Genomic DNA, 72089 nt, shown 5'->3' with positions numbered 1-72089 from the left:
GCAACCTTTATCCTCATGTGATTACTATTGTTATAGGAGAATTCAACCAACGGTAGATGGGTTTCCCAAGCATCTCCAAAGTCTGTCACACATGCTCTAAGCATATCCTCCAACATTTGTATGGTCCCTTTACTTTGACCATAGGTCTGCCAGTAATAGTTTTACTCATAGGGATTTGGGTTCCTAACGCTTGTTGCATTGTTTTCCAAAATTGAGCTATAAATCGGCTATTTCTATGTAAGGTAATATATATATTGGTATGCTATGTAGCCGGACTATCTCCTTGACATATGTCCTGGCTAACTTTTCCATTTTTTCAGTCGCTTTGATGGGTAGGAAATAGGCAGCCTTAGTCAGACAATCGATTACTAGAAAAATCATTTTGTAACTACTAGGCGTCTTGGGTAGTTTTTTGATGGAGCCCATGGAGACTTTCTCCCATTTCTACTCGGGTATTTCAGGTTCTTGTAGTAAATCTGATGGTTTTTGGTATTCTTCCTTGACCTTAGTGTAGGTCAAGCATTTTCTCACGTAGGTGGCCATTTCCACCTTTAAGTTCAACCACCATTACCTTTTCTTTAATTCAAGATACATCTTATCAGATCCTGGGTGAGCTGAGTATCTTTTCCTGTGAGCTTCGTCTAGAACTAGGCTCTTGATGTCTCAAAATTTTGGTACCCAGATTCAGTCCATGAAACGTAAGGTTCCATCTTCCTTGGACTCGAATTGTTTTTCCATACCTTGTAAGCATTCCTCTACGTTACTTTCTTCTTTAAGTGCGTCTGATTATGCCTCTCGGATTTGGGTAGGGAGATTTGATTGAATGGTTAGAGTGAGATCTTTTACTTTCTGAGGTTTGGCTCATTCCTTTCTACTTAGGGCATCGGATACAATGCTAGCCTTTGCTCGGGTGGTATCAAATCTCGTACTTGTATTCGTTTAGTTGTTCAATCCATCTTCATTGTCTCATGTTGAGTTCTTTTTGGTTGAAGATGTGCCGAAGGTTTTTATGGTCATTGTATATGACACACTTCGTGCCGTACAAGTAGTGTCACCAGATCTTTAAGGTGAAAATTACAGCTCACAATTCCTAGTCATGGGTGGTGTAATTATTCTCATGACTCTTGAGTTGGCGCAACTCATAAGAGATCACTTTATCTACTTGCATAAGTACACGTCCCATTCCCTGGTGTGAGGCATCAAAATAGACGACAAAGTCTTTGGTTCCTTCTGAAAGTAAAAGAATTGATGCACTACACATCATGTGTTTCAATTTCTGAAATGCAGATTCTTGTTGTTCTTTCCATTCAAACTTCGTATCCTATAATTGATTGCTAATACTAGAAATTGACGCACCTTTATTTGCATTATGGGTGCTTCCCAATTCATTATGGCTTTGATCTTGGAAGGGTCCACGTGAATAACTTTTTCACCGACCATGTCTCCTAGAAAGTGTACTTCCCTGATCCAAAATTCACACTTCGAGAATTTTGCATACAATTTCTCCTTTATTAACAACTCCAAAATGATTCGAAAGTGTTAACCATGTTCTTCCTCTATTCGTGAGTATATCAATATATCATTGATGAATATGATCACGAGTTTTTCCAGGTAGGGTTTATAGACACGATTCATTAGATGCATGAAGACTATTGGGGCATTAGTTAGGCCGAAAGGCATAACTAGTAACTCGTAGCATCCATAGCGAGTTCTAAATGTTGTCTTCAGGATTTCTTTTTCTTGTACTCGAAGTTGATGGTACCCTGACGTTAAATCAATCTTTGAGTAGAAGTTGGATCCATGGATTTGATCGAAAAAAATCATCAATCCTTAGGAGTGGATATTTATTCTTCATCGTCGTCTTATTCATTTCTCGATAATCGATGCACATTCTGAAGGCTTGATCCTTCTTGACGAATAACATCAGGGCTCCCCAGGGTGAGAAGCTTGGTCTTATAAAGCCTCTATCCAAAATCTCTTGAAGTTGACTAGACAACTCTTGCATTTCTGAAGGGGATAATCGGGAAGGAGATTTTTCCACTAGCACTGCCCTTGGAACTAGGTTAGTTTGAAATTCGATTTCACGAATTGGTAGTAGTCCGGGAAAGTTCTTTAGAAATACATCAGGGAAATGAAATACTTGGGGTATGCCTTTTATTTCCTTCTTCTCGCCCCTCTTATCTACGATGTGGGCCAAAAAAGTGTGATATTTCTTATGAAGGTATTTATGCACCTTCATGCAAGAGATGATTCTCAGGATTTTGCTGGTCTTATCTCTACATATTATTAAGGATTCCCATTGGGTAAAGGTAATTGTACTGCCTTGTTGTAGCATAAAAACTCAGCTCGGTGTAGTGATAACTGATCCATGCAAATTATTACATTGAAACTACCGATGATCATACATATGAGGTTGACATGAAAGGTGTGGTTATTAAGAGTTAGAAGACAATTTTCTAGTATTTCCTGAGTACTACCATATTCTCCATTGGCCATTTCTACTATATAAGGCTCATCTAAGTTCCTAGACCTATCGCTTAAAAGTTTTCTAAACTTAGGTGTAATAAAACTACTTTCAGCACCGGAATCAAAAGATTATAGATAAGTATAAATCATTAATAGGAAATGTACATGTTACAATGGTGGGGTCCTAGATAGTATAAGGGTTGAATTTTAAACCTTTTAAAATTTCAAAGTTCAATTTGGAATTAAAGTTTACATGAGGAGTAACTTTTCAAATTCCAAAACTTGAGGGCAAGTTTTGAAACTATTTCAAGACTCTTTAAATCATAACTTATGAGTTTAATGGTACATTAAAATGAAGACTCTACATTTTAATGTAACCTCTTATTCTTTAAAAACACCTTAAAGAAATGTCTCTTCAACATCCATAACTTGAGGACAAGTTATGGAGTCATTAAACTATTTAATGGAAAAAAAACTCTTACATTTTATGTAACCTACAAAACTTTTATGAGTTTTTAAGATTCATAAATATGACTTTTCACATAACTTGAAGACAAGTTACCAAAACATATTTTGTGAACTTCTTTTAGACTAATATGGATTGAAAACAACTAAAACATAATTTTTTTCATTATCAATCTAAACTAACTCATAAATCAAGGAAACATAAAATTCTTGAAAATTCATAACTTGAGGACAAGTTATGAACTCCATACAATTTTCAACAAGATCATGAATTATATCACCAAACAATTTGCACACAATTCCTATGATCTAGCAAAACTCATAAGCATGATCATTCATAATCAACAATTTTCAAGAATAACATGAACACATATAAACTTGAAACTTTTATTATAGCATTGAAATTGGTTTAACATGATCATTACCACATTCAAAACAAGTTTTATAAGCCCAAAACAGTCAGAGGTAATGATTCTAGACCAATTCCAGCACCAAAACTCGAAAATATGTTGTTTGGGGGTCCAACTCGTCGAGTGCATGAACAAACTCGGCGAGTTGGATGCATTTTGCCTTGGACTCGTCGAGTCCCTTCATAGACTCGGCGAGTCTGCTGGATAGACAGCACCAAAAGTCAATTTTTAAGCAGTTTAAGCAAGTACAACAAGAAAACAAGCCTAGGCTCTGATACCACTGTTGGGTTTTGAGCAATCTAACACTCCTAAGTGTACATGCAACCCTAACTACCTTGGATCTATGTTTTCTCTACTATACATGCAAATATCAACTTTCCAAGGTATTGTTCTATTCTAGCATACAAAACTTTGAATAACACAAGTTAGAATAACATACCTTTTGTTGGTACTTGTCTTCATGAAGCTTGAGTGCCTAGTGCCCCAACTGTGACACCTCAAATGGTTCACACAACACCATAAGCACTTGGAATAACTTAGAGAGAAATTAGAACACTTCAAGAATCGGCTTGCCCTCCATGCATATCATAGCCCCCAATTTTCCAAAGAAAGAGATCATTATATAGTGTGTTACAATTAGGGTAAACCCTAATTGTCATGGCTATCCATTTCCATGGATCCATGGGTTCAAATACACCATGGGGCATCCAATGGGTTTGAGCCCAACTTGATAATCCATGGAGCATTAGCCCACTATATAAGTATGGATGATTTACGCAATCAACCCATATATTTAATTAGTCTTCTTTTGATCACATAATTAATTCTAAATTAATTATTGATCAATACTAATTAAATAATCTTATTAATATATTAGAACTTATAATATATTAATAAACCTTAAGTGTTATTTCTCTCATTTTAGTCTATCCAAGTGCATGATGCCATGCAACCCAAATGGACCATGCCGGGTCGGGTCAAGTCTTACCAATTATAGTTATGGACTTAGACATTAATCCAACAGTCTCCCACTTGGATAAGTCTAAAACTATTATTGCAAGTATGACTTCAGAACCCGACTAGCAATCATAGCTCTCAAAAGCTTCTGTCGATCTCTGACCTTGTCGATGAACTCTGACCTCTGTCAATGACTTGTCCATTAGATAAGTGATCATATAATCCTCCATTGTAGATATCATATGGACTGAGACATGGATTATAATCATTGTCTCTGTCCATTTGTTGTTTCCCGATTTCTGATTGATGACGACTGACTAATTGAACAAATCAAATCAGTCCAGGCCCGGCCAAGCACTTACTTTTGTCATCACTAAATCATCGAGGGGCCCACATATATCGTTTTTATCCCTTTGAGGGTAAAAGGAATGGATAAACTTCGACTCATATGCTTGTACTGACTACTTGTTGAATCATACACAAAGGCATGTTTTATAGCATCGAGTTACCAATGCGTTTTCGTACAATCAATGTATAACCAACTCATAGGCAACAACTCATATCTCTAGGTTTGAAGAATATAAGATATTATCGTCTCATGATTCACTCGTGATAAAATCCATGAAGTGAATCCAAATGAGCGTGGGTTGAATCCAATACTCGGCCCTTATGAGTACTCATGAATGTTGTAGCAACTATTGCATTGTCTAAAGCACTTTAGACAAATCATACAAGCCAAATTCACGACAGTCTTGATTCATATCTACATCCAACATATCACCGACTGTGGATGGTTTGAATAACTTGGTCATTCAGGAGAATGACCTAGTTATTCTGGAAGTCAAAACATGCAAAGTGAAACACAAAATAATACTAGTCCTATATGGCCTCAACACTTTGAGCGTAAATAAAACACCTTTTATCTAAGCATCATATTGATCACTCATTATTCATGTTTCGATTAATCAACTTAATACTTGAATTGAATCAGTAGTGATGCCATCCTCCAAGCATGCATACTATGTTTCTCTAAACAATAGCTATGCCATACTCCAAGTATCCACACTATGTTTACAGATGGTCATCTCTTTGTGAAATGTATATCAATTGAACATGACTTCAATGATTCTCATTTCACAATCCCAATCCTTATTGTAAATGTAAGAATACCAAGTTCTTGTCATTTACCGTAATCTATGCAATGATCCTCTTCTAATGATATTCACACAAGTCACAAAGACTTGGCAACAAACATTACAAAGTATTCCAATGGAAAGCAATTCCATGGAGATGAAGTCTCAAATTCAAAGTACATTCCTTTGAATATCCTTCTGTGCATTAAGTTCTTTAATCTTACACAGATTCAAAGAATAATTTCCACCTATGGAAACAATTCCATATTCCCATCTTGACCATCACTTTTGAACAAGAGTTGCCTCTTTCCAAAATATGTCAATACGATCCTTACTCTATACTTCCAATTGTCCATGAGTAACCAAACTTTGGAAAACCCCAAATTGTTCTCGACAATTGCTTAATCATCTTAGTCATATCTAGTTCTAATCCCTTTTCCCTTCTTAACGCCCTAAGCATTAGGAAAATTTAGAATGGATGAATATTATAACACATGCAATCGATCCTATATCCGAAGCATATGGGATACGATTCATGCTATAAAATTTTTATTTGCCATGTTCTCATAATTCGAACTATGAAGAGGGATGTCGTAATCATAATCGAATTTTGAGAAAGCAACATATATAGAAATTCCTTATGTTGAACCATTCCAACATAACATTCATATATATTCTTGACTAAAGTTGATTAAAATCTCAATCTAAGCTTGTAGAATTGGAATGAAGTATAAATTTCTCTCCCTTAATTATAGTAAAACAACTTTTTCAAAGCGAGTTGAAACTTTTGTTTTCTGTAATTAATATTGCTAACTTGCAACATAATCATCATGCTCCCACTAGCTGAATGATTATTATCTAACTAGCATAACACTTTATGCTCCCACTAGCTTTGACATGTACCTAGAAATTAGTCAGATTTCTGATACTAGATTGCCTTGATAAGACTTTATCAAATCATACACCTATAGTCTAAACCTTTCCTTAGATAGCTCACATGTGATTCTAAACCTTTGCCATTCTCATTAGTTAGTGTGTCGGTTAACCATGCATGCTCCACTAACGACATAAGAATGCAAACTTCACACTTGCTATCCACTTAAATCTACTTAGTGAAAGAGTTTCATCACTATCATTTTCATGAATCGGAGAGAAACCTTACGACACTTAGATTTTGATGGTGTATGTGTTCCTATCCATGTGAATTTGACATAACCATAATCACACGACAAGGTTAATGACAAATCCAAATTCATATGGACTGAACTTGTGCAGTCTTAATTTCTTGCCACCTGGTAGCACAAGGGCCTGCCATTGCTTCCAAGTTGTTATGCAACCAGTTGAGGACTCTCAGAACTCCAATGCAAAACCAACTTTAACTGGAATGGGCACAGAATATGTCAACACGATAGGTTATAAACCTCAAGTCGTGGTCTAGTGATTAACAAAACTCTTGATTAGTTCTTGAATCTATCTTAAGATCCTTTTAAGACTCCCACTGACCTCTTGACATATAAGATTCTCTTTGTCAAGAACCATTCCTTGACAAAAAAGAATATTCAAGAGTTAGTGCAGATTCTTATCAAGTTAAACACTTCTCACAATTGGTCTTAGTTGGTCTTTGTTTTATCCAAAACATCACAACTTACCAATTTCAAATGTACAAGAGTAAGAACACATTTTTCTCTATATTTAACTAGTGTTTTAAACCTTTCTTAAGATTATGTCACTCAAGGCTTAATCTTGGAGTATGACTCTAAGATTTAATTTTGGAACGAAGTATAATTTATCTTTTGATCCAACCATTTCAACAATTCACGTTTCCTCTCCTTAGCCAAACAAAATGAACTAAGGTGTCCTTAGAGGATCAATTGTGACACGGTTTCATAATCACTAAGATAATCATAAAACAAGATACTTAAGTACTCTCCCATCTCTTCAGATTAGAGAAACTTTTATCTTTCTGCCTTATTTGATTCTTCTTACTCATTATGTCTATCATTGAAACTTCTCCAATGATCCAGAACTAAACTTAAACTTGTAAGTATAACCACATTTACTAAACTTTAGTAAATCATAATGAATAATCTTATCAACTTTGTGGTGGACCTGATCAGCGCATACCCAAGTGTATCCGATCCCTTTGTCCTTCACTTGATTCACATATACATGTGAACAAGTAATTATACTTAACAATATTACCTAATCGATGTGCCGGTTAACCACACACGCTCCACCGATCTATAATAAATTCAAGTTACCCTTTGCCACTCTTACTAGTCCATGTTAGTGTGCCAGTTAACCACACACACTCCACTAACGACTTTGTAAGGTACAAAGTGTAATTTTATGGGCTAGCACCTTTTCACATTTTCCTAAGTAACTAAGATTGGGAATTCATAAGTGTTTAGTTACTTAGTATTTTTCATTATACTTTTAATGAAGGGAGAATTATAGTCCATTCCTACCCGTTCAGCTAACGACCCTCCACCAGTCAAGGAAGCGGTGGGTGAGAGTGGACACCCATTAAACTGTCATTTATTAGGCAGTAACCTTATACCCCCCTTATAGACCGGCTTCGTGAATGAGGCCTACTAACGGTAAGATTGACTTCCTCTTATACATATCTATATAATTAAAATTAAAATAATAGTATAAGGGTTGAATTTTAAACCTTTTAAAATTTCAATGTTCAATTTGGAATTAAAGTATACATGAGGAGTAACTATTTCAAGACTCTTTAAATCATAACTTATGAGTTTAATGGTTCATTAAAATGAAGTCTCTTCATTTTAATGTAACCCCTTATTCTTTAAAAACACCTTAAAGTAGTGTCTCTTCAACATCCATAACTTGAGGACAAGTTATGGAGTCATTAAACTATTTAATGGAAAAAACTCTTACATTTTATGTAACCTACAAAACTTTTATGAGTTTTTAAGATTCATAAATATGACTTTTCACATAACTTGAAGACAAGTTACAAAAACATATTTTATGAACTTCTTTTAGACTAATATGGATTGAAAACAACTAAAACATAATTTTTTTCATTATCAATCTAAACTAACTCATAAATCAAGGAAACATAAAATTCTTGAAAATTCATAACTTGAGGACAAGTTATGAACTCCATACAATTTTCAACAAGATCATGAATTATATCACCAAACAATTTGCACACAATTCCTATGATCTAGCAAAACTCATAAGCAGGATCATTCATAATCAACAATTTTCAAGAATAACATGAACACATATAAACTTGAAACTTTTATTATAGCATTGAAATTGGTTTAACATAATCATTACCACATTCAAAACAAGTTTTATAAGCCCAAAACAGTCAAAGGTAATGATTCTAGACCAATTCCAGCACCAAAACTCAAAAATATGATGTCCGGGGGTCCAACTCGTCGAGTGCATGAACAAACGCGACGAGTTGGATGCATTTTGCCTTCGACTCATTGAGTCCCTTCATGGACTCAGCGAGTCTTCTGGGCAGACAGCACCAAAAGTCAATTTTTAAGCAGTTTAAGCAAGTACAACAAGAAAACAAGCCACAAGGTCTCTTCATTGGCAGTCGTGATGTTGGTGGGCATGTCGCTCTCTTTTGAGAGGGAACAACAATAGTCTTCCTTGTGGTTTGTTTCAACTGAGTACCAATGTGTGATCTGTAGGATCGATGTGAAGGAGTGGGGCAGGATGGTGAGATCTCCAGTGAGGTGGCAGTGTCCTCCTCGTCCTCTTCCGGCTTATAATCGGAACTGAGAAGCTCAAGCCCAGCTGTCATGTAGTCTGGTGAAAGGGCTAGCTCAGACAAGTGCTTTGTTGGAGTATAGTCGGGCTCGATATCATCGCTGCCCTCCGTAGGCTCCTCCACCGAATCCTTGATCCTTATCATGGTGTCAATAGGATTAGAAACACCAAGTACTGCATGCTCCTCCTCCGAAAAGGAAGCTGCGCTCCAGATCCTGTGCATGCCATACTCTCGGTAAAACCTGCATTAGATATCAAATAGGAAAGATGTTTATAAGAGATGTGAATATCAATTAAATACTGTATAATATCTAATTATAAGCATGTAATAGATAGTACCTATAACTCCTGAGTCTCCTTACTATGTCCAAAATCACGAATAGTGGTTACTAAGCCAGAATCCTCAGATGTAGATGTCGTTAAGCTAGAAATCCTCAAACATATATGTTATTAGGCCAGAAATCCTTGGACACAGATTTCGTTAAGCCATAAATCCTAAGATGTAAAATTCTCTAACAAAAGCCTCTGAGTATAGAATCCTTGTCTATGCATCCAATCCAAAAGTCATCAAGCGTTTAGATTTCCAACCACCGTATCCAAGTTCGGACGTGTGTTGGTCAGACCATAATAAAAGTTAGTTGAGAATTCTAGGTCTAGTTGTGGTATGGCCTCTGTACTATACCAACTCTAAACATGGTTTTTGACTTAAAATCCTGAGTTGTGACTTTGTGGGTTCGTGTTGGTGGGTAGTAGATATACTTATATGAGTGTATCTATATTACTCTATATCTTTTAATATTTATTGGGTTGGATATAGTTTATTAATTTTTGGTGTTTCGTACTCCAAGACTATCAAGTAAATATCGGCCATATGACAAGTACCAGGGGATAGGAATTTTAGCATATAGTTGTTCTGAAATCCAGTAACCTAAACAATAGGTCAAACTAGTCACCTCTCCCATAAGTAGTCAAGAAGTAGGGTAATTAATATTAATATTTTTTATCAGACTTAAAGGGTTAAACCTAATTAGAGTTTAGCCCTAGATTATAGTTGTATTTCTGAAAGAATTACTAGTACGCTATAATTTTAGGCTCTGATACCAATCTGCTACACGCCTGGCCGACGACAGAAATGTCACAATGTACGATGTTAGGATGTTGGATTTCAGGCCAAAGACATAAATTTAGTAACACACTGATAAGCGTGAGATATTAGAGTGTGTTAGTATCTTTTGGTAACAACTTAGAATAGTAACCATGAATTACATCAAAGCATAATCAAGTTAAATGACAACATTGAGAACTGGAGCTTGAACCGTTTAATTCATTATTTACATTTCTAGTTTAATTTATGCATGCTTTCAAAGTAGATTGTTATTTACATTACTTAAGATTTTTCATATACCCCCTTGTGACCAAAGTACCTTACGCAAAAGAGGTGTAGACTTTTATCTTGTGTCTATAACGATCAACCTATGTCTTCAAGTTTTCTTTCATGACACGTCTGGTCCATCTTCTCTCCATCATCCAAGCTCCATTATACATGGTCCATGTTCCATATTTCGCATACCCGCAATACCTATAAAATAATTCAAAAAAAAATGTTGAAGTAACAAACATTTCGAACAAAACATGCAAGTGCCCACATTGTTAATTAAATGTAAGAATTAGGAAGTAAAATACAATGAAAGGATGAAAATAAACATGCAAAATAGGTGCATAAAATGAACCTACCAAATGGTTTTCGAAACTGATTGCAGTCACCCTTTATGTTAATTTAGCTTTTCAGGTTGTTTGATATAATTTATTATGATAATGTAAATGTATGAAATCAAATTTTGGTCCTTCAATTTTATATTTTGCATTATTTACAATTTGGTCCTTGTACGTTTTTAATTACATAAACTATAGTTTTGATCCCTGTACTTTCTAATTACATTAGGTACAATTTTGGTCCCTAAAGTTTATATTTTGCACTAATTACAACAACACCAAATCCAAATGGTGTATAAGTCAACTGTCAACTTAAATTTAGGTCTATGTACTTCCTACTAATCTCAAAAAAGAATGAAGTTTAAATATTGGACACTTGATCCTTATTTTAGATTGAAAAAAATAGTTCTAACAAATCAAACATATAAAAAGGACAACATATCGTGAGCACTTGTTCCTTCTTTTAGATGTGGATGTTCGTCTAGGATCCAAACATTGACATTCAGGATTCTTGCTTGTCTTTTCACAGTGTGTATACTCACCACATCGTGGACACTTGTGCCTTCTTTTAGACTAATCCAAGGGTTTAATTCTATTTTTCCGATCGTCCAGTCGAACCTTTCATGAGAGGCAGGTAAATTTTCTCATTATCTTTTTTTCATCCATTGATCCTTTCTAGGCATTGGAGCAATTTCAAAAGCATATACTTCTTTAAACTTCTCTATACTATAATATGATCAAAATACTTATCCTAATTGTTATCCCTTATAAACTCAATCAAAAGTCAGAATTGGCTATCACCGTCCATGTTCCACATTGCATTACCTGATCCACCATCAATTCTCATCTTCCCTAAAATAGATTCGTTGTTATAAAGAAGCTGAAGGCGGCGATGACTAAACGAAGTTACTAAATGAATGTTTGTGTCGTGTGTGTATTTAGATGTCTGATCAGATTGCACCATTTGTGAATTCAGAATGTGTACCAGATTATAGTCATTCCTACATCTACGTGAGTAATCAAAAGAAGGTTTTAGATGGTAGGGGCGGCATGGTCAACTCAATTTATGTTAAAAGGGTTTTTGACATTTTAGGCAATTTAGTCAATTTGCTTTTGTTTTATAAATTAAATTGATTATAAAAATATAAAAACAAAAAAGAAAATTTTTTAAAATGTTTAAAAAGGATAAATTGGGTAAATAAAATATTTTTAAAGTTAATAAGGGTAAAAAAGATATTTAGATTTACGGTTATACGATACTTTAAAGTTTAATAAAGATATATATGAAATTCACTCCATATCTAAAATTTATTTCTAATTTTCAGCATCCCACAAAGTGATAGACGAGTCATCCTTAAAAGAAATCGAGTCTTTCTTTTATCTCTAAATATGATTAAAAGAGAAACCTTATGACATCACCTTCTATAATCAGGGTTATTGATTGTGTTTCAGTCATATCTTTTCCACCTTTAGATCGTTATGCTGACATCATCGTTTGGTCAACCACTTTTTTTTGGTCTACAAATTTAATGAAATCTATTAAAGATAATTACTTTTAATATTAGGAAATCTATTAATGACAATTAAATCTCACCAACAATAAAATTGTTTTTAAATTTAGGAAATCTATTAATGACAATTAAATCTCACAAAAATAAAATAAAATAATACACCGCTCCACCCCTTATTACCCGTTTCTTTTGTTCTGGTTTGAAAATCACAAACAAATGCATTATTTTCTTTTCAATTTATTGCAGGGAAGAAGATATGAAGATCAATGGTGCTGGAAGATATATAAGAAAGATTCTCCCACTAATTTCAATGATGCGTGTGTCTTCTTTCACAACGATTCAATCAACTCTGCCTTCTACGACCTCGAATCCAGATATAATTTCTCTTCTCATGTTTGTATGTGTAAACAATCCATAATCTTATCTCTTTGATTCCTCCTTGTGTAACCTCAAATCCCTTTCATCTTATGATCACAACCGCAAACACTCACCTATTTCGCCGTCTTCTCATTCTTCATATTTCTTGCGTTTCACCTTAGGGCTCTCTTTATTCCAGTCAATTATTTGTTTCTTCGCACAACGGCTTATAATTGATTTGTTATGTTTCGATTTCTGGTGTTTATTTCTCAAGTTTGATGAAAAAAACCTAATTTCTACACTGGCTTTCAGGAATTAAGGGAATCGTCACTCCTTCTCTGCCTCCCTCTTTCTATCTGTTGCAGAAACTGGAAAGATGACAGACACACAGTTAATGTGTTCGTCTTTTTAATTTGTTCATAGGTTTTTTTTCTACACCACTCCACCCACTTTTAATATATTTTTCCTATTTTATGTACATACCAACTGATTTCTTTCATGTTGATCCTCATCCTATAAACATTGCGATTGGCTCGGATGAATTATGAATCCTGAATCATTTATATACTATGATTTTAGTATAATGAGGGAGATTAAATCATTGGCTAGAAAAAGATTGATAGATCTTTTCATGCAATTTATGAAAAAGTTGCAAAAAATGTATGACTTTTTTTATTTATTTTTCTAATACTATAAAACAAGGGACACCATAATGTAGTTTTTTAAGTATTCAAATAGAATTTATATTTGGATTAAGATTAAAAAGTATTCTGTTATCATTGCAGATTATGAACAATTCCATAAGCCTTGAAGCGCTTCAACCCATTGGAGACATGTCGTCAATATGTACAAGTTGAGAGAAGAAGTGTGAGGAGAATATTTGATGCTCTGGAGCATATGAGGTTATTAGACATGTATTGTATGTAGTTTTTTAGTTTATATTCATATTCTTAAGCCGTTATTAGATGCTTAAGCTATTGAGACAAAAAAAAATTGTAATGACCGTGTACTATCATAGTTTATCATTAGGAAGATTCGAGATTTTTATGTATAGAAGGTTGATTATCAACACAGAATATATCCACTTCCAAGAATTTATAAAATTTATATATTTTTTAGTATAACCAACGAAAGAATGGTGTTTTACCAGCAAGTTCCATTGAGCCGTATTTCTTGCTTTATTATATAATATACCATCGAGGTAATAGGATACAATCCCCTTCACTGAAAAAAAAACCAACAGTGGGACACTATACTTGGGAATCTTTGTAGTTAGGTCATTCTTAAGATTCTTACATTTGAAGACCAAACATGTTTTGACCTTATTCCATAATATGTATGCTTTCTAAAAGTACAATTCGTGTATAACTTTGTATTATTTTTAATAAAAGCAAGAATCGCACATGATGATAACATAAGTATGTGTAAAAGGGATATGAAAGTGGATGTTACCCAAAAATGGATGTTGGAAAATCCATTCTATATCCTTCACTTGCATTAACCAATACATTTTCTTATCAAGGTCCAATATAGTTGAGTCAGATGCATTTGTTGCCAAAAAGGATCTCAGGTTTGGCTTATTTATTTATAATTCCTTAATAGGCAAATTAACATTTGCATTATTAAAATGATGTATGTGTGAAGTAACTATGAATAAAGAGCGTTTCTTTTTTTTGTAGCCATCTAAAGTTTGGTAAATGACCCTTTTACACTTCTTTTTTAGGGTGTTTTGTTTTCATTTTTTTTTTGTAAAAACATGTTAACTTTTCCAATATATTGATTACCGACTGTACATCTATACGATTTATTCTAACTTCTTGACAGCTCAATCTGAAGTCACCTCATAGGAATTCGACATTCAAAAACCTTTTTAACTTGCCACCAAAGGAATTTCTCATCAGTGATTTTTTCATGCTTTCTCATAAGAAAATTAGCCCTTCACGTATACTTGGACGGTTTGATTTGATTACGGACTGCACATCTACGCGCACTGGTTTTATAGTTTCCCATTTCAATTTTGAAGAGTAGACTCTTCCTATATTCAAGAACTGTTGAGTTTTATACCGACTTATTGCGACACAAAATAAGGTTTTCATTGCAGCTACTTTTTTATTCTCTTATTTGTTCTTTTAGTGTATGATATAAAATTAAATGGGTTAGGCTAATGTTATGAACTATCATTGTTGGGTTTTATACCAATTGTAGCCTTATACTCTGAATTTTTTCATACAACAAAATTATGATGTTTTTCCTTTTGTTTAATCCCATAAAGAACTTAAATGAGAATGAAAAATGACAGATAATTCAACTAAAAAGACAACTTATGACATTTCAGATTTTAGAGGATATTTGACAATTTTCATATAGGTCGCACTTGTGATCTCCAGGTTAAAAAAAAAATTCAACTCAAGGAAAAGGAGCATTTTGCCCCTTGATTAAAATTGACTTATATTTGGAGATATGTATAAATTGATACTAATACCCTTAATAAATGTTATGATAAACACACAACATACAAACACAAGGGTAATGTCGTAACTTGAGTTAGAAACAGATTTACTTACAGGATTCTTGAAAAAGCATTTATGTTATTTGCTAATGTCCAATGATCGTCAATACCGGTCTTTGGTAACTTCATCACCTTACAAAGTTGAACAATAACATTAGATGGGAAAGGAGTGTAAACATCATGTATGTCTGGAACTAAGAAAATCAATGGCTGCAATAAAAAACAAAAAGAGCTTGAAAGAATAATTCTTTTTGAAAAGTTATTTTTTTGATAAAAATAACTTGTTGCAATGAGTCAAATGTAATTTCCACAAATGTTTAAGAACCCTCTTACACCAATCAGATTATTATTATTACAAATCAGTAATAAAACATTAACTCGAAGAAAATATAAAAAGTTGTAATTTTTTAGAAAAAAAAAACATGAACTTGTTGGAGGATCATTAACAAATCAACTGATAGCACTATAAGCTCCAACTGTAGCACCAATTTGTATTACATTCATTGATACATAAACAAGAAAGAAAAAAGACAACGGATCTTGGTTCCCGAACCTAAGAATAATACAAATTAAAAAGATATAGTTTTGAAGGTACTCATATGCGACAAAGAAGGTCGTCCAGCTACTAAAACAAAAAACGTTGTTTACAAAGAGATCATTCATCTATTAAAGATATTAAAGCATTTTATTGTTGTTTTTCAATGTTACCAATAAGCTAATTCGATTTCTGTTACTTTCCTTTTAGTTAGTGTGCCAACATTTTATTTTTATATTAGAGGGTCATAATCTAGTTTTGATTTTAAATCTCATGCATTATTCATTAAATGTTATATATATATATATATATATATATATATATATATATATATATATATATATATATATATATATATATATATATATATATATTTCTTATTATTTAATTATTTACTAATATTTCAAATATGTTTAAGTTTTATAATCTTCTGATTTACAAAAATAAAAATTCTTATTCTCTGAAAAAATTTATATACAAGATATTTTCTGTACTTTATAATCATTTTTGAATTAGTTAGTTGCGCCTCGCTTGCTGCATATCAAAGTTCGTTATTACAAAAAAAGTATTTTACCTTATACACCAATAAGGTGACTCCACGTGGACAAAATGAAAAGTTTGCCGCCTTGTGTTGAAGCCCTGAAGATGAAGCAGTTGAGTTCTTCGTTCCTCTATAAATAGTAAAGACCTTCTGTTACAACTCATAACAACAAACTTCATTTCTGTGCTCATCATAATGCAACTTCAGACTTCCATCACCATCTTCGAGTAACCTGCTCTGCTTCTGCGCTTCATTCATTCTTCGTTCATAGGTACCGTTTCTTCCTCTCTCCTAGTTGCATCAATGTCCAATTTCTCCTTCTTGTTTGAAGTTTTAGTTACAGTTTGATAGCGCACTTCTTTTGTTTGTTAATTGCAGTTGATAATCTGATTTTATATGATCGATTTGCGTTTCTTTTACATTAACGACTCTTAATTCTCGATTTCTTTCCCAGAGTTGTTTGGATTTGCGATTAATGTTCATGCATTGAAATTCCTCAATCTCCTTGTTCTTTCTTTCTGCTTCATGGTGTTATTTTAGGGATTCTGAAATTGTATCAAGATTTACATGATTAGTTAAATTTCTTCCAATTCGAGTTTGTTAATCGTTTTCTGAGATGTTCGTGAAGATCTTACAACATTACGCCTACACATCTAAGTGTACATAATTTTATCTGCGATCTTTGATTCCTTTTAACACGTTCGTCAAATACCTGATTCTTCTGCGTATCTTGTTCATTCTGTTACATTTTCTTCTATTCAGCAGTTAAATTTGTCGACTCTGTTTTGTATCTGATCTGATTTCTGCTCCTATTTAATTTCACATTCAAATTTAGATCGATTGTTTTGAAACTACGATACTGATGTTATAGTGCTGTTTCTTGGAGGTCTTTTCGTCCTTTGATTCCTTGTAACACATTCTTCAAATACCTGAATCTTTTGCTTAATTGTTCATTCTGTTCATTTTTCTCCTACCATTTCGTGAGAATTCAGAAATCTATTGACTCTGTTTTGGTATCTGATCTGATTTATTCTTCTGTTTAATTTCACATTCAAATTTGGATCGATGATTTGTGTTTCTTGGAAGTACTTTATTGATTATTTGAATATTATAACTGGTTTATATAACATTATATTGGTCATTTCCTCTAACTTCGGTTCAAGATGCAATTGCGTTCAGATAATTGGTATAACATTGCGATCAACTGTTTCTTATATGCTTTTCTTCAACTTCTTATGATCCGTTGTATATTTCAGGAACTTTTCTAGTTCCAGCTGCTGTTTTGAAACTAAAAGACGCTAGTTGTGAGATTTTGTGCTTAAAATCAAATGGCTGGGGGATCCAAACGTGTTCCAAATCAAGAAAAAAGCAACACAGAGTCGAAATCAAAGGATGAAACTCAAGGAGAGACACAGATTGAGTCAAAACCTGAGGATGAACAGAAAAGCGCCTCAAGTGTCACTACTGCAGAGGCAAAGGGAAAAGGAAAAGAGAAGAAGCCTGTGTCTCCTAAAGGAAAGTCTCCCATGGATGCTGCTAAAAAGGGAAAAGCCAAAGGAATTGTAATTGGAGAAGCTAAAGAACCAGAAACTGAGACTACTGTTGAGAAAAGTGGGAAGAAAAGAAAGAGAGAATTTGCTGTTAAGAGTTGTTATTCTTTAAGATCAGGGCTGAAAGGGACTGCTGTGGAGGTTGGTCAACAGAAGAAAGTGGGAAGAAAGTCTGCTGTGAAAAAAGTCAAAGGAGAGAAGTAGGAGGAGAAAGAAACTACTGATGATGCAAGAATTTGATGTTTTGTTTTTGTTGAATGGAAGAGTGGTTGGAACACAATGTTAACAAAATAATAAAAAAGTTGAAAACTTGAATCCCATTGTTTTGAATTTAGTAGACTTGTAGTATCGCAATCTGCCTCTATTTGAAAATTAAAAGTGCAATGCTATAATAAGCGTCTTAATAACCTGCTACTAATGTTTGTATTTGTCTTACAAGTCATTTATCATATTAAGGGGTTATACATGTCATTAAGTCTTGGTATGTATGTGAAAATTTTGTCCATCGAGTAACATATTATATCGGATTCAAAATGGCCCAAATGCTATAAAAATCCGTAAGTGTTGTTGAATCAAGGTTCAAGCCTAGGCATAACTTCATTTGAACTCCCAATTGTTATCATATATTGATATAGGATTGAAAGAATTGATTGATGGTCAGGTTCAACTGGATAGGAGCAAGGAAAAATAGCGATTTAGTGAGTTAGTAATTGATACATAATGGATGATATGAGTATTGGGCGTTTGTCATACAAATTTATGTTAAAAAAAAAATTTCTCTTCCTTTATTTAGATATAATTTGTTTATTTTCTCAAGTATTTTCTTATAATTATTTCATTATTTACAAATTAATAGTTATTTATATACCAATTTTTTATCTTAATTTTTACTCAAAATAAATGATATATTTAATCTAATTCCAAAACTTAGTTATCATCGTATAACGAATGGAATGAGAAACGGACAAGTTGTGCCGCTAAAGTAGAATTGCTTCATCTAGTATTATAATATATAAGTCATTTATTAATTTAATAGATTGAAACTTTTTTACGTTAAAAAAAATATAGATAGATCTAATGTTGCATTCACTAAAGATTGATTTATATGTATCACGTGTGTTTAATGTGTCCAAGTCTACCCTACAATTATATTAGATATGATACATTGGGATGAATGTAAAACCAAACACTAAGAAGAAGAAATGAAGAGTACTTGTTGAGGTAAAATTGTTGAACAACAAATTACAATGTTTATTTTTCACCTCAAAAATATGGGAATGATTTGACCCTAAAGGGAAATATGAGGCACCTGAAACATATGTGAATGATTTGACCCTGAAAGAAACTTGTTATTATGTAATGGTTCGACCGATTTTCACCGGTTTACATGAACATCGGTTTTTTGGCCTTTAAGAACCGTATCCAGGACCAGTTCCCGGTCGAACCGGCCGGTCCGGTCCGGTTTTCAAAACATGGGTCATATGTGAATTTGATGTAAGAAGCTCCTATCTGATTTATGCTCTTATACATTTACATTTCTGCAATCAACTGTCATATTAATTGTCGATTTGTTCAACAGGTTGCTGAAAAAGTTGCAAAAAGGGGAACTAAACTCTACATTTGCCATTGTTAGACCTCCTGGACACCATAGTAAGAGTGATCAATATTCAATGCAATGATACATACAGTTTGTCAAATCAACCATTGACCACTATCTTATGAATTATCTCAATTAATTCTTCTTATGTATATTGCAGGAATTAGGTATTAACAAGATATTAATTGTTGATTGCGATGTTTATCATGGAAATGATACTCAAAAGACCTTCTATAAGGACTCCCAAGTGTTGTTCTTCTCTGTAAAATGATTAGTTTCCAATATTAATAATAATCTCTTATTAAAAAAAATTGGTTTAAAACTATAAATAATGCAGGGATGAGTATGGGACTTTTTATCCCTGTGGTGATGATGGATCATATGACATGAAGGGTGATGGAGAAGGTGAAGGATACAATATAAATGTTCCATGGGAGAATAGAAAATGTGGTGATGCAGACTATATTGCAGCATGGGACCATATACTAATCCCTGTTGCAAGAGAATTTAAACATGTTCAAGTAAGATTTTTTATCATGTAGTATGGTTCGAACATTCCATTTTTTATAAATATCATTGTTGATTGATTTTTTTTTTGTTATTATTAATGGTCTTGATTTGGCTCTTTTATAAATTTCAATCAAATATTGGTGCCAAAAAACATGCAATTGTGATGGACACATGCAACAGATATCTCTAAAAGAGAACCAAGGGCTGCATTACAGGTATAGCATCAAAAACACTAAATTTTTAGCTTTTTTATATTGATTAATCAATTGTGAGTTTATTTGTCTTTTAAGTTCTATATTAAGTCAAAACTTTCTTGATAAGGAATGAAGTATGTAATTGGATAAACCAGTAACGACTATTAGAGTAAGAGCTCTAAGCAAGCTTTGACTGCTATAAGTTTGTAAGTTTCTTTGATTGATGGATTTTTATCAAGTAAAAAAAGTGAATCGTGTTAACTGAAATCATATACATGTATTGCAGATTAAGATAACATCTTTGTTTGGGCATCATTTTAAAGAGTAATAGATTAATGTATTGCAATACTATTTCACCTACGTTGCTTAAAGGATCAAGAGAATGTAAAGGCATTTATTGTAAAAAAAAAAAAAAAAAAAAAAAAAAAAAAACAAAACTGGGAAGAGTTGAACCTTTTTTTATTTGGTTTTTTTGTGTAATTTGCTGAAAAGTTGTATGTGTGCATGATAATTTAAGACTGTACCAAATGGAAAATAATTTTCCCCAAGATTTTCGTTTTTAGCTATTGTGGTTTTGTTTAAATTTGAGAATAATTTGTGTTTATCAATGAATAATAGTATATTTTACCATTGACTAGTTACTTTACTTAAGTGGGTCAAATGCAAAAAACAACAAAAATTAGTGACTACTTTTTATGGTCACTAATTGGATAAACCAGTGACAACTTTGTATAGTCACTAATTGAATAACACAGGGACGAATTTTTATGGTCACTAATTGGATAAACCAGTGACGACTATGTATGGTCACTAATTGATTAGCACAGTGACGACTTTTTATGGTCACTAGTGGGACAAAATAGTGACGACTTTCGTTTATTAGACAACATTTAGTGACGAAACAGGTCGTCATTGAGTTAGTGACAAAGATATTTTAGTCACTATTTAGTGACTACTTATGTGTTTTGGTCACTAAATCGGTTTTGTGACGGACCTATAGTGACGAAAAGTGACGACAGGGATTTTGGTCACTAAATTGTTTAGTGACGACCCTTTCTATTGTTAGTGACCATTTCATTTTGGTCACTAATTAGCATTTTTTTGTATTGGTGATGGCTATGGGTTGCTTACGATTTAGGAGAACATAAAAGATGAATCTTTTATAAAGAAGTGTTAGGAATATGATGAAGCTTTGATGCCATGTTAACTAGTGTTTTTTCCATGAATAATATCTTCCCCGTTGATTACAATATATAAATAAAGGTTTCCAGTTTACCAGGACATAAAAGGGATGTTACAAAACCGGTCTAATGTGAGGTGAAACATACATAATATATATATAATACATGCACTAACAAACCTATTTATAAACCTCTAAACTTTTTTATGGAAAATAAGGATAGATTTATGAATTCTGTTAAAATAAAACAAAACCAAAGTCTTTTTCTTTATAATTTTAAGATATTGTCCTTTGATTAACATATAAAATAGAGTGATGATATTTAAACCCTAAAAAATCTAAATTGACGTTCTCTTTTAAAGAAAATGTCCATTATCTTTTTTTTAATAGTCTAAATGTTACCCTTTTAGCTTTGATATTGGAAAAAATTTAAACTAAACTAGAGTGGTTTCCCCCGCTACGCGGGGGTTAGACGGTTTAAATATTTACGCTTAAAGAAAACGTATGTTGACTATTGGTATGTGTTGAAGTTATTTGCATATGCCATCGATGAACCGTTTGATTTTTTAGCGTTTATGATATTGGTTGCTATCTGATTTCCTTTATATTGGACATATGGATCGTCTGACAGAATATGCAACAAAATACATTTCTTCATTAGAAGGTGATTACATGATTTTGGATTACAGAAGTGGATGCAAAAGAAGTTGATGCTGGCTTGTTATGCTGGTGGATGGTCTTGCACAAATTTGTTACATATTTTGATTGTTGCCGACATGTTTTCCTGCATCATGTCGCACGCATCGAGCAATGTTGAATGACTTCTATCTAATACTGCAATAATCAAAATACAATCATTCTTGTTGTCGACTGATTATGGAAGAGGAAAAGTATAAAAAGCATTGGACCTGTTGGCGGGCTGGTTGCAATGGCAACAATTTGAAGGTCCCTTTTATTTGTGAAGTATCGTTTGGTAAGAAATTGGTCGAAAAGGCTGACACTTAGGAACATGGCTTCCTTCTGGAATTCCTTGTTAGCTGATTGCTGTTAAAAAGAATGAAACATTAGTTAAATAGGTCAACTGGGTGATCATTGAACACTCTACAGTTATACAAATTTCCAAATGAATGTCCGTTAACCGTTTCGGTAACATTGAGATATAATAATTGGAATTAATAGAAACTATGTAATTTAGTAATTCTAGTCTTAGTTTAAAAACTTTACTTTAATTTTTACATTTTCAGATGATGATTAATTTGTAGTTTTTTATTTGTTTTGGAAAAAGATGTAATAATTATACACAGAGCTGACTCAAATCACATAAATTGGTGATGAAATATACTAATCTTTATAATGGGGCATTGATAGTCAGTTTTGTTGATGAAATATACACTTTGAAAACATTGTTTCCACAATACTTTCATTCACATGGGAGTTAGATCACAATTTTGCTTAATTGTTAAAAAAAAAAAAAATTCAAAGTAAAACATCAAAATTTCAAGGATCCCTTATAACGAATCTGATTATTTACTTGATCTAAAAACACAGAAGAATCCTAGCTTACATGCTAACCGAAGATTACAAAAAAAAGGGTATGCTTACAAAAGAAAGAAAAAAAGTGGAATTGAAAACTTCCATTGACCCCGAGAAAGGGAGCTTTTACCTCTTTGAGATAGAGTTCATCCAAGTGCCTAAGCAGGTAGGGGCCAACAATGTGTACAAAGTCCCAATGACACCATCATAGTAAGCAACACCATATGCAGTAAGTGTAGGGGTAATATGGTCCAAAACCCAGCAAACCCCGATAATAAAGCAGAAAAAAGCATTTGGTACCTATAAGCTCCCAAGAGCAATCTAAAACTCAGTCAAAGGTAAAACCTATGAGTGCATGCTCTTGAAGGAACCAAGAAAGCCAATTTATTCTAAAGCCTCTAGAGACAATAAAAACCACAACAGGGGAAAAGTGCTCCATAATAGAAATAGTAAAGCTTCAAATCATAACCATGTTGAAATAGGATAATCAACAGTAAACATCTTTAAATAACATAACTAAAACAACTAAGTAGTTTAAGGAAGAACCAGTAACAATGACCAGTTAAATATGAACCAAATGCTTGAAACTAATTACTCTCTAATATTTTCAATACCCAAGATCAAAGAGTCCCTAATTATTCTTCTTCTGAATTAGCTATTTAACTTTAAAGACTTATCTCGGTTCCTCTCCTAACTGTCCTCTGTGTGTGAAAAAATAGACATAAAGACCTACAAGCATATCACACGCTAACTATTTATAAACAATTTGAAAATTCGGTTCACATCACAATCATTTGAATACTTGTACACCACTGTATGTAAATGCTCATCCACAAACAAAATAGCGGCCCCATCAATGATTCTTCAGGTTAATCTCCTGAAAAAGGAAATATGAGGTCGGATATGAAAACTATAAAACAAAATCTGAGTTTTTGCAACATAAAAGAGCCACTTACCTGGTTAGGATTAACATGATACGTGCACATTGTGTACTTGTCATTAACATTTACAATCCTAAGAAGTTTTTCAGACTCCCCTGCATCTTTTTTTTCTAAAGGCTACAATTGGATGTTCAAGAACCATGTATTTCTAAGTATGCTTTGTCAGTAACAGCAAATAAAATCAACAAAGCAAAAAAACCCTAATTTTATAGCTTCCATTTTAGGTCGAAATCAGTCGCCCAAACGACTGAATATGTGGAAGTTTTAGACATACCTGTCAAAATTAAGATTCAATGAATTCATGTTGCAATGGCGATATGAAAGCTCACCGAAAAGACAGTGGCCACGCCTTCAGCAGTTATCACGACCAAAACCGTATGGATGTTGCGAAGGAAAGAAGTAACGGAGGAATCGGCGCATCAAGAAGAAGATAGTGTAGCATCGACGTGGTAGGAAGAGAAAATAGTGAACGTCTCAGCCTCAATCTCTTGATTCCTATTTCTTTTTCCCACTGAAACGTAATCGGATAGGAAAACCCTTGTAGGTTCGATTTATAACCTCTGTGTGGGGTGATAAGAAATTGGTGAAATATTGAAGGATCTGAAACGATGAGTGAAAGTCGGTGAGGTACTGCAAAGTGAAAGTCATCCTGGAAATAACTAAAAAGAAAAACAAAAAGAAAATTCACATAGGGACGTGGTAGAAAGAGAGCAAGGAGGCCGATGAAAACGTTGGTCTACATATCAGATTTCTTTGGCTTGTTTGGTGCTTCAAAGTCATCTATGGAGTTTGTAGTTGTGGCTGATGGCGGTGATGGAGTCAGAAACGGAAAATTTGATCCCGGTGTCTGGAAGCGGACATCGATACGGTGGGAAACCATCTACAGTCGAAGTTGGGAATCGACTATCTATAAGTCTTCAGTGAAAATAAGATGCTACTTTTTTTTTGGAGATCATGAGAAAAGGGAGAAGTAGAGAGGTTACGATCGGAACCTGGATTCAACGGAAGTTGGAGATGGCGGTGGATGTAACAAATCACACGCATCTTCTTCTCAATCATGGCGGAGATGGAGAAGGCACGGCGACCTCTTTATCCTGAGAGAGTAGTGGTTACATACATCGTCGATGTTTGGGTATTGCAACATGTAACTGTACACACATCTGCTTCATTCGTGTGACAGTGAGTAACAGAAGAGACATGGTAGGCTGATGGTGGTGGTGAAGACGCTAAGCAGAAATGTAGAGGAGGTCGTCTGGTGGTCTGGTACAAAAGGATGTGTTTATGAGTATTTCGATGCGAAGAAAGGGGAGAACTGAGAAGAACACTACCAGTAACTGAAATCTAATTTGATCCGAAAGCGGTGAAGAAATGCAGAAGAACACGTGTCCACCAATATTATAGAAAATGACATAAAATGCCCCACTGTAAAGATCAGCCACAACATTGACAAAATCAAACAAACAAACATAAATAAAGGACCATTTATGTCAAATTCTTTGCAAATCTACTGTAGCTAAGGTCGGACATTTTTAATATATAGTATAATATATCTTTAAAATTATTTTATATATATTTTTATTAGAAAAACCCTTTAATGTATAATAGTTTTTCTGTTGAAGCCGCTCGTCTTTCCCATTCATCCTATCATTATGACGTGTTTGACATGGAGCGTTTAGAAGTTTTTAGCTTTTAGCGTCTGATAAAATGCTATTTTTGAACAAAAAGTCTTGTTTGGCATTACAAACTTTTAGTGTTTAGCTTAAACAAAACACTCTAAATCTAAAAGATTTCTCAAGTAACGTTTAACAAAATGCTACCAGCTACACGCTACTTATTACCATGCCGAAAAGGAGGGGAGAGGTTTCATCGTTGAGTGAGAGAAGTAGAGATGAAGCAGAACGACGACGACAAAGGTGTTGTCGTTGACAGAATCCAAGGCGACTAGATGTGGGGTTCCGTAAACAATGACATTCACTAGTTTCGAAGTTATGATGGTTTTCGTCTCAAGTAATATTTGAGTGATTAAATTTTTATCCTCTTCATCTTCTATCCAATTTTTTCAACTTCAAAGATTTGGGTTTGGATTTCTTTTGTTAACTTTTCCTGCTTTTCAACAGCAAAACCATTGAATCGAGTTTGTTTTTGGAGTTCGCTTTTTTGTTTATCTTCTTCTTCCCCAATCAACATTCATCATCTTCACCAGATTTTTTCATCTTGAAAATCTGGTGCCATTGTGCTTCAATATCTAAGAGTGATAATTGTGGGGTTTGATATGAGTTTGATTTCAGATGGAGTACCTTTATCTTAATCTTCATACCCAAGATGAACACTTTTGAAGCCAACAAAAAACAATGTTTGTTTTTGTTTGAATTCATAAAGGCGAAGGGATTTTAACTGTGTAATAGAAAATTTTGTGATTTATGTTTTGTAATCTACTATAATAAATGAAGGTTTTTTTGTCACATATCCTCTTGTCATTCATTTAGACACATGACATTTTCTAGAATTTTTAAATTTTCTATTTTCCACTTTTCATTTTATTGTATTTTTTATTTTATTAAATTAAAATTCCACATTTAATATATAAGGTAATATATATATATATATATATATATATATATATATATATATATATATATATATATATATATATATGTAAGGTATTTATTAGAAAATGTTTATATATATATAATGTATTCAATACATTAAAACCTCATTATTTTTAATAATTCAAAATTTTTCTCATTTTTCTTATAAATTCAAAATTTTCAAAGTGTTAAAATTTTATATTTAATTTCTACTATAATAAATGAAGGTTTTTTTGTCACATATCCTCTTCTCATTCATTTAGACACATGACATTTTCTAGAATTTTTAAATTTTCTATTTTCCACTTGTCATTTTATTGTATTTTTCATTTTATTAAATTAAAATTCCACATTTAATATATAAGGTAATACATATATGTAAGGTATTTATTAGAAAATGTTTATATATATAATGTATTCAATACATTAAAGCCTCATTAATTTTAATAATTCAAAAAAATTCTCATTTTTCTTATAAATTCAAAATTTTCAAATTGATAAAATTTTATATTTAATTTTTTTTTAAATAAACTCATGTAATACATGGTTTTCATACCTAGTATTTAATAAAATAATCCATAGTTATTATTAGAGAGACGGGGGAGGAAATAAAGAAGTGGTAACGGTAGTTTTAGTGGAGGGGGGACGATATATGGTGAATTACCATTTATAGTGGTGGTGGTGATCTGAGATCAATCTTCAATCTAATTTCTCAAGTATGCATAGACAAGTAGATGTAATTTCAATGCCACTGGGATATATTATGTAGATCATACTGCCAACCGAACCGCACATGTTAATGTTATCGGATCCCTTCAGATGGATTATAATGATTTTTTAACACGTAAAATTGGACTTTAAGCCCCTAGACTACTAAAAAGGAAAGATAAATGAGCTTTTTAGATAGAATATAAGAGTAAAATATTATAAAACTAAACGCATGCTTATTAAAAACATTATCGGCTGCCTACGATAATACATTGGTTTATCCAATGGATTCTTGATCTCTACCAAGGGAATTTTCAGCGTAGAACTCAACCTACTTACGAATCCGGAGAAACGGTCGAGGTGATTAATGATCACATGAAATCACAAGATCTAGTTCAGAATTTCTAACTACAAAATAAGCAATTCTATAACGTAAACTAGATAACAAAACCGAAATTTTACAACTACATTAGCCAATTTCTACATAGAGATCAAATGAACTGTGCATATTGTGAGTACCACAAAACCAAACCCACACAATACCAAAAACTAAAAGACAACATGAACCTGTGCGCAGCATTTATTCTTCTTTTAGTTTTCAACGCTAAATTAAAAGTTTAAGATGTCTTGGCTCCCTACAATTGGCCATTAATATGTTTTTTGTCGTATGAAGACCCCACCAAGCATAATAATATTGTAGCCATTGTGCATATTATTGTTTGAATCAGCCACTTGTGAAAGCTTCAGATTACTCCAAAAACATCAACAAGATGGAACCAGAAAATAAGCACATGGAAGATGAAGAAAGTATGGAGGTTGCAAAGCGAAAGAAGCTTGGTGGGATCAAAACCCTTCCCTTTATCCTTGGTATGTATACTCAAACCCGACTCATATTTCATGATCTATTAAAGCTTCTAGCGATCGAGTATACATATGTTTGGTAATATATTAAATCTGGTATCCATACTCACAACACAACCTTGAAACTAATGCGACAACTCAAGTTTAGATATGAAGGAATTGATTGATGATTAGGTCCAACAGGGTAGAGACGCACAGCGGCATAGAAATAGTTGTTTGATTGCTAGATTTAAATAGCAATCGATGCACCATGGATTGGATGATATGACTTAATTAATCCAATAAGTTATATACTTAGTGTATTTTTTTTTCTTAATGTATAAATAACAACTTAAAAAGATAAGTCAAAATATGAATCATATATATACAAATATATATATTCTTCTTTCCATTATATTCAATGGGTTATTCACTTCTCAATTAATTTTATTTAAGTATATCCCTATTTATAAATTTATAATTAATTACATTCGGTACATACATATTTATATAAAAAGCAATTATTACTTATATCAAATGTTTAAAAGTTCGTACAAAATATTTTTTATTTAAGTATTTTATCATTTTATCATTTTATAATTCAATTTTACTTTTTAAGACATTTTTATTATTTATTACATAGCAAATTCATATCTACGACATTGAGCATAGAATTTGTTAATTCGACATAGTAAATAGTGGGTGATTAAATCCTATTCCTAATAAAAAATAAAAATAAAAAAAATAAAAAACTTTATTTAGTGACCGTTTTCTTGTTCCCGTTAATTCGCAATGAATAATGACTTATTGAAGAAAAGTTAATATGCATGAATTTATCATCTCAATAAAAGGTTGGATGCATGAATATATTTATTTTTTGAGACTATAACTATGATTGACATATTAATTAAAAAGTTATTTCTTAAATAAAAAATTAATTGATAGCTAAAAAATTAGTTGATAAAAAAACAATGTTTGATAAAATTACCTGAAATATATAAAATGATATAAAATAATATTTTAAATGAATTTGTTTATATAATTAATTTGGGTGTATATTTAAAAAAAAAATCTCCTAAAAAGCCAATCTAAATAACTTTTTAAAAACCTAGCTTATAATCCACTTTTTAACTTATCAAACATGACCACGTAAAAAAAAACTCGAAAAATAAGATAGTTGTGACGCATCAAAGATAACCTAAATGACTTTTTTACATATATTTCACCAAATAAATTAAGGTCCGATACATTTCTTGTAAAATATTTTATGCTATCAATAGCGTGCTATAGTGGTGCTATAGCAACGCTATAGTTTTTTGCGATAATACTGAACCGCTATTTTGAAATAACATTTATAAATAGCAGTGACGCTATTATCGGCACGATTGACCGCTATTTACCGCGAATCCCATCAGTGTTATAGCGACGCTACACCCGCTTTTACAATTTCACACACATTGGGCTACTTTTACAAAGAAAAAACCGATTATGTACTATTTCAATATTAAATCGGTATTTTTTTTTAATTTGTCCACTACACTTTGGTTTTAATAAGTCCAAAGAATAAATCTAATTAATTACAAACTACAAACCAACAAATGACAACTTCTCGTTCTCATCTCTTTCTGTATGTAGAAACCACGAACAACTTGAGTTGCAATGACACTTTGACATTTTAGTTTTCATATTACCATATTAGAATATTATATATATGGTTTATGTGATGTTCTTATATGAATTATATATAGTATTAATACTCTAATATATATAAACTTGGTATAAATATATAATATAAATTACACATAATATTAAAAACCGTTATATCACCGTTATACCACCGTGATAACCGCGATTTCAAATAGCGGCATGTGACCGCTATTGAAATTTCGACCGCAATAACTGCTTAGAAAATATTATTAAGAAATTTTCTTAATGCTAAATGCTAAAGACAAAAAAAAAGTGCACTAATTTTCAAAAATCAAGATTCTATAAAAAAAAAAAAAAAAAAAAAAAAAAAAAAAAAAAAAAAGGTGATAAAACCTTTTTATGTTCTTTTTTCGAAGATAAAACATTATCAAAATTTATAGTTTTATTTTTAAATGCATTTTGCTTCGCTAAATCGATTGACACTTCTCTTTATAATATATCAAAGTGAACTAATAATTTCACTCTTACTATATCCTTCAAAAGCATGATATTTTTCATATAATTTAATTTGAACGTATAGCCAAATACATTTTCAAAATTTGACTTAGCCTTTTGGGCTTTAATTTTATATTGTAAATGTTTACATATGGTGTCAAATCTTAATTAATATTATAACATATTTAAAAAAAAAATTATTGTTAATAATATAAATGAGATTTGTAAGATGTAATTATACTTTAACTAACATATTATTATTATTTTCTTTTAAATTTTTTAGTGGTATAGTATTAAATAAATTTTTTAATCGGATGTCCTTTTATAATTAGAGGCCTCATGTGATCGCATGATCCGCAAGGCCTATGGATGAGCAGTGGAACATGGTATTCGCTTACGAAATTGTAACCGCCTCAGAATTGCTGGTTCCGGAATTGAAATCGCCTTAAACGGTTCCAGTTTTGGTTCTCATTTTTGCGGAACTGCTAGGTACCAATCAGAACCAACACACACACACACACACACATATATATATATATATATATATATATATATATATATATATATATATATATATATATATATATATCACAATCACATACATTGTACAATATCTTAAATAACATCGTTTAAAATTCTAGAATTTCAAGCAATTTCTTTTGAACATTTAAATCGATAGAATTTATTTATAGGTTCTAAGAACTATACATATATTTACTCATGATATTATTTATGATAGTGATATTTTCTAATCCTCAATTTTAAGACCGAAGTGAATTTTATATTGATGTTATTGATAAATTTATTGTAAGCTTATAATAGATATATTTTTATAAGTTTTAAAATTTCAATAAATTTAATAAACCATGTACCGGCTAGCTATTGGAACCGCTACCTGCCGATTGCGATTCAAGTTCCAACATTTTAGGAATCGTTGTTTCGATTCCGGTTACAGATAAAAAAATTGGATAACTGCCTATGTTCATCCCTATCATACCTGGCATGGAATAATCTATTCTAATAAAAGAATAGTTTTATTCGCATTTTGACATGTGTGACCCTATTAGGCTTGTTAATTAATGCATGTTTTATTATTCTTTTGTCATGTGTCATCATATTATCTCTCCTAATTAATGTATGCCACTTGTTAAATATTGATTCTCCATTTCAAATTTCAAAACTTAAATTTTTAATCCTAATTAAATTAAATTAATAACAATAGAATAAAAATTAATACAAATTATAAAATAATATAATTTCATATATTTATTTAAATCAATGATTATAAATTTATATAACTAATAAAATCTCTTGATTAATAATATATTTAAAATAATTGATTAATAATTTTAAATTTTTACTATAAAAGTTTATAAATTTTGAAACCGTGGTTTTCACGAGTTATAATCTAGTAATATAATATATTAATCAGTTTTTAAAATATTTATTAGTTTTGACGTGAGATGAGTTGGTGTTGGTATACATGAAACAAGGTTTTTTTTTACTTAACCATTAAATCGTTCGGTCCAGATTAACGCAATATATAAATGACTAGATCAGATGCTTAACATATTATGCATATTAAGTCCCAAAGAAACATCCAGTAATAATTAGTACTAGTATTTTTAAAAGTATATGACATTGTTTATATCAAATATGCATCCTTTATAGTATTTTATAACTAAATAGTTTTTATCATTTTGAATGTAGAATTAAAACATATACTGAGCATATATATTTATCATTTAACACTAGACAAAAGGGGCAAAATGTTAATTTACCAATGAAAAATTGTTGAATTTCACAATGGACACCATGCATAGATATATCATTGTCATGTGTAACAAGCTACCAATGAAGCTAGCTTTTGATGATTTGGCAGCAAATGAGATATGTGACAGATTCGCCGCTACCGGATTCCATGCCAATTTGATCACATACTTGACCCAACAACTCAACATGCCATTGGTCAAGGCTTCCAACACTCTCACCAACTTCAACGGCGTCGCTAGTTTTATGCCCATCATCGGTGCACTCGTCGCCGATTCTTTCGCCGGTCGTTACTTCACCATCATCATCGCCTTGCTCATCTACGAGCTGGTTCAATTCTTATCGATTTCCACTCCACATTCCACACCACCTACTCATATATACACATGCATTAATAATGAAACCTAACGATCGACTTCATATCATCTCTGCAGGGAATGATCATCATTACTATATCATCAATCTTGCCTCAATTCCGGCCACCGCAATGTCCGACCCAAGTCAACTGCAAAGAAGCGTCATCATCTCAACTATCGGTGCTGTATATCTCCCTCCTCCTTACCTCAGTCGGGTTAGGAGGAACTCGGCCGTGTGTCGTTGCGTTTGCGGCTGATCAACTTGACATATCTAAATTGAAAACACAAGCAAAAACAACCAGCTGGAATTTCTTCAACTGGTACTACTTTTTCTTGTCGCTCGCAAGTCTATCTGCTCTTACGGTGGTTGTGTATATCCAAGATAGGGTGAGTTGGGGTTGGGGACTTGGGATTCCAACGATAGCAATGGGTATTGCATTCGTAGCATTTTTAGTAGGTTCTCCGCTTTATCAGAACATAAAACCACAAGGAAGCCCGTTTGTTAGACTTGCTCAAGTGATCGTTGCTGCAACAAAGAAATGGAAAACCGTGGTGCCTTTGGATGATAATCTTCTTTATCAGAATAAAGAGCTTGATGCAAGTATTTCTAAGGATGGACGACTTGTTCACACAAATCAACTGAAGTAAGATATGTCAAAACATACATGCACACTATTATTCTATTAATATTGAATCTTTATTCTATGTTTTTGAAGGTGGTTTGATAAAGCTGCCATAGTTACCGATGAAGACACCGATCTCATTTCAAACTCACCAAAGCTCTGGCGAATCGCTACTGTCCACAGAGTTGAAGAACTAAAGTCCATGATTCGATTGTTGCCAATCATATCAACAGGAATAATTTATGTAATGGCTTATTCACACCAAGCTAGCTTCACCCTCACGCAAGCTCGCACCATGGATCGCCATCTCTCCCCCTCATTTGAAATCCCTCCGGCGAGCATGGCAGTCTTCGGTGTCATCGGCACCCTTGTTACTCTAGCATTATACGATCGTGTATTCGTCCCCTTTGCATATCGCTTCACAAAAAACCCTTCAGGAATCACATGTTTACAAAGAATCGGTGTAGGTTTTGTCGTAAACATTCTGGCAACATTTGTGGGATCATTTGTGGAGATTAAAAGAAAACAAGTAGCAAGAAATCATAACTTGCTCGACAAACCAACTGTAATGATACCCATAAGTGTGTTTTGGTTGGTTCCTCAGTATTCACTTCATGGTGTAGCAGAAGCGATGTTCCACGTTGGTAAACTCGAGTTTCTTTATGATCAGTCGCCGGAAAGTATGAAAAGCACGGCGTTGGCTCTTTACTGGAGTGCAATTGCAGTTGGACAGTATGCAGGGACGTTAATGGTGACCATGGTTCATAAGTACACTAATAAAAACGGGAGAAATTGGCTCCCTGATCGGAATTTGAATAGAGGTAGATTGGAATACTACTACATGCTAGTTAGTGGGATTCAAGTTTTAAACCTTTTTTATTATTTCGCATGTGCATGGTTTTATACTTATAAGCCATTGGAAGAGCATGCAAAAAGTAAAGAAGATGGAGATTTGGAGTTAGTCGTAGATAACACTACAATTTGACGATTGTAATCTGATTTTTTTATATGGAAAAACGATATGAAAATGGCTTTAATTCTAGCTAGCTAGTCTTTATTGAATCCTCTCAATGAGTAAGTAATCCAAAAACCCAACAAGAAAGTCAAATTCAAATGTTCATTAAGCCTGGCATGACATCATCATCTTTATCTCTCTTATCGTCCATGTATTTTCCATTCGAATTTCCTTTGCATGCTTCATGTTCTTCATATTCATCGGTTTCTTGCATCTTTTCTTTTCCTTTGCCTTTTGGGTCACTCTTTTTTGCCATTTCTTCTTGTTCATATAATGCCATCCTAACAGCAAATGTTGTCTTTCTTGCCGTTGCTCTTCCTCTTCCTCTTTTTGCCGTTGCTCTTCCTCTTTTTCCAGCTTTTTCCATGGGCGACTTACGCTTACGCTTCTTCACTTCTCCTTGCCATTCCTCGCCACTACTTTCGCTACTTTTTTCATCAGCTTTATCGTTTGACTCTGTCTGTGTCTGTTCTAGACCTTCATTATTTGATCTTGACTGTGTCTGTGACTCTTCTCTCTGTTCTTGACCTTCATTGTTTGCTCTCGCCTCTGCGAGTCTTCTTGCGTGAAAAGGATTAGTCTTCGATACCCGAGCCATTGGATTTTAAGCACAAAATCTCTAAACTAGTCTTACTCCTATGTGTGTTTGATTTCAAAACCAGAAAAGTTCCTGAAAAAAATTGAATCCAGGAAAAAGAAGTATCACATAATGTACAAGGAAGAATATGACTAAAGAAAGAATGTCTCTTTATGTCAGGATCGAAATTGAACAACAGAATGGAACAATGATCCTAATAAACAGTAAAAAGAGAAAAAAAATTAAGATCCTCAGAAACTAAAAGGTAAAGTGGAATATCGATTCAGATGGAAACATAAATCAGATTCGATTCGTAAAACAAAGTCAAGAAAGTAAACTACTGAATTCTCACGAAAGGGTTGAAGAAGACTGAACAGAATGAACACAATAAGAAAAAGATTCAAGTATTTGCAGAATTTGTTAACAGAAATCAAAGATTACAAATAAAACTATGTAAAATATTCACGAACATTTCAAAACACGACTAAGAAGCTTGAATTAAGAGAGATTCAAAATCTTGATACAAATTCAAAAACCCTAAATGAGCGCCAAGAGTAGAAATTAATGCAAGAACAGGGAGGAAGAGGGAGTAAAGATTCGTAATGTAAATGAAATGCGAATCGATCATATATATGATCAGACTATCGAGTGCGAGTAATAAACAGAGTAGGCCAATTAAGAAACTGTTATGAAATTTCGAAAATTCCAAACAAGAAACTGAAATTTGACATCAGTAGAGAGATGAATGTAACTAAAAGAGAGAGAGAGAGAATGGTACCTATGAATGAAGCATTTGATTACTTGAAAATGTAATCACTAATCATCCGCATTACCAATGGAAGGTGGTGATGGAAGTCGAAGCCTGAGTTGCATTATGAATTTATGATCACAGAAAATTTTGATGCATAGTGATTATGAGTTATAGCAGAAGGAATTCATAGAAGAATCAAGTACTGAACTACTTGCATCGCTAGAGCTTCAACGAAAGGCGGCAATTTTTCGTATTGTACACGTGGAACCACGGTATTGGTGCATAATGTGGAAGTCGTTTTTTTTTGTTTGTTTTACAAAACGGTGGTATGCAGCTACTTAAGCGAATTTAACAACTTGAAAACGATTATAAAATACTATAAATAATAAGATATGTTAAAAATGTATTAAGTTTTTACTCTCCTCATTTATAACTTCGGAACAATCACATTTAGATTAAACTATATTAACTCAAAACTATTGGTATCAATTATATTTTGATGGCATATATTTCGATGATTGAAATTTATTACTTATTGTGGCATGGTATTCTTAAATTTGGTTTAAAAAATAAACACAAGTTTTTGCCGATTCTCTATTGGGCCTAAGAAAGAGTTCGTACAGTCGTACTAGGTCCTTTTCCATTGTGTAATGTTTATTGAACTTTCTCTGTAAGGCTTCCCACCCCCCCACCCCCCCCAAAAAAAAAAAAAGTCTATTTTCGTTTGAAGTAAAGGTCTTGGTAGATTACTACTCGAGACTCAAGAGATATATTATATAATTATATAGCTGACTCGATCAATATAATCTATCGATCAAAATGTGCAACACAAAATTTTTGACATTTTACTAAGTGATCAATTAAAGAGTATAGCTAAATAATACGAATTATAGTAATACATCATTGTTATTTTATAATATATCACTATTATCAAGTAATAGTTACAAATAGGTTAATTAAAGAGTAAGTCATGGTTGTGTATTCAGTGGCGGACGCAGACTGTTTTAGTAGGGGGTGTCCCTCGTACTTCAAGCGGGTGCACCTAATAAAAAAAAAATTACACTGCGTGCCGAAAATTGAGCAATGGTCCGGGACCCCAAATGTCCTACATAGGTCCGCCACTGTGTGTATTTGTTGGAAAGCTCCAGACAACACACAAAAATAAATAAATAAAATAATAATAATCCATCGTGTATTATTAATAAGAGCATCCATAATGAATTTTTGGGAATTTTTTCATCCCACAAAACACATTAAATTTAAGAAAAAAAATACTAGGGGAGGAGCTTTTTCATGGAGCTTCAAGCTCTTGGTATAAGTTTTTTCAATGTTTAGCGAGCTTATAGGTTTTCAATCAATTATATACAAGATGTTTAAGAAAAAGAAAACTGATAAAAGATATCCTAAGATATAATAAAATTTTTATATTAAACACTTAAGACTAGTGGCTACGGTCTACGTGACAATGCCTCAATGGCGTTTAGGGCTATGGAACACCATTCCTGCTTATGACCAGATGCATGGCATGCACCTGATCTATGCGCAACGCACATTTCAAAAAGTCTTACAAATTGCCCCGTTTCGTATATGTCGCTCATATCTTGCCCTACAACCCCTCTCTCTCAGTTCTACCTCTTGTAGCCAATTTTCCTTAGTTTTTGGGTAGTCAGTGAAGCCCTGCGACCCCTTGAGTACCTGACTTGTAGTAGCCACCGAGTAGAAGTTCTGCCTATACATATTCAATACTTTTAGTCAGGAAAACTCTATAAGTATCCCTACACTTACTATGCTTCAATGCAAATTATGGTTATCATCATAAGTCGTTAATATGAACATGTAATTAAGATTTCTCAGTGATTCCAAGTCATAATGTTGATAGATCTATTAACGGGAGTGATGTCTAGGCTGGATTTAGTGAGGTGTTTAAAGTGGAATTTCCAAAAAATATACTTTATATACCAAACGGACCTACATCTGATATGATCCTACCTGGTTATTCCTTTTTTGATAGATATTGATGTAGACATTGGGATTGTTGAGCAATTTAGACTATTATATATAGTCGTCAGAATTATGAAACTAGACTAAGACTTAGTACTTTATATGTTTAGGTCTTTGATAAGTGTTAAGTCGAAGCATTACCCTAACCTCTAGTCACCTACTTTTTACAAGTGAACGCATAGTTACTTTCAAGAGCATAATTTTATATAAGTATCATTTAAATGCTAATTGTTTTAATTATACTTTGTGCTACTTGTATACCTCTAATAGTACTTTGTACTAGGACTTGTATTGGAAATTATTTGCCTTTAGTATAAGTTTGGATTAGTTATAATATGACTTGTATAAGGTATCTATCACCTAATAAGCTAGGATATTATTTACGTCTCATTCTTTGGTAGAGTGTGAGATCAGAGTTGAGCGTCATATTCCTCCTCTTTCTTGGATGACCAGAAATGGTGGGTCTAGATTAAACAACTGGTAGGTATGTCTGGGTCATCGACCAGAGTAGATGACAACACTTGACTATTCTAGACGGTCTAGTGATTTACGTTGCTAGTGTGGACTTATAACCCACAGACGTAGATAAGATATTTATCAATAACTCTGAACATTGGTTTCCTTTAGATGACTTACACTAGCCAGGGACTCCCCTACCTGTGTAGTTAACTAGATACTCAAACGGTTTATCAGGTAGGGTGATTCCTTGAGATAATCATTAACTTAGGATTCATGAGAATGAGTTAGGATGGGTAGCATGTCTTAAGGATATTTATGACATATTTTATATACCTATATTATCTGTCGATTATTCTTTTACAGGAATGATATTATGATTTATTATCAATAAATTATTATGGGCTTGAAAACCCTATACATCTCACCAGGTTTCCCAAACGCCGACCCACTCATTTTATGTGAATCACAAGTAATGGATGTAAGGTTGTTGAAGCTTAGTTAGGATGCCGAGTGAAATAAGAGATGAGTTTGTTATAGTATTTCAGGACCTTTTATATATTTACACTATAATGTATGTTTCGATATGAATGATGACATCCTCGAGATTTAATATAACAAAATAACTTTTGCTATCTCAATATTTTTATATAAATGGGAATTTCAGCATCTTAATTATTAAAGCGTAAATAAAAAGTTTTAATTTGTTCTTGAAAATTGAGGATGTCACAGTTGGTATTAGAGCGTTAGTTTAAGCGAACTAGGAATTTAGGTAAATTTTGGACTTAAACTTTGAAGCTTAGTATCATCGGTGAGCTGTGCGATAGAATGCTTTAGGATAGATAACTTAGTTGCTTTAAACATTAGCACTAGCATATTATAGTAATATGCCTTAACTACTAATTATATGTTATATATGTATGTGTATAGTAAGTAATATATCGCCTTATTAAAACTACTCGCCTATACGACTATAGAATGTCATGACAATCACGAGGAGTAGTAGATTCGTCAATAATGAAGGAGGTCTGGCACCTCACAACACCGGGACAGGAGTTGCTCAGTTCACAATAATGATGCCCGAGCAATGATGCATGATATGCTCGATTAGCAACGATGTGAGTTTAGGGATCTCCTAGCTCAAGAGCTACCTAATTTTAGAGGTGGAACGCCTGTGATTAAATAACCAGTAGTCGTTGAGCAAGTCAACAATGAACCGATTCATTCTCATGTAGAAATGGTTCAGGAAGGAAATAATTATGACTCGGAAAGTTATCAAGGACCAGAGCAACCAGAGGTCTGCAGGAATGATGAACCCAGAGGCTACTGCATGTATAAGGATTTTACGACTTGTAAGCCATCATCATTTAAAGGGACGGAGGATCCAATAGGAGTCATGGATTGGATTTCTGAAATGGAGTTGGCTTTCGTAACGTGTGGATGCACGGGGAAGTTGCAGATCACGTATGATGTGAGTCAGTTCAAAGGCACAACATTTCGTTGGTGGAACACGTTAAGAATGATATTGAGTACTAACAAGCCATTGCATCTGACGTGGAAAGGATTTTTGACCCACTTTAAGAGGAAGTTTTGTTTAGCTGAGAACATGTTAAAGTTGGAGAATCAACTCCTAAACTTAAAGAAGGGAGGCATGATGGTTGATGAATACACCAATGCTTTCACAGACAAAATGCATTTTGCTATGTGACTTGTTCCAGAAGAACTAGCCAAGATTGACAGGTATGCCAAGGAGCTACCTTGGGAGTACATTGTGCCAGTGAAGTAGGCACTTACCTTTGAGATAGTCGTCTGGGCTGCAAAATCTATTGAAGGAATGATGAAGAAAAAGATAGTCAACAAGGTTGAAGTCATTGAGAAGAGGAAAGATGATGGATTCTTGGGAAACAACAACAACAAAAATAACAAGAAAAGGAAGAAGTTCTCCAAGTCGAACAACAAATCTGAAAGAAGTCAGGAAGGGAACTGGTGCGCTCAATGTAAGAAAAAGCACTTTGGCGACTGCATCATCTACTTTAAGTGCAAGAAGCCAGGGCATATTTCTACAAATTGACCATTGAAAGGAAAAGTTTGTTTTAATTGTGGTATGGAGGGGCACATGAAGGTGGAGTGCCCAAAAGTTAACAAACCAATCCCAAGGATCATGCCACAAAAACCCAAGGGTCGAAGTTACCGGATAACCCTCAATGAAGTAAAGGAAGAGACTGATGTTGATTCAGGTACATTCTTAGTTAATCAAATTCCTGCAAAGATATTATCTAATTCTGGAGTGGATCACTCCTTTATATCACATGAATTCGGTAGAAAACTTAGATTATCACCACTTGGCTAAGTACCCCTATCTTAGTAGAAGTAACTGGTGGTAGGAATGTATCTGTTAGCAATAAGTTAGAAATTATAACTATTGACTTGTAACATCCCAGGAAAGCAAATGTGGTCGATGATGCTTTAAGTCGCAAGTCGGCTAGTACTACTATTGGGGGCCTATGTATGAGGATTTCTATCATTTTGCCGCTTCTGGATTTGATTAGGGAGGCTCAAGTTGAGGGAATCAAGAAGGAAAACTGGAAGCAAGAGAGAATTAGGGGTAAGATTGACTCGATACATTCAGGTTTGGGTTCCAGATTTTGGTGGAGTCAGGCAGACTGTGGTGGAAGAGGCACATAAGTCTAGATTTTAAATACATCCCGGAGCCACAAAGATGTATCAGGATTTGAGACTTAGTTACTGGTGGTCATGTATAAAAAGGGAGATAGCATGGTATGTTAAGAGGTGCTTGACTGGTCGGATGGTCAAGACCAAGCACTAGAGGCCGCACAACAAGCTTCAGTATTTCGAGGTTCCCATGTGGAAATATGTCACACCCCCAAACCAGAAAGGCGGAAACATTCGGGGGTGGATGACTTCACGTAGTATCATAACAATTGAATATTGTAAAGAAAGTAACACAACCATCATATATATAATAAAAACGTACTTTGTTGCGTTATACATGTTTCCAAAAGAATATTACAATATGATGATGTAAAATGTTTAATAATAATCTCCTTTAGCGTTCCTTCTTCAAAAGCTGGTAGTTACCTGTATTACTGATTCCCTGAGAAATACAAGTGGTTTCGAAAAAGTGTCAACAATAAAGTTGGTGAGTTCATAAGTGTTTTGTATTGAAAAGTATGTCTTTTTGGTAGAAAATCGATGAACGTGGTTTTTGGAAAATCCAATATTTTCTGTATATAGTTTGAAAAGTTCCCAAAGTTGGAGTGCGTTAGTATTTTTCGTACTTGAATGATAAAGATAAACTTTGTGCTCAAAATAATGTAATTACTGAATGCATATATGAGTCTCGTAAATCCATCTTGTTTTTATACTTTCGTGTGAGTTTTATAACCATACTATTGACACAGACTGCCTGTAACAACATTCTTCAGGTGTTGTAGTGTTATGACAATTGTCACCCCAGACCTGCCGGTCTAACTGTAGCTAACAGTTTAGGTGCGGGGTTGTCAATCCCGTATAGATCTATACACAAGTATCACGCTCTCCCTCCAAGAGATTATGGTTTATAATACAGGACTTGAAATGCATACATAAGAGTACATTGAAGTTTGAATATCTCACATCACTTAGTATAAATAGATTTACGATAAGAAAGACTTTATTTCATTTGTGTTGAAAGTATTTCGTTTTTCAAGATGTATACGTAAGAATGTATGGATAACTTGTTAACTATACCCATTATAGTTTTTCAGAAGTATGTTCCAATTGGTGAAAGTAACTTGATGATATACTAAACTTTATAATTAAAGTAAGATGTTGGTATCGATAAATAATAAGATAGATGTTGCATCTATGTTTATAAAACGATACGTTTACTTGTATGGTACTTGTATTCCCCCCCCCCCCCCCTAAAACATGAAAAGACTTGAAAAGTAGGGGTATGAACTCACCTGTTTGGTTTGAAGAGAGTGGGACTAGAGTCGAGCAGAACTTCAACCGCGGAAAGCTGCATCTTCGAGCTTCTCGGGGATCTCGGTAGCGTAGAACCTTCGTCGGGGGCTCGGGTACGGAAATCGAGGGTGTCGGGACGGCTTCTGGTGCTTGTAAATGTGTGAGAGTGAGTGTGGGTTTGAGAATGCGTGCCAAAAATCCGGAGCTTATTCCTTCTATTTATAGGGCTGGAAGGACGAGTACGCTGGGCGTACCACCGGAGTACGTTGGGCGTACGCGTTACGCTGGGCGTACTTCGGTTACGTTGGGTGTAACTTTGCGTCATGGCTTACGACTTGAGTCTAGCTAGGCGTAGAGCTGCAGCCGATGGGACTCGACCCTGCACCTAAGTATGTTGGGCGTACTCCTACATTACGCTGGGTGTAATCCTGGCTTCCATCTTCTAAATTCCGTAACTTTCGCGTACGGGCTCCTTTTTTCGCGTTCTTTATATCCACGCATAGGTGAGATTATGCTCTACAACTTTCATTTAGACTCCGTCGGCTAGTTTTGACTTTATTTTTAATGTTATGTTTTTAATAGGTCGGGACTGCTAAAGTCCGTTAAAAATTCATAGTTTCTTTATCCGACGTCGGTTTTCGTTTGTCTTTTTATCATTTTACTCTTATTGTGGAGACCTTCAACTTTCGTTTAGGTTGCGTTAGCTAAATATCGCTCGATCTTCGATTCGAGTTTTTAGCCCTCTACTACTGTTACGAAACTTAGAAAATTCGTAACTTCTTCATACGAGGTCCAATTTGGGCGATCTTTTTATGTACATTTACAGTTTAATGAACTCTACAACTTTTGTTTAGATACTTAAGACTAAAATGCGTTTTATTGTAATTTCACTTTTTACGTTAAATAGTGTTTTACCGGGTGTGTCGTAAATATTTGAGTGGTTATAGTCTCTTTAATATAACTCGGTTTCGAATGTTCTTTATGTTTTTGGAAACCTTGGCACGATATCTAACATTTGATGCATCCCAATTTAGATATTTGAACCCTTTATTTTTGAGGTTAATTTCGTTGATTCCAAATAGTTTTCATTGTATTTGACTTTTGAGGGTTACATTTGCTTTTGGAAAATATAGGGTTGTCACATCATCCCCCCGTTAGAGGGAATTTCGTCCTGAAATTTAATCTGAGATAGAGTTTACAGGTTTGGAAAAAGATGTGGGTACTTTTGTTTCATCTGATCCTCGCGATCCCAGGTGTATTCAGGTCCTCGCTTGGCGTTCCAGCGGACCTTTACAATAGGTATGCGGCTCTGTTTAGTCCTTTTAATTTCCCGATCCATGATCTCTACTGGTTCTTCTACGAATTGGAGATTCTCATTTATTGCAATTTCGTCTAGAGGGATGACAAGGGTGTCATCGGACAAGCACTTCTTTAGGTTTGATACGTGAAAGGTAGGGTGCACGTTGTGGAGTTCCTGAGGTAATCGAAGTTTGTAAGCCACCGGACCGATTCTGGCAAGGATCTCGAAGGGTACAATGTATCTTGGGTTCAGTTTCCCACGCTTTCCGAAACGTATTAATCCTTTCCAGGGTGAGACTTTTAGCAGGACACGGTCTCCAACCTGGAATTCCAAGGGCTTCCGTCTTTTATCCGCGTAACTCTTTTGTCTGTCCCTTGATGCTTTCAGTCGCTCCTGAATCTGAATAATCTTTTCTGTAGTTTCCCTTATGATTTCTGGCCCAGTGAGCATGTTGTATGTTGCTTGTCCTTTTGCTAGTTGTGTGTCCCCCACTTCAGCCCAGCATAGAGGTGATCTGCATTTACGGCCATAGAGGGCTTCGAACGGGGCAGCCTTGATACTAGTGTGGTAGCTATTGTTGTACGAGAACTCGACCAAGGGTAGATGGGTGTCCCATGCTTTGCCATAATCGATTACGCAAGATCTCAACATATCCTCTAGGGTTTGTATGGTTCTCTCACTCTGGCCGTCAGTTTGTGGGTGATAAGCAGTACTCATGTCTAGTCTTGTTCCTAGAGATTTTTGTGGTGACTGCCAGAACCTTGAGGCGAATCTACTATCTCGGTCCGAGATAATGGATATGGGCACACCATGCAGTCATACAATCTCTCTAAGGTATGTTCTAGTTAGTTTCTCCAATTTATCCGTTTCTTTGATCGGTAGGAAGTGCGCTGATTTAGTTAACCTGTCGACGATCACCCAGATGGTGTCGAGTCCGCTTGCCGTCTTGGGTAATTTGGTTATGAAATCCATGGTTATCCGTTCCTACTTCCATTCGGGTATTTCTGGTTGTTGCAACAATCCTGAGGGCTTTTGGTATTCTACCTTGACTTTGACGCATGTCAGACATTTGCTCACGTAGGTAGCAATTTCGGCTTTCATGTTCGGCCACCAGTACAGTTTCTTAAGGTCGAGATACATCTTATCGGAGCCGGGATGTATGGAGTATCGTGTCTTATGGGCTTCGTTCATGACGACTTCTCTGAATCCGCCAAACTTTGGTGTCCAGATCCGATCCATGAAGTAACGAACTCCATCATTCTTGATTTCAAGCTTCTTATCCATTCCCCTTAAAGCTTCCCCTGTCACATTTTCAGATTTTAGGGCTTCTATTTGGGCTTCCTTGATTTGCATGGACAGGTGTGAATGGATTGTCATAGTTAAAGACTTCACTATGCGGCCCGAGTATTCCTTCTGACTGAGCGCATCAGCCACTACATTAGCCTTCCCGGGATGATATCGAATTTCGCATTCGTAATCACTTAGTAATTCTACCCATCGTTTCTGTCTCATGTTAAGTTCTTTCTGGTTGAGGATATGCTGGAGGCTTTTATGATCGGTGAAGATTGTACATTTCGTGCCGTAGAGATAGTGCCTCCATATCTTTAGAGCGAAGACGACTGCTCCTAGCTCAAGATCGTGCGTCGTGTAGTTTACTTCGTGCGTCGTTAGTTACCTTGAGGCGTAGGCGATGACCTTCCCTCGTTGCATCAGGACACACCCAAGTCCTTGGTTTGATGCATCGCAATAGACCACGAAGTCCTCTGTTCCTTCTGGCAAGGTTAGGATGGGCGCACTACATAAGGCTCGCTTTAGTGTCTGAAACGCGATGTCTTGTTTTTCTCCCCAGTCGAAGGTCACACTCTTCTGAGTTAGGGTGGTGAGTGGCTTGGCAATCTTTGAAAAGTTCTGTATGCACCTTCGGTAATACCCGGCGAGTCCCAAAAATTGCCGGATTTCTATAGGGGTTCTTGGAGTCGTCCAACTCTCTATTGCCTTGATCTTGGAAGGATCCACGTGTATTCCTTCTTTGCTTACAATGTGTCCTAGTAAATCTACTTCCTGAATCCAAAACTCGCATTTTGAAAATTCCGTGTATAGCTTCTGTCCTCAATGTTTCCAAAAATTGGCGGAGGTGTTGGCTGTGTTCTTCCTGGATTTTTGAATAGATGAGTATATCATCTATGAACACGATCACGAATTTATCCAGGAAGGGATGACATACTCGGTTCATCAAGTCCATGAACACTGCTGGTGCATTTATCAATCCAAAGGGCATTACTACAAACTCGTAGTGACCATAGCGTGTTCGAAATGCCATTTTGGGGATGTCTCCTTCCAGCACTCGCAGTTGGTGATAACCAGATCTTAGATCGATCTTTGAGAAGTAGCTTGCTCCCTGTAGTTGGTCGAACAGATCGTCTATGCGCGGTAGGGGATATCGGTTCTTGATCGTGAGTTTGTTCAGCTCCCGGTAATCGATGCACATGCAAAAAGATCCGTCCTTCTACCTCACGAATAGGACCGGTGCTCCCCATGTTGAGAAGCTCGTTCTGATGAAGCCCTTGCTCAGTAGCTCGTTTAGTTGACTGGATAGTTCCTGCATCTCGGCTGGGGCTAGACGGTAAGGCGACTTTGCTACTGGAGTAGCTCCGGGGATTAAGTCAATTATGAACTCGACTTGGTGTTCTGGTGGGATTCCTGGGAGATCTTCTGGGAAGATGTCTGGGAAGTTGCAGACTTCCGGAATGTCTTTAATATTCTTCAGTTCTTGTTTCTGGTCTACTACGTGAGCTAGAAAGGCATGATATTCCTTGCGAAGATATTTTCGTGCTTTAATACAGGAGATGATTTGTAAATTTGTACTAGGTTTGTCACCATAAATGACAAGAGTTTCGTCGTTTGGCAGATTGAGGCGAACGGCCCTTTCGTGACAAAGTATATCGGCATGGTGAAGACTTAACCAGTCCATACCGATGATGACATCAAAACTTCTTATCGAAATGGGCATAAGGTCAATTTGAAATAAATGCTCGTTTAAATTTAATGTGCACCCTACGTACATATCGTTTGTGCTTTCCATTTTACCGTTTGCCATTTCTACGGTGAACATTTTATTGAGTGGTTGGGGTTTTTGATTAAGTAGGTGTTTGAATTTATGACTCACAAAACTTCTCTCCGCACCGCAGTCAAAGAGTATGCATGCATAAATGTTGTCGAGGAGAAACGTACCCGAAACCACCGTGGGGTCAGCTATTGCTTCATTTTGACCTATCGCCAGCACTCTCCCAACACCGCCAACATTCTTCGCCTTGGGGCAATCCCTCTTGTAGTGCCCAGTTTCTCCACACCCATAACATGCCTGGCTTATCCCAGTACCAGGAACTTGAGTGATTGGTCGTACCGGTGCCTTACAGAAACGGGCAGTGTGCCCTTTCCTGTCGCAGTTTTTACAGTGCATTTCGCGGCAATTACCGTGGTGATGGTAGTTGCATTTGCTGCACTTTGGCAGGTTCCCAGCATATTGTTTGGCTGGCGCAGGGGTAGCAAGAGTTGTAGTGGGAGCAGTAGCGGCCTGAACCGCCACCATTTGTTTCTTCGAAGGTTCTTGCGAAGTTTGCCCCTTTCTCTTGTTCCGGAATTTCTTCTTGCTGTTGTTGTTGGCATTGTTATCGTTGTTGTTGTTCCCTTTGGTTGGTTCAGCGACGATAGCCGTGACGCCTTGACAGACACCATGATCAACGAAAGATTGCGCCAGTTCCTTGGCACTATCGAAGGTCATGGGTTTGGAGGCTAACACACTCCCTCGAAGTTGGGGTGATAGTCCCCAGATGTACCTCGCCACCTTTTGGCTTTCTAAGATCAACATCCCTGGGAAAAGTATTATTAAGTCACTGAATCTGTTGGTATAGTCTGCGATGTCCAGGCCTACCATCGTAAGGCCCCACAGTTCCTGTTCGAGCTTCTGAATCTCGCCTCTTGGGCAGTACTCTCGTAGGAGCATTCGTTTCAAGTTTTCCCAACCCATGGAGTTCGCCACCACTAGGATTAGTGCCTTGACATGGCCGTTCCACCATGCCAGGGCTCGTTCAGAGAAAGTAAAGGCAGCAAATTTTACTTTTCTTTCTTCAGGGCATGCGCAAATTTCGAATACAGCTTCCGTTTTCTCTATCCATTGGGATAGAGCCATCACTCCCCCAGTCTCATAAAAGGGAATAGGTTTTCCGTTGGTGAAGTCTTTGTAAGTACATACCCCAGAACGGCCTTGGCTTTGGCCATTTGTAAAGCTGTTTATTCCTCCTCCTGACCCGTTGATGCTCATTTGAGCCATCGCCGCGGTTACAGCAGCTGTTACAGCAGTCTGGAACATAGCTGCATCCATAGTTGGAGGGGGCGGTGGAGGTGGTGTTGGCGCTGAGTTTCTGCGTGCTGATCTACGAGGAGGCATGTTCTAGTAGAGAAATAACAATGAACACTATAAGTTTCTAATGACTTGACAATCGTGTACTAGAGGGTTAGTTATATCTTGTAATTTGTTTTGACTTTAGTTTATGGTTTCAAAGTAGATATAACAATTTAGATAATCCCATAAGTTTCGAGAGGTATGTAAAGAAGTACTTCATATTTATATATATGTCACACATACGCTGCGTTACATTATGCTTCGTGTTTAGGAAAATTTTGACCTAACTAGAGGTCTCCGATTACAAGTACAAAGGAAATAAGAAAAACTTTATCCGGGGTCCTATTCTATATCAAAATTGTTGGAGTTGAGCAAGTTCTACTTGCGGCGTGTTGTGCGTTTAGAGCTAGACTCGGCATCCGACTGCTTGACTCCCATTAGGCGCCTTTCAAGAACTGCTTGTTGTTCATTCATCTCTTTTATTTCTGTCAGTGCTGTCACCATTTAGTTGTGAAGCATCCCTGTGTGGAGTTGGGTACTTTCGTGTAGTCCTTCCAGACGATGGATGTCTGCGGCGTTACCCTGTGTAGCAGCATTGATCTCACGAACTCTGGCCGCTTGCTTGTCCGCATGGTAGTTCTGGGTAGCTATAGTACCCACAATAACGGGAAGCGCTCGATCAGTTGAACCTCCCCCACTAACATTGTAAAAATCTCGACACATGCTGAAAGGAGGGCGTACACCTAGTTGGCGGCTCCAGTAGTAGAGGTGGCTTCCCCAGATGGGAATGGGTCCTGGGTGATATGGTCTGACTTCGGGAGGATGAGGGACAGGAGGGTTGATTACTTCCGGCTCGGAGTATGTTCCATTAGTATCTTCTTCTTCCTCCTCGACCTCCTCGTCGACTTCGAATTCCTCTTCGACTTTGACTTCGAATTCTTCTTCGACTTCCTCTTCGATTTCCTCCGGGTCTTCTTCTGGGTCTTCTTCTATCCATCCTCCGTTGCCTTGGTTTGGGTAGTAGGGATCTCCCGGTAAATGGAATCCGGCCATTTGTCTGTACTAGGATAGAGGTATGAGAATTTCATAAGAAAAGAAATTTCTATTTAACGGCATTCTATGTTTAACTACATCTTAGGGTGTGCAAGTTTTTCATTTTACTATTATTTTATAATAATACTCCTATAGTATTTCAGATTTGCGAGTCTAATAAAAAGAATTTTATTTGGTAATTTTTTGACTTGTTGTCCACTACGACCATTCCTCGACGTACGTTGGCCAAATCCAGGATAAATATAGTTGATCAGGCTATATTTATTCTCGATTTGCTTACATACCTCGAGGCTCAATCGTAGTGTCGCAACTTGCCTTAATACTTTTTAGAAACTTTGTTATGATATGAGACTGATACATGCGAGTAAAAATGTATGTTTTTAAAAGAAAATAGATTGTTTATGAAAACGTTTTGTCAGAGGGTTTTTGGTCCCCTTTGCATTTATAGTTTGTATATCCTATGTGGTTCGATATACTTAGTTCACTATAAACAATGCTCTGATACCAATCCGTCACACCCCCAAACCAGAATGGCGGAAACATTCGGGGTGGATGACTTCACGTAGTATCATAACAATTGAATATTGTAAAGAAAGTAACACAACCATCATATATATAATAAAAACGTACTTTGTTGCGTTATACATGTTTCCAAAAGAATATTACAATATGATGATGTAAAATGTTTAATAATAATCTCCTTTAGCGTTCCTTCTTCAAAAGCTGGTAGTTACCTGTATTACTGATTCCCTGAGAAATACAAGTGGTTTCGAAAAAGTGTCAACAATAAAGTTGGTGAGTTCATAAGTGTTTTGTATTGAAAAGTATGTCTTTTTGGTAGAAAATCGATGAACGTGGTTTTTGGAAAATCCAATATTTTCTGTATATAGTTTGAAAAGTTCCCAAAGTTGGAGTGCGTTAGTATTTTTCGTACTTGAATGATAAAGATAAACTTTGTGCTCAAAATAATGTAATTACTGAATGCATATATGAGTCTCGTAAATCCATCTTGTTTTTATACTTTCGTGTGAGTTTTATAACCATACTATTGACACAGAGTGCCTGTAACAACATTCTTCAGGTGTTGTAGTGTTATGACAATTGTCACCCCCAGACCTGCCGGTCTAACTGTAGCTAACAGTTTAGGTGTGGGATTGTCAATCCCGTATAGATCTATACACAAGTATCACGCTCTCCCTCCAAGAGATTATGGTTTATAATACAGGACTTGAAATGCATACATAAGAGTACATTGAAGTTTGAATATCTCACATCACCTGGTATAAATAGATTTACGATAAGAAAGACTTTATTTCATTTGTGTTGAAAGTATTTCATTTTTCAAGATGTATACGTAAGAATGTATGGATAACTTGTTAACTATACCCATTATAGTTTTTCAGAAGTATGTTCCAATTGGTGAAAGTAACTTGATGATATACTAAACTTTATAATTAAAGTAAGATGTTGGTATCGATAAATAATAAGATAGATGTTGCATCTATGTTTATAAAACGATACGTTTACTTGTATGGTACTTGTATTCCCCCCCCCCCCCCTAAAACATGAAAAGACTTGAAAAGTAGGGGTATGAACTCACCTGTTTGGTTTGAAGAGAGTGGGACTAGAGTCGAGCAGAACTTCAACCGCGGAAAGCTGCGTCTTCGAGCTTCTCGGGGATCTCGGTAGCGTAGAACCTTCGTCGGGGGCTCGGGTACGGAAATCGAGGGTGTCGGGACGGCTTCTGGTGCTTGTAAATGTGTGAGAGTGAGTGTGGGTTTGAGAATGCGTGCCAAAAATCCGGAGCTTATTCCTTCTATTTATAGGGCTAGAAGGACGAGTACGCTGGGCGTACCACCGGAGTACGCTGGGCGTACGCGTTACGCTGGGCGTACTTCGGTTACGTTGGGCGTAACTTTGCGTCATGGCTTACGACTTGAGTCTAGCTAGGCGTAGAGCTGCAGCCGATGGGACTCGACCCTGCACCTGAGTATGTTGGGCGTACTCCTACATTACGTTGGGCGTAATCCTGGCTTCCATCTTCTAAATTCCGTAACTTTCGCGTACGGGCTCCTTTTTTCGCGTTCTTTATATCCACGCATAGGTGAGATTATGCTCTACAACTTTCATTTAGACTCCGTCGGCTAGTTTTGACTTTATTTTTAATGCTATGTTTTTAATAGGCCGGGACTGCTAAAGTCCGTTAAAAATTCATAGTTTCTTTATCCGACGTCGGTTTTCGTTTGTCTTTTTATCATTTTACTCCTATTGTGGAGACCTTCAACTTTCGTTTAGGTTGAGTTAGCTAAATATTGCTCGATCTTCGATTCGAGTTTTTAGCCCTCTACTACTGTTACGAAACTTAGAAAATTCGTAACTTCTTCATACGAGGTCCAATTTGGGCGATCTTTTTATGTACATTTACAGTTTAACGAACTCTACAACTTTTGTTTAGATACTTAAGGCTAAAATGCGTTTTATTGTAATTTCACTTTTTACGTTAAATAGTGTTTTACCGGGTGTGTCGTAAATATTTGAGTGGTTATAGTCTCTTTAATATAACCCGGTTTCGAATGTTCTTTATGTTTTTGGAAACCTTGGCACGATATCTAACATTTGATGCATCCCAATTTAGATATTTGAACCCTTTATTTTTGAGGTTAATTTCGTTGATTCCAAATAGTTTTCATTGTATTTGACTTTTGAGGGTTACATTTGCTTTTGGAAAATATAGGGTTGTCACAAAATAGGAATAGATCGTCGTGGATTTTATCACCAAATTACACAGGATGGCTAAGGGATTTGATACGATATGGGCTATTGTGGATCGTTTGATCAAGAGTGCCCACTTTGTAGCTATTTGGGAGAGTTCCTCGGCCGTGAAATTGGCTGATGTGTATGTGCACGAGATTATTTCATGGCATGGTGTTCTAGTTTCCATTATATATGATCGGTATGTTCGGTTCACTTCTCAATTTTGGCAGAGATTCATTGAGGAACTGGATATGAGATTGCACATCAGCACCGCTTATCATCCACAAATTGATGGCCATAGTAAGTGTACCATCCAGACGCTTGAGGATATGTTGAAAGCCTGTGTTATTGATTTCGGTGGGAGTTAGGACTCCTACCTTCCTCTAGATAAGTTTTCATACAATAACAACTATCACTCTAGTATTGGTGTGATGTCGTTTGAGCTTCTTTATAGGAGGAAGTTTCATACAACAATCTATTGGGGGAGTTCGGTTACATAGTCATGGTAAAGAACAAGGTAGTCCTTCAAACGACAGGGTTTATCCAGTAGATTAGGCATAGGTTATAGCCAGCTCAGAGTCGACTGAAGAATTATGTTAACAGACGTCGATTCGAGTTGGAATTCCAGTTTGACGATTCGGTTTTACTGAAGGTATCACCCTGGAAGGGTGTAATACGCTTCAGGAAGAGGGGCAAAGATGTAACCCTAGCATTTGTTACACTATAAAAGGAATCCCCTAGAGCCAAAATCAGTTGCACCTATCATTCTAAGAGTTTGATATTGATTTTGTGTTAACTAGCTTATTCTCTCAAGTCTCCTCTTGCATTTGGTGTTTGTGACACATTAGAGGCATCACACTTGAGGTGCTAAAGCTTTCAAAGGCCAAGAACTACAGCTACATCAAGAGGTAGTAATCTAACTATGAGTTTTTTTATTGTATATCCTCTATTGTATGCTAATTAGGATGTATGCTTTGGAGAATTGAAAATGCATGTATAATTGGAGAAAACATAGATCCAAAGCATCTAGGGTTGCATGTGCACCATAAGAGTGTTATAGTGCTTAAAACCCAACAAGCTCTTCTTCTCGAGGCCTTCTGGCACTCCGGGACTCGCTACTAACACCTAGGAGATGCTAGGGAAAATCCTTGAGGGTTTGGGTGATGGGTTTTGGTCCTAAGAACATCCTATGTGCTCATACAAACCCTAATGCTTGGATCTAGGTTTCTCTATTGTACATGCAAGTTATCCAAGACTATTAAACCCTAATTCTATCATACAAGTAATCATATTAACATAAGAATGGGTTTAAGATATTACCTTGATTGTTATATAGCAATAACAATCCCAAATCTCCTTGTATTGACTTTAGAAAGCTTAGAGTCACAAATGTCACTCCTCTAATGGTTCACAAACACCATAAGCAAGAGGATGAAGAGGAGAGAGGATGGAGGCTGCCCAAAACGTGTTCTAACCCTAGAAGAGATGTTCCCCACGTTTTTGAGCCTTAAGGGTTCTATATATAGTGAGGCTATTAGGGTTATCTAACAAGGAAACCCTAATTTGGATGCTTAAGCCCTAAGCAACCCATGGACTCCTTTAATTAGGGCCTTGGACGATTTCCTTATGGGTTTTTCCATAGAATGCATCCACTCCTTAATTTAAGACAATCCATGGCCCAAATTGCAATTATCTTATAATTACAATTCCAGTCCCTTAAGTTTAATTAATATCTTTTAGTCACAAAACTAATTACCAATTAATTCTTGACTAATATTAATTAAACAATATGATTTCTCCTTTAATATATTATTCCCATAATATATTAATAAATCATATTTAATCCTTTCTCTCCATAATTCATTCTATCAAGTTGCTTTAGTGAAGGCAACCCAAAAGGACCATGCACCATCGGGTCAAGTACATACCAAAATAGTTATGGACTTAGACACTAATCCAACATTGGGGGTGTTTGGGAGAGAATTAGATGAGATTGGTGTGGAAAATGAGGAAAAACGAGTGCTAATTATAGGCTGCCAGCTCTTGCGTATGTCAGGTGTACACAAGGGTACGTTGGGCGTACTGCTTGTTACGATGGGCGTAACCCTGCCAAGTGTCACAATCTCGTGCAAAGCCGTGGATAGGAAGGTGTAGCCCTGATCTTGTTACGTGTCACTCGCTGGTTAATCCCAAACATTAATCATCTTCTAAATTCTGTAATTTTCGCATGCGAGCTCCATTTTTTACTTTCTTTATATCCACGTGTAGGTAGCAACGTGATATACAACTTTCGTTTAGACTTCGTCGGCTAATTTTGATATTATTTTTTAAAAGTTATATTTTAACAGGCTTAGACAGTTAAAGTCCGTTAAAAATTCATAACTTTGTCATTCGACGTCCGTTTTTGACTGTCTTTATATCGTTGAACTCCTATTAACGAGATCTTCAATTCTCGTTTAGGTTGTGTCACCTAAAAATCGATCGATCTAAAATTCAATTTTCGGGCTATATATTGTTATGCTACATCTTAGAAAAAATCATAATGTCCTCAAACGAAATCAGATTTGGACGTTCTCTATATGCACGCTCTCGTTTTAACGTATACTATGACTTTCTTTTAAATCTCTAAGGCTAAAAAGTATTTCGTCAAAAACTCACTTTTTACGATACGTGGAGTTGTGCCGGTTTCGTCGCAAAACTTCAACGGGTCATAACTTTTTCGTTATAAGTCAGATTTCAGCGTTCTTTATATGTACGAAATCTTTGTGACATATACTATAATTTGGTTAAAATTATTTATTCTAAATAACCGTCTATCAAAAAGTCATTTTTAATGTTTATTATCTCTAAATTGATTAGCCTAAATCTGTGACCGTTACATTTACACAGCAAGAAGGTGTTGATTTTTTTTATACTTATTCACCAGTTGCAAAACTTGTGACTGTGAAAATGCATATTGCTATAGCTGCTGCAATATCATGGAATTTGGTTCAATAGGACGTGAATAACGCTTTCCTAAATAGAACATTAGATGAGGAGGTCTACGTGGATATTCCATTTAGTGTTCTTATTCAGGGGAATTAGTTAATTCCAAATCCATATCCAAATTTGTATGTAAGTTACACAAATCCATATATAGATTAAATCAAGCCTCACCGTCAATGGTTTGAGAAATTTTCTCAATTCATGATCACAATGAGTTTTGAATAATCAAAATCTGATTACTCTCTATATAACAAGGGATAAAAAGAAAATTATATTGCATTCTTGGTGTATGTCGATGACATCATTATAACTAGGTCTTCATTAACAGAAATTGCTAAAATCAAGTTATAATTGACTCATGCTTTTAAACTCAAAGATTTTGGTGCTCTAGGTTACTTTCTGGCATTAGAAGTAGCTAAATCTAGTAAAGATAATAATCTCCCTAATGACACCCAACCAATATGGAATGTGGAATGTGGTTTACTATTTTATTTTTTTTGGATGGTCCCATGTAATAATCTCCCCAATGACACCCAACTAATATTGAATGTGGCACTAGGATGGTCCCAATGTGGTTTACTATTTTTTTTGTTAGTAACAATGAACAAAAAAAGCATTGCAATAATCTCCCCAAACATGCAAGAGACGTTTTGGGATAAAATTACAAAAAAAAATAGTGATCAAAAATGTAATTTTCTTGATATGAAAACGGATAAATGATAATGGTCCCTATTCCCCAATACTTAAGTGGTTGCCTACATTTTTGTATCCATATTCATGAAATACTATTGGTTGAAGAAGATCATTAAACGGTTAAACCTCCACAATTTGTCGTTGTCAAAGTTCCACATTAGAAAAAGATTAAACAATTGATTCATGTAGTAGTGAAAGTTTTATGTTCTTCGGGGGTTGCTCCATTTGGGGGTGATACCACGAAGGTATTGGAGGATGAGCATCCATACAAACCACCACCTTCTATGCTGAGCACCATATTTTCATAACCTCCCCTTGTAGTGGATGTTGACAATGTCCTTGGGGGAATTAAATCATTCCCTAAAGGTACCTCGTATGGGAGAGACGGGTTGAGAGATCAACACATTTTGGATGCTCTTTGTGTAGAAGGTTCAACTATAGCCAAATACCTCCTACGTGTTATTACATATATGGTTAACCTATGGCTATGGAGAAGATGCCCTTCGAATTTGGCAGAATTTGTTGCCTATGCTCCTTTCATGCCGCTCTTAAAACCTTACAATGGAATACGACCTATTGCAGTAGACACTATATGGAGATGTTTGATTTCTAGGTTGGCTATGAAAGGTGTTGGTAAATAAATGACCAAGTATCTTAATGATTTTCAGTTCGGGGTAGGGGTATCGGGTGGTTCTAAGGCCGCATTACATAGCGCCAATAGGGTGTTGAGTGAGCGCCACGATGACGGATCTTTTTCCATGCTTACCGTGGACTTCTCTAATTCCTTTAACCTTGTCGACAGATTCACATTACTTCATGAGGCCAGATTGAGGTGTCCTTCTATATCCTTGTGGGTAGAATTCTTATATGGTCAAGCAGCAAGGTTGTATCTAGGCAACACATATATTTGGTCCACTACCGGGGTTCAGTAAGGAGACCCATTAGGACCACTTATCTTTGCCCTTATATTGCTATCGCTCTTGTATAATATTAGAGACAATTGCAAGTTTCTTTTCCATGCATGGTACCTTGATGATGACACACTTATTGGAGATTCGGAGGAGGTGGCCAAAGCGTTGGACATCATTACGGTGATTGACCTAAAATTGGGCGTTCAGCTGAATATCAAGAAAACTGAGCACTTTTGGCCCCCGTGTGATGGTAGGAAGCTACGTGATGGGCTATTCATGACTGAAATTGGGAGGCCGCCTTTGGGGGTGAAACTTATTATTAGGGGAGTTGTTGGTAGAGATGCTAGTTTTATTAGCAGCTTGGCCATAAAGAGAGCCGAAAACGCTGTGAATTTGATGCGCCTTCTTCCACAATTGTCTAACCCCCAATGTGAGCTCCTTCTGCTTCGGTCTTGTATAGGTATTGCTAAGATTTTCTTTGGGCCGAGGACGTGCCAACTAGTTCACATGGAGAAGGCGGCATTATTCTTTGACAATGGGTTGTGCGGGGCGATTGAGGACATTGTGGTTTGTGGTGGCCCTTCCTTTGGCAACATACAGTGGCAAATTGCTTTCTTACCTATTAGATTTGGTGGTCTAGGTTTATACTCGGTAATAGAGGCTACCTCATATGCTTTTGTTGCCTCAAGGGCCCAATCTTGGGTATTGCAAGATGACATCTTACAGGATAGCAGCATATATGGTATGGATTCTGATTATGATTGTGCCTTGACTTCTCTTCGTAACAAGCTCCTGGATATTGACCTTAGCAGTTTTACTACTAAAGACAGCCCCCCCTAAATCCCAGAATACACTAGCGAGTGCCCTTTCCTAAAATTGTCCAAGATATGGAAGTATATCTCGACATGACACCTTGATAGAAAGCGGTTTTCTAGTGCTTACGTGCACCACATGCTCAAGATTTTCTTCTAGCTATCCTTATAGATGGGCTCGGTCAACATATGTCTCATGTGGAGTATCGTACTATCCTCAAATATCGACTCATGATTCCAATATTCCTAGCTGAGGAGATATATCCGGTGTGTCGCAAAGCATGTTTGGACTCTTTCGGAGAGCATGTAGTTTACTGTAAAGAACTCTTGGGGTTCAAATACAAGCACGATATGGTTAGGGATGTTATATTTGACATATTTAAGCGTGTCGAGGTTTTCGCCAAGAAAGAGACACCTATGAATTTCTTTACTGACCCGACAAAATGGATGTTAACCCTTAGATCGGCTGACGTTTTGATTTTTTGATGGGTCGGAGGGAAACACGCATGTATGGACCTTATAGGGGTATCCCTTCTCGTGGGCTTGAGGGTTGAGGGTTTCACGATGGGACAGGCTGCTTTAAAAGCTGTTATGGACAAAGTCACCAAACATGAAAAATCATGTATAGAAAATCAACACGTGTCCATCCATTTGTATTTGATACGTTTGGTTTTCTCGCACCGGATGCGATGAAGCTTCTTAATAGAGTACAAGGGATCATACATAGCAATATTATATCTCCTAAATCTATGGATGTAATCTTTAAAAAAATTAGCTTTACCATACAAAAAGGATTAACATCGCAGCTTGTTGCTCATTTGTCATCTCACTTGTTATACGATGATAATTAAATTAATGAAAAATATTGATTTTTAGGAAAAAAAAATTTATGTATCAAATTTGATTTCGTGATGACTTAATAGCATAATCTACCTCATCAAGTTTCTCAGAACTTCAAATGGACGATGGTGACACTAGGCGTGTTGCAAAGGGATATTATTACTTATTAGTACACACATGATAACAACACATTTACACTCACAAACAAAACCCTCCAACCCAAAACAGTATCTCTATTACCATAAACAGAGACATCTCACCAAAATATTACAATTTAAGCATACAATTACAATCGACCCCCAAAAAATAAAAATAAAAACAAATTTCTTCCTATCAAGAAACCGATTCTTGATTTGCACCAAAAACCGGTTTCTATGTTCCCTCGTTGTCTACATTCAACGAACCATCTTTGAACAATTTCAAGCTAAGATTATTGTATCTCTCTCTTGAATATTGTCTAGATGCTTTCCTCCAATCAGTTCCTGCTTTCATCATTGCTTCAAATTCCTCATAGCTAATTCGCCCATCCTAAAACCATAAACAATTATCAAATTAAATGAATAAAAGCACACAAAAATGTGTTGAACAAACAAAAATAAAAAAATTGAACAAATACAAACCTTGTCTGTATCAACATCTAGAATAATTGCAGCAATGATATCCTCATTGTCAGTTTCAATTTCATCAACTAAAGCTTCCCTAAGCTCTTCTTCCTCTATATACCCACTTTTGTTTTTATCAAAAAACTCAAAAGCCTCTTTCAGATGATCATCACTTCCCATTTTTCTTAAGTGAACAGAAATAGCAACAAACTCTCCATAGTTCAAATACCCATCTTTATCAACATCACCCTGTACAAACATATTTAGTTACAATTTATTTGTCTCTTATATATGAAGGGTATAATCGTCTTTTCAGTAAACCACAGTACTTACAGCATCCATAAGCATTTGAAGATCTGAATCAGGAATCTGATGACCAAGCTTCTGCAAACCAACTTTTAACTCAACCATGGTTATCTTCCCTTGCTTGTTAGTGTCCATTAAATCAAATCCTTGTTTTATCCCCTCCACTTCTTCCGCAGATAAAAGCTCAGCAATTACCTAAATTCATGATTATACAAATTTCAGCACTTTCAAATAAAGGTTAAAAACAAAACCCAAAATTTTTGAATCTTTTTGTTATACCCTTAATGCTCTCTTCTTGAGCTTGTTCATGAATGAGAACTGCTTTAATCTTGCTTTAACAGTTTCACCTAAAGAAACGTTTGGAGCCTTCTTGGCATTCTGTATCCATGGATGATCTGTACATTTTTGAAGATTTTTGAAGGGTTAAAGATGAAATTTTGAATCTTATGATCAATTGACTATTTTTAGTACACATAGGGTCCATAAACAAAAACTTTTTTGTCCTCTTTATATAATGGTATAAAGAAGACAAAAACTTTTCACCAACTAAACCTACTATTTGCATTTTTTCACAATAGTCATTTAACTTTTTTTTGTACACCTAGGTCCCTAAACAAAACTTCTATGCCCTATTTATACTGTTATAAATTATAAAGTGTCTAAAAAAAGTTTAGTAACCATATTGATGGGAAAAAGAAGAATGAAACAAAAAGAAACATAAGTAAAATGTTACCTAAAACTCCTTGAGCAGAAAGGCGTAAATTAGGGTCAGGATTAAGCATCTTTTTAACAAGATCTTTTGCATTATCAGATACCACAGGCCATGGATCCCTCTTGAAATTAACAACCGATTTAATAATCGCTTGTGCAACTCCTTGTTCGGTTTCTTCATTCAAAATAACAAAATGTATTTTTAAAACTAACAAAAAGTAATAATAATAATTTTGTGAAGTGTGTATGAAGGAATTCAAACTCACCAGCCCAAAATGGTGGGACCCCACAAAGCAAAATGTATAGAATTACTCCAGCACTCCATACATCTATCTCGGGACCATAGTTACGTTTCAGGACCTCAGGAGCCATGTAATATGGGCTTCCTACTATTTCATTGAATCTTTCACCTTTTTAAGATTAAAAACACCTTCATTTAGCAAAAATGGTGGAGAAAACATGTACAAAAATTATGATTGTTGATAGTTTTTACCTGGTTTGAAGATCACTGATAGCCCAAAATCAATGACCTTCAATGCTGCTGTTTCTTTCTTGTTTGCATACAGAAAGTTTTCAGGTTTTAGATCACGATGCATGACACCATGTTTGTGGCACATCTGTAGTAAGAAAAAACACATTTGATTCGCAAAGACTTTCAAGAAGTGGACATCAAATATATTCATGTTGTAAACATACAGGAAAATAGAGATGGATAAATGTTGACCTGAATCACTTCAACAATGGTGCGAATGACACCTGCAGCAGCCCTCTCTGTGTAATGGCCCCTAGCAACAATCCGATCAAACAATTCCCCACCTTCACATAACTCCATAACCAAATGAACAGCATTATCATCTTCATAAGTGCCCTTCAAGCTCACAATATTCTGATGTGGTGGCATATGCTTCATAATCTCAACTTCCCTCCTTACATCTTCAATATCAATCCTCGTTCTTAGCTTCTTTTTTGAAATCGATTTACAGGCCAAGACTTCACCGGTAGATTTATCTGTACACATATATGTAATCCCAAACTCCCCTCTACCCATCTCCTTACCAAGAACATATGTTTGCTCAATTTCATGTCCTGTAGGGTTTTCAAGTACATATGATTTGTATCCTGTAGGGCGTGATGTATTGGGGCCATCGTAATCTAGAGAAAATGGGTTTGGCTTGTTTTTTCCCTTTTTATTCTCGTAATCAGTGGTGGAGGGTGTAGCACAACAATTACCCATATAATCGGAGCTTGAAGATCTAATCTATATCTTGACCTTAATTGTTCCAATTTCGGATTAATAGTATAAAGCTTCAAGATTCAAAGCGTGTTGGATCTTTACATAACTGGGTATCAGAAATTAGAATGAACAAAGAGTCAAGAACAGCCCAATTACTGTTATTTATAACATAAACAGTGAAACGGGTCAAGGACGGAGGGCCTACCTGGAAACAAATCAGATCTTGTACTTGTGCTTTGATTAGCAGCCTGATATGGGTTTTCGAGGGTACAAAGCAGATGACAAAATTGGCAAAATGATAGGAACCTGAAGGATGCTCCCAGGATTATCGGGAGATGTGGGTAGTGATTTGTCGACAGGATAGGGTTGAAGAAGAGGGATTTTCAGGGTATTAGCAACTCACTCATTATTGAGGAAATGGTCAACGCCTTCTATCAGCTTTTTATTCAACGTAAAATCGCAACTTGCTGTAGTGTTGTTTACCTAAACCCCTATTGGTATAATATTTTATGAGAAAGTGACAAAATGGCTAAATTTCTTAAAACTTTTTAATTAATATATAGCCAAAACGTAGACATCGTCGACAATGTAACCACTTATTTTGCAAAAAGACCATAGTAAAAAGACGTGGCTAGTGTGAAATGTTTAAAATGATTGGTTTTTTGGTTTTATGTTGCAACCAAAGTTTAAGTGGTATTTTTTGTGAAAATTGACTATATTTGAGATAGAGAGCGAATGTTTGTGGATCATTTATGCGTATTTGAAAACTACGGAAACCAAAAAACATTATAGATGATTCTATCTTTGGTATAAACCGAACACCGAGTGGAACCAAATCGTAGGCAACGTGTACCAAAGTGAAAATCGAATTACAATTCAGTTTGGTTTGGTTTGATAATAAAGAAAATCAAATTTTGTGGTTAAAAATTAAATCCAAAAGTTTAGAAGTTTCAAACATAAAATCAAAAGTCTTAAAAATATGAAATTTCAATTGAAACATAACATAAGATAGCAAGAATGGGTTTAAAAATTTGAACTTTAGGGATTTTAGAATTAAGTTGTGCTGTGTAATTTTTAAAATATAAAGAAATATAATATTTAATGGATAAAAAACTAATTAATTTAATTCATTAATTCGATTTGGTTTGGTTCGAACTCTACTAGACCATAGCTCAAAGCCTCAAACCATTAACCAAATTCCTAATTCAGTTTGGTCCGAAACCAAACTTAAAACCGAATTTAAAATTGATTTGGTCCGAAATCGATTTTCGTTTGGCTTGGTTCCTGGTTTCTTTTGTTCTAAAGTAAATAATGCCCGCCCTAGGACACAACAACCACTTGGTAAATAGGAACTATTTCTATATTTTTTTCTCAAACAGGAACCAATCTATCTATATGTAAACTACAAGGATCAAAAAAAATTATGCATGACGCTTCTCTTAGGAACACAACAACTATTTGGCAAAGAAAAAACTATAAAAATTGTCCATATGGTTTGCATATTTTTGGATTTGGTTTAAAATAGGTTTGACTTGCAAAAAAAAATTGTAGCGTCCCAAAAATACTAATAAAAATTATGCAAGCTCAAACCATCAAATCCATACAATATTTATTTCAAAATCAATCATGGTAAAAATGTATCTCAAAAATCAGAGTAGAATGATAATAAATAGTGAGGAAAAGTCATCAAGGGATGATGTGCAGTCAAGTCGGGTCGTTCCCTTTAGAACTGAAAGTACCTGAAAATATTTAAACCGCAATATTATAAGCACAAAGTTTAGTGAGTTTCCCAAAATACCACATACCATACATATCATTGGGTCCAACCCTAGGGGTGTATTTCAACCCTATATGAGTGTTATGATCCAACCATAGTCTTATAGTCACTTCAAGACGACAACCCACCTGTAGCGTTTTTGCCATAATCCAATCATGGTCTTTCATGCAAGTCACAAAGACAAACAAATGATGTAATCTAACTACAGTATTTCATACAAGTATCGTGATCTAACCATAGTCTTTCATACAAGTGTTATGATCCAACCACAGTCTTTCATTCAAGATTCATAGAGACACTCTAGCAACCTACGTAATATACTGAGGAAACTCCCCTCAATCTACAGACAAGACAATCACACGCCCAAGTTGATGATACGAAACTCCTCACACTAAACATATACACAATAAAATCCTAATCAACAATTAAGGTAATAACTAACACTCAAAGATTCTTGATTCATAGCTAATCCTCCATGGGGAAAAAGACCAATTTGCCCTCCCAATACTAAAACCCAACACAATTGACCAAAAGTCAAACTGATAAAAAAAAGTCAATTGTTCGGCGCTACGCTCAACGTAATAAATATCTACGGTTGGCGTAGCACACTGTGACATTTCCAATATTTTTTTACATAAAAAAAAAAGATACTTTTCTTTACGCTTTAAAATCATAGTATTTTTTTATTGCGGAAAATTTCAGTATAATAAAACATTGGCGGAAACTGTTTCGTTTTATTAAAATATCTTTGAGTAAAGATATTGTTTCAAAATACAAAAACTCTAGGATGTCATAATCAATATATAACATTGTTACAGCGCAAAGGTGTCGAGTGATTTAAGAGACAACTTGGAATAGTGTTTTGTGATGCATATAAATTAAGTGGGTTGGGTTGGGAAACCTGGTGAGACACATACAATTTTCAATCTCACGATATTATTATAATAATAACTTATAATTATCAACTTGCAAAACCAATTGTTACCAAACAATATAGATATATCCTTAACTTAGGTATTTATAAAATATTTGACCCATACATGCCCACCCCAATCGACTCTCACAAATCCTAGTCCACGACTATCAGGAAGAATCACCTTGTCTGGTGAATTTTTTAGAGCAATGGTTTGACTACACAACTAGGGGCTCCCTTGGTTGGTTTATGTTATAAAGGAACTGAAGCCATCAAAGTATTTATTGACTATGGCATTGTCACTACATCTACTCTATGGGTTATATTTCCACACTAGCAATGTAATTCATAAGACCGTCTAGAATGATCAAGTGTTATTATCCTACTTTAGGAGATAATCAGACATACCCTTCAGTTACCTAATCTGGACCTGCCAAAATTGAATGTCTAAAGGAATACTATTCGTACTCTGGTACGTAAATCGTACATCAACACGAGATAGTGTCATAGAACAGAGTTCTATGACACTATCTCTTTTAAGTTATAGTGTATAGTAGACAAGATTACAAAGCCTATAATCAACATAATTACCTGTCTATGTAATATTTTTACAACACAAGGTGTAATTAAACACTCTTTTAATTTAACTCGAACTAAACATTCTTTATAATTTTTATTTTATTACCAAGTAAGATTATAATTCTTCTAATGGATTTCCAAACCATTTTCACGTTTATATCGTACTATCTCAATACAACATATGACTATTCTTTTATCCAACTTAACTGGATTGCAATATTCTTTATATGTCTTAATTTAGAACTTAGATGATATTACAATCCTTGTAATCGCTTTTTAATATTAACTCTTGTTGAAACGACATTTGTCGTAACAGAGTATTAAATATTTTTAACATGTAGTAATCTTCTTAAGTGAAAATACTTATTTTTAAGATTATCACATAATAATATCATATAAATATTTTAACAAATATTTAACCATAACTGGTTCACACAATGTATGTTATCAAATATGTATTTAACAAATATTCCAAATAATAAACATTTAATTTCACATATAAACTTTCAACGGATATATAATAAATTTTAATAAATTCCAGTATCAAATTATGTTCATATAAGTAACTATACACTCACCCGATGAAGGTGAAAGACCCATAGGAAAGTCAGATCCTTGACTAGCACTTTAGATTTCCCTTTAAAATGACATAAACATGAATATTAATAAGCCTTAGTATCTGTTCGTATTTATAAAGTTTTGTCGTTATAATTTTTATTAGAGTAATTAATGTAACGCCTACAAATTCGGGCTAATCAATTAAATAAAATAAGCTATAAAAATTACTTTTTGTATAAGGTTATTTAGGATAATAACCCCAACCAAAGTTATAGTGTATGTGATAAGGGTTCCATACATATAAAGAATGCTGAAAATCGACTTCATACGAAGAAGTTATGCTTCTTCAAAGTTTCGCGATTAAACCAGCACGGTTATGTGTATGGTAAAAACTGAATTTTCGAAAGATTACTTTTTAGCCTCAATGAAGTAAACGAAATCCGTAGTAGTCGTTAAAACGAGAGTGTGTATATAGAGAATGTCTAAATCTGACTTTCTAAGAGAAAGTTATGATTTTTCAAAGTTTCGGTGCAGTAGTATACGGCTTAGAAACCGAAGTAGAGATCGGTTGATTGTTAGGAAAAACAATCTAAACGAGAGTTAAAGATCTCGTCCATATGTTTCCGTCAATATAAAGACAGTCGAGAACGGATATCATACGAGAAAGTTATGAATGTTAAAGGACTTTAACAGTCTAAGCCTGTTAAAGATATAACTTTAAAAATAAATTCAAAATTAGCCGATGAAGTAACGAAAGTTGTATATCTCGTCTAAAGCTTTCTGGGGATATAAAGAACATTGAAAACGGCGCTCGTATGAACAAGTTACGTTATTTTGAAAATATGGGAATTTGCGTACGCGCGAAGTGTGTCATGCGCACCGATGACGAGGCACACTCTGAGGGACGACACGTGGCAGTGTCGGATGCCCCTCTCTTCCAAGAAAATGTGACATGACCCATGGAATTGGTGACACATGACACCATGAAATAGTGACACGTGGTAGCTTCTATAAGAACGAGGCGTGGACGGATCAGCATGCGACACGTGGCAGGAGGCTGGAGGAACCATCAAGGAGACCATCTGTGGAACGTCTTTGACCTTGCACGGCACGCCTCTACTTGATGGTTATTACCTAGGATGAATAGATAACGTATGGAGTCATTATACAAAGCTCTATTTTGTTGATGATTCTGAGACGTAATCATCATAGGGGGAGATAATTGTAACGCGCGCATATTCGAGCTAGTCAATTTAGACACAATAAGCGTCAAAAATTACCTTTTTTGATAGAAGATTATTTAGAATTAATAATCTTGACCAAGTTATAATATACGTCACAAGGGTTACGTACATATAAAGAACGTTGAAATCCGAGTTATAAAGAATAAGTTATAACCCGTCGAAGTTTTACAGCTAAACCGGCACAACACCGCGTAACATAAAAAGTGAATTTTTGATAAATTAGTTTTTAGCCTTAGCGGTCAAAACGGAGGTCATAGTATACGTCAAACCGAGAGTGTGCATAAAAAGAACGTCCAAATCTGACTTCGTATGAGGAAGTTATGAGTTTTCTAAGATTTAGCATAGCAGTACACAGCCCGGAATTCGAATTTTAGATCGATCAATTTTTAGCCGACACAAACTAAATGATAATTGAAGGTCTCATTAATAGAAGTTCAACGATAAAAAGACAGTCGAAAATGGAGTCCATATGTAGAAGTTATGAATTTTACACGGTCGTTAAACAATGTAATCTTCTCATACTGTTAAATTTATAATCAATCGAAAATTAGCCGATGGAGTCAAAAATATATATGCGTGGATATAAATAACATCAAAAACGTACTTCGTATGCAAAATTTATGGAATTAGAAGTCGGAATGGGTTGATGCGAAGTGGGTGACGTGGCGCGATCTGAGCCCTTGCTTCCTCCTTGCGCCTTGCCACCAGATGGTGACACTTGGCACCCAATTCGACGAGTTGGAGGCTCATAACTTGCCGAGTTGATCCATTTTTCAGCATTAAAATACCATGTGAGGCCCACTTATTTTCCTCACACCTTAACCTCTTTCTCTCTCTCTAACTTCTCTCTAAACCCCTCCCAACCCTTAGTACTTCCCAAGTGCTAAGAGGCAAGTCCCGGAGCACCAAAAGGCTCCGTGAAAAAGAGCTTTCAGCTCGGAAGTTTTGCCCCCGCAAAGCCCGGTTCCTAGCTAAACCCTCAATAAGTGAGATATGCTTACCCTACTCTAAGTATAGTTTATGTTTAAGTTTATTATTGTTATTATGAACTTATAAACAATATATATATATATATATATATATATATATATATATATATATATATATATAATGTAATAATATATAATATAAAAAATGTTATTATAACATCTTTTAACTACTCGTGGTACGGAGAATCTGGTTTGAAGGGTCGCATAGGGTTGTTGGATTTGAGAAGTGTTATAATGCCAAAATGGTCCCGCCCTCCGGTGTTTCATGTCTGGCCCCTGTCTGTACATAGTGGTTGAAAAGTATTGTTTAACACTTATAAAACAATATCGCTAGTAAATAGTCGCAATAAATATTAGACTAAAATCTAGCGGTAATGATACTAGGTTTCGTCGAAGGAAAATAGAATTGGTAGAAGTGAAGCGTTGTCCGAATTTGGAATCATCACTTTAACAAGTGAGTGCATAGTCTCTTTCATGAACATAATTTTAATACAAGTATTGATTAAAGTATTAAATATATGTTTGTGTGTGAAATATTTGTTACTGCTTGAAATGTGTGTTAAGAGCATATCTGATAATATATGATGATTTAAGATGCAGAGTAAACCTAAATTAATTAAGAGGAATATCGGGTAGTATCTTCTTATGACTATGAGTGAGATTTACACGGAGGGTAGAACTTTAAAAATTGTCATCGACCCGAGAGCATGGATTAGACATAGTCATTTGTACTTAGTCCGAGAGTATGGAGAAGACATAGTTATTTGTCATTAATCCGGGAGTATGGGTTAGACATAGTCAATTGTTCCAACGATTGCATCTTACCGTGGGGTCTCTGATGTTCGGTCTTGACGTTCTGGCAAGTCAAGCAACGCTGTACAAACCAAGTTATCTCCCTCTTCATACAAGGCCACTAATAACTCAACTTCAGGTTCTTATATATCTTCGTGACACATGGGTGGATCAAAAACTTCGACTTATGAGCCTCTTCTATCACTATCTGCCTAACCCCACCAATAGTCAAGACGCAAACCCTACCACACTAGGTCAACAAGCCCTAACTATCTCTAACGAACAATGGAATCTTTCCCATGATTCACTATTCCTTCCAATTTTCCTGTTTTCAAACCTTCCACCTAAGCCCTCTTGATCATATCTAAAAGAAGAGAAACAATAACCATCCTCAGACATATATCTCCAATAGGTGCACTTACTGTTTTGCGGCTCAAGGCATCAGCCACAACATTGGCCATCTCGGGGTGATACAAAATCTCACAATCATAATCCTTCACTACATCCAACCATCTCTGCTGCCTCATGTTCAAATTTGGCTGATCCATCAGGTATCTCAGGCTCTTGTGGTCAGTATAGATAGTACACCTAACCCCATACAAGTAGTGATGGGTTTTGAGCATTCTAACACTTCCTAAGTGTACATGCAACCCTAATAAACCTTGGATCTATGTTTGTGACAACCCGAAATTTCCATTTTGTACGAACAATATCTATTCAATAGAAGCCAGTCCAGTTTCAGTGATTTTTAGACTTTTTCGTTTAAGTTTGTGTACATAAGGGTTTACGTTTAAGGAGATATCAGGAGAGTGGATGCTCCTGGGTTTGTGAAACTTGAACATTCCAAGTTTCATAATCTCATAGTCCAATTTCCGGAATAAAAATATTTTCTGCCAAAATATTTCAGGACTATAAATAGATTTCTGAATTAAATTAATTCATTATTCACAATTCCAACTAGAGAAAAGCCATTTTCTCTCTCACGGATCTTCAGGTTTTCATCCCAGATTGTGAGTCTACTTTCCTAGATGTGTTTTAATACTTGTTATATGCTTTATAACATTATTTACATGTCCAAAATGCAAGATCCGGGAGTTTACCGCCCAAGAACGTTCTTGGGGTGTAAACTCCAAAACAAGGCCTAAAAGCTACCTAGTCTCATTTCCATGTTAGGTATCTAGTTAGGGACTTTATGTATGAACATTAGAGGCTAGAAATCAATCAAGATCATCTAGTTTTAGGAGTTTACGGCCAAGGATATGCTCTTGGGCCGTAAACACCTTTTTCAAGGGCAAAGAGTGCCCTAAACACCCCTAAGGCTTTAAGACAATTACCCTTTAATACTTATGACTTGAATGGGGAGTAAATTACATAAAAATCATCCCTTAAAGGGAGTTTACGGCCAAGGAACATCTCTTGGGCCGTAAACTCCAAGTAAAGGCACAAAGGTGTGCCTAATGTCCCCTTTAGCCTTAAACAAAAACCTAGAAGTTATCCTTTATGTGCAAGTGACTTAAAAGAATTAAAATCAACACCCCATAGGAGTTTACGGCCGTAAACTCTAGGGGATATGGTCTTTAGGCCGTAAACTCCTCTATGGAGCATTCTAGGGCCTTAAACTACTTCAAGGATTATTCCACAAATGCTAGGCTTATTCTAGGATTAGTATAGCACCTTAAAACACCCAAAACCACCAAGTGTGGAGTTCACGGCCGTAAACTCAAGGGTTTATGACCGTAAACTCCAAGGGTGGGGTTTGTTGGGTGGTGAACTCATATACAAGGTCTTTTGGTACATTAAACCCTTTTGCCTTGTCCCATATCGACTTAGATGCAACCCTTAGGACCTATAACACTTATACAAAGTGTTTACATGTTCCTGAGTGTCCCAACTTATTTTATTAAGTTATTATTTGGCTAATTAGTTATATATATGCTTATTATATGATAACTAGGCTCGTGCGTGTAAGCAAGTCTCCGTTTGCCACCTAGCACGGTATCCGACACTACAATCCAAACAGCTCACCACAAGTGAGTTCATACCCCTTTAATCAACCTTTGAAATGATTTTAAATGTTTTAAATACTTTATGGGGGGATACAAGTTAAATACTTATAGTTATTGCTTCAATCACATGTGATTTCATTAATCACATGTGATTAATAACTAGGAAACCAATGATTTTATCACTGTTCAAACTGTTTATCAAACTGTTTTACTTCAAAATGTTTTACAAACTCTTTTACTTATCAAATGCTATTATTTAAACTTTGTTTTACTTCTTATAAATTGCATCCCCATATATGTATAGATGTATAAATAATGTTTAAAGGGCTTAGGAAAGCCATCCGCCTTATTTCCTTTTTCTCGATTTGGATGTGGTCTGGTGGGATTTCGGGTGACCATCCGAAGGTCGTTTCAATATTAATTATATATCAAATATACATATATAGACATAAAAGTACTTCCATATTCATACGTACTAGACACATCATTAGTAAGTTACCATCGGGGTAACACAGGATCATACTATTATAACTGCTAGATCAATGAGTCAGTTCATTCATGAGCATATACAACTATACTATGAGAACATATACAACTATACTAGGGAGAGAACATATACAACTATACTATGAGAACATATACAACTATACTATGAGAACATATACAACTATACTAGGAAGAGAACATATACAACTATACTAGGAGGAGAACATATACAACTATACTAGAACGAGAAACATTTCATTACATATACAAGAATACGTTAACAATTGTGATCCACTGTATCGGAGCATGCCTTAAATGTCATGGCCCGAGTTGTAGCCAGAATTCTCTTGGAGGGAGAGCGTGAGTTTGCGTATAGATCTATACTGGATTGACTATCCTACACCTTGCTGCTAGCTACAGCCGGACCTGCAGGTATGCGGGTGCCAAACGTCATTCCGTTATTACGACCATTCATTATGTCGTTGTTATCAGTCGATAGTATGGTGCAATTATCACATTATACCTTAATATAAATCCGGTTTAAGGTAGTTAGTACAACAGTAGTTCCTATAATACAAAACTACAGTACTACAATGATTTACCCATTACATTTTTAGTGATAACCTCACTTAAACATTAATGTACAAACTATATCTTGTTAAATGATAGTTACACTTGGGAAATTACACACTTTTACAACAAATGAGCATACAAAACAGTTAAGCCTTGGTAGAAGGCTACTTTAATAGAAAATATAGGTTTTTCTGAGAGATTCAAACTTTTACAAACACTTACATACATTTTACAACTTATACTTGCGACAGGTTCAAACGTTTTTAATAACAAACACCGACACTAAAACACTTATGAACTCACTAGCTTAATGCTGATAAACTCTTTCAAAATAACTTGTATTCTCAGGTCATCAGTAGACAGGTACCAATGCCAGCTTTTGAGAAGATGGAGCGCATTCAAGACTCATCGTTTTATTTTGATTCACATTATATTTTTGGTGTCTAAAACTGTACAGAACACGCTTGTATTAAAACTATATATTTAATGCAATGGATGATGTTTTTTGCTTATTTACATTTACTGTGTTGTGATACTTTACATGACGTCCTCCGCCCCAGAACGTTTCCGCCGTTCTTGGTTTTGGGGTGTGACAATGTTTGACTAAGATACATGCAAATAATTATTTTCCAAGGTTCTTATCCTATCTAGCATGGCATGGGGAACTTGAATCAAATAAAGCTAGTAGAATTACTTACCTTGTAGTTGTAGTTGATTGCTTGGAGTTTTAGAGCCTAGCACCAATAGTGTGGATGCCTCAAATGGAAATCACAAATCACCACAAACTTGGAACTTGAGAGAATAGTCACAACTATCTTGAAATTGGCCCTCTTGCTTTACTCACCACTACTAGTGTGATTTTAAGAACCAAAGCCTCATTTATATAGTGTGGTGGATTAGGGTTACATCCATGTAAACCCTAATACCCATGTCTCTCCATTTCCATGAGATCCATGGGTTAAAGCTCCATGGAGTATCCATGGACTTTCCAAGCAAGCCTAGCCCATTCCAAATAAGAATTAGCCCACACTATATAAATATAAGAGCCCATATTTAATTAATAATACTTTTGATCTCTAAATTAATCCTAGATCAATTATAGATCAATACTAATTAAATAATATGATCTTATATTAATATATTAGAACTTATAATATATTAATAAATCATAACTTATACTATTCTCAAAAGATTATCCATAAATTGTTCGGGTGAAGTGCAACCCAAATGGACCATGCCGAGTCGGGTCAAGTACATACCAAATATAGTTATGGACTTAGACACTATATCCAACAGTCTCCCACTTGGATAAGTCTACTAACTATAGTTGCAAGTATGACTTCAGGAACTGATCAGCAATCGTAGCTCTTTAAACTCTGTTGAACTAGAACGCGCCATTTTAGATAAGTGATCATCTAATCCTCTGTTCTAGATATTAGCCGGACAAATACATAGAACATGGTCTTACTTATTGTCCAACATTTGTTTCCTGATATCCGATTTGTTTGACATAGAACTTAACTGAACACATCAATTTAGTTATGACCGGGCCCGGTACATAGGTCAAAACAAAATCATCGAGGGGCCCAGATATCGCTTCTAATCCTAGAAGGAACAGATAAACTTCGACTCATATGTTTGCTATACTACTTGTTGAATTACACACAAAGGTACATTTTATAACATCAAGTTACCAATGCGTTTTCGTACAATCAATGCATAACCAACTCATAGGTAACAAATCATATCTCTAGGTTTGAAGACTTATATGATATTACCGTCTCACGATCACTCGAGATAAATTCCATGAACTGATTCCAGGGAGCGTGGGTTGAGTCCAATGCTCAGAACATATGAGCACTCATGATTGTTGTAGCCATGTCCAACACCTTAGACCTCTGCAACCAATCATGAC

General features: G+C 35.3%; 2 protein-coding genes across 4 annotated transcripts; one reads left to right on the top strand and one right to left on the bottom strand.

Annotated features, from left to right (window-relative positions):
* The first annotated feature begins 27845 nt into the window (after positions 1 to 27845).
* On the top strand, positions 27846 to 33930 carry LOC145070695 (protein NRT1/ PTR FAMILY 3.1-like). Of its 3 annotated transcripts, XM_079017650.1 has the most exons (4): positions 27846 to 28024; positions 32022 to 32239; positions 32344 to 32909; positions 32982 to 33930. In XM_079017650.1, exons 1-4 carry the CDS (start codon positions 27928 to 27930, stop codon positions 33871 to 33873), a joined length of 1773 nt encoding a protein of 590 aa, XP_078873776.1. In that variant the 5' UTR covers positions 27846 to 27927; the 3' UTR covers positions 33874 to 33930. The 3 variants fall into 3 exon arrangements, with proteins under 3 accessions (XP_078873776.1, XP_078873777.1, XP_078873778.1); XM_079017651.1 differs by lacking the exon at positions 32022 to 32239 and having other exon boundaries at positions 27869 to 28024; XM_079017652.1 differs by lacking the exon at positions 27846 to 28024 and having other exon boundaries at positions 32068 to 32195.
* A 23615-nt stretch (positions 33931 to 57545) lies between these two features.
* On the bottom strand, positions 57546 to 60695 carry LOC145070894 (calcium-dependent protein kinase 8-like). Its single transcript, XM_079017850.1, has 9 exons — positions 60463 to 60695; positions 59748 to 60363; positions 59517 to 59640; positions 59290 to 59433; positions 59046 to 59198; positions 58592 to 58707; positions 58340 to 58507; positions 58025 to 58255; positions 57546 to 57932 (listed from the first exon to the last, which is right to left on the bottom strand). The coding sequence occupies exons 2-9, from the start codon at positions 60255 to 60257 to the stop codon at positions 57777 to 57779; spliced, it is 1602 nt and encodes a 533-aa protein (XP_078873976.1). The 5' UTR covers positions 60258 to 60363; positions 60463 to 60695; the 3' UTR covers positions 57546 to 57776.
* Positions 60696 to 72089: the final 11394 nt, after the last annotated feature.

This window comes from Lactuca serriola, chromosome 8 (assembly GCF_051521515.1).
Source record: "Lactuca serriola cultivar US96UC23 chromosome 8, Lser_US96UC23_V15, whole genome shotgun sequence".
Taxonomy (NCBI): domain Eukaryota; kingdom Viridiplantae; phylum Streptophyta; class Magnoliopsida; order Asterales; family Asteraceae; genus Lactuca; species Lactuca serriola.
Note: the sequence above shows the minus strand (reverse complement) of the source record. Positions and strands in the feature narration are given on the sequence as shown.

Bases quoted from the DNA above. Each gene is read 5' to 3' on its own strand.
- LOC145070894 (XM_079017850.1), bottom strand. From the start codon at position 60,257: ATGGGTAATTGTTGTGCTACACCCTCCACCACTGATTACGAGAATAAA. The intron at 59,434-59,516 runs GTAAAAACTATC...AATCTTAAAAAG, and splicing joins ATCAGTGATCTTCAAACCAG to GTGAAAGATTCAATGAAATA. The intron at 58,256-58,339 runs GTAAGTACTGTG...ATGTTTGTACAG, and splicing joins TTCAAATGCTTATGGATGCT to GGTGATGTTGATAAAGATGG.
- LOC145070695 (XM_079017650.1), top strand. From the start codon at position 27,928: ATGGAACCAGAAAATAAGCACATGGAAGATGAAGAAAGTATGGAGGTT. The intron at 28,025-32,021 runs GTATGTATACTC...ATGATTTGGCAG, and splicing joins AACCCTTCCCTTTATCCTTG to CAAATGAGATATGTGACAGA. The intron at 32,240-32,343 runs GTTCAATTCTTA...TCATCTCTGCAG, and splicing joins CCTTGCTCATCTACGAGCTG to GGAATGATCATCATTACTAT.